Genomic DNA, 55,658 nt, shown 5'->3' with positions numbered 1-55,658 from the left:
GAGTTTCCTGCCTAAGCAGGTGGTTGGACTAGAAGACCTCCAAGGTACCTTCCAACTATTCTATTCTATTCTATTCTATTCTATTCTATTCTATTCTATTCTATTCTATTCTATTCTATTCTATTCTATTCCATTCCACTGATTCTAATTCTATCCTGACCCCTTTTAATGCAATATGATGTGCATAAACAAGAAATTACATGATTCCTGCCACCACCCTGATTGGTTTCCCCCCCCTCACATACACAGATGCCCTGTTCTGACCATTCTTTCATGCTCATCATTCTGTCTGGCTGAGACGAGGTGATATGGAGAAAGTGCAAAGAGCTTTTATCCACCAGCATCCTTCCTCCCAGTGTTTGAACAGCTATAAAACAACTCAGCTGTAACTAAATTCACTGTTGTTGTAAACATTTATTAGCAATTTCCAAAATATGTACAAAAGATATCCATTTTAAAAATAATCAGATTTTAACCAAAAACTTCCCACTCTGTAGTATTAAATAAACATTTGAATAAACATTACACACTCAAGTCCTGGGCCAGAGATGTGAATCCCTCCCTCCCGTCCGCTGCTGCCCTACCCCATCAATACTATCTTTTTTTCTACTATTTGAAGATCTATTATATCCCTCCCTCCTGAAAGCTCCCTCATGTTTATCTTGCCCGTTCTTAGATCCAAGCCTTATGGGCCTCATCTTGTGTTTCCTCCAGTTACAAAAGGCCAGCCCACAAAACTGGGGTTGCACAACATGATTAGCTGTAACTCAACAAACCACAGTGATTTGGTTACACAACCAATTCTAGTTAAGCCAGCAAACTGTAGCTAAACAAAACATGACTTATCAAAAATGGTGAATCTGTCTTGGCTCCCAAGGGCTAGTAGTAGACTAGTACAAAGTGTCACCAAAATGAATAATCTGCTTCCTTCCCACCATGATGCTCAAATGATGTTAACTCAGGCAATTTCCACATTCTCACTGTTTTCCTTTCCCAGTCTTTAGAAGCCATTTGTAAGTGATTGCTTCTACCAACAGATGAACCAGAAGTAAAGATCATTGCCCTGATCCAAAATGTGTTAATCCTAGAGCACTAATTTTCAACCTGGGCAATTTTAAGGTGCATGGACTTTCACACTCAACACATTTGTTGCTTGAAGGAAGAGAAGTAATTTCCTCCAAGCAACAAATATCTCCTTACTGTATTTCCAGTACAGAGAAGGAAACTGGCAACCCATAAATTATGATTCCTTGCTGAAAGAAGAAACTGAAAAAACTGAGAGGGGGGTACAAAGTTATCAAAGTCAAGGTTCAGATGTTCCTGGGGTTATGACCACTGGTTCAGAGAACATTCAAGCTTGGGACAGCGCTGAACAACTTATTGTGGGTTCTCAGAGTTCCAGGCATCACAGTATCCCCACAGTCATGTGATCATGATTTCCTAAGTTCTCTACCGAGTACTTACAAGTAACTTCAGTAATGAAGCTGGCAGGAAGTCAGAAGTTGTGGTCACATTAGGTTCTTGCTCAACAACCCACATGGTCATTGCTGAACAATAGAAACTGTTTTACTTAGCAACGGCAACTCCAAACTTAATTGTTGTCATAAGCCAAGGACTACTTACACCAAAGTTGAATTGAAAATTAATTAGTTCAGTCTTCCAACACTGTCAACACTGCAAAAATGTAAAACTTTGGAGTTGCTTTCAAACTGCTACCAAATCCTTGTGTGAAACAACCATAGAGGATCATATCAACCCAGAGAATCCATATAAATCCCAAGTTGCATATCTGTCTCTGGTTTGCTTCCAATGTATTTGTTGGATCTAAGTACAAGAGATGAGTACTTTTTATGACCAGCACTTGTGGGATGATGCCTCTCCTTACCAATTGTTTGTTTCTTTATTCTTTCCAGCAGACTGTTGGAAAGAAGTTGCTTAAAGAAGTTTCTAGTTGGATTAAAGGACTCTAACCAACTGTCTTTCCAGATTATTCTCTGAAAACTGAACAAAACCAAATTTGGTGTGAGGAAGGAAGCTGGCAAAAGAAAGATAAAAAATGGGTTGAATCTGAGCAGTAACTCAGACAGTGGCTGATTTGTCCACTTTTACTTCCTGATTATATGAGTGGAGTAGCTATTAAGAGATTGGAAAGAGTTCCAGAACTATACTCTGCACAATTTTCCTACTTGCTCCAAAAGTCATTCATGTTGTTGAAGGCATGGAATGGCAAGAGAATAAGAGAAGCATTGGATTAAGTCCTGTGCAATTGTAGGGAGACGCCACAAATATTTTAAGGAGTGGGCATAAATCCATTAAGGTCATATTCAAAAATAATTTAGCAGCTCTGCTGCTGTCTCATCTCTTTTTCATTCCATGAAAAGAGTTGATATGAGCTCTGATTCTCAGACCATCCAGGAAAGATTAACCCAGGAATCCTAGCCTGATGCATTTCCACTGAACCTCAATTTCCCATCCCAAAAAGGAAACCTCCCAAGTCCTGGTTCATAAACCTTCCCTTAAAGTGCAGGACCTCCCACCCAATAAAAGCCCTCATTGCCTTCAGACCAACCCTCCTTGCTTAGTACTAAGCATCTGGCAGGTTCTCTAATACAGCCATGCTGGCAAATGCCCAAATAGAGTTTTCAAGAAAGCCAACAAAGGAAACATTTCATTGGAGGCTATTCTGGCCCAGGAGTCCTGAGGGCTTTAGGAAGAAGGTGATGGGCTCAGCAGTGAGGTCCCAAACTGGTACGTGAGCTTCTTCTTCACTTTGCGGATCTCGCCTGTTTTGCCATAGTTGCGCAAAGCTCGGGCCATTTTTTGGTAGGTCATTTTCTTGCGGTTGCCTTTCTGCTGGCCCCAGCGGTGTGCCAAAACCTCCTTGTGCTTTGAAGAGAACTGGAAGATGCCTGCATCACGCTGCACCCACCACACACATTCTTTCATGTCACCACCTTCAAGGAGCTCCAGCAAAAACTGGTAGAGGCGGAGTTTCCGGCGAGAGCCTGCAGAAGAGACCAAAGATCGGGATAGACAGATGTGGCAGATGCCCCCCACCATCTGCTGCTCAGAGCAAAGCACTCCCCACCAAGGAGGAAAGGAACTAGGTGGTCATGACTGCAGCCTGTTTTGTTCTCAAGGATGGCAGAGGCCTGAAAGAGAGGGCTTTCCAGCATGTCACAAGGGCTAAAAAAAAATCTCTGAGATAAATTTAATATTTGTCTGCCTAAATCTCTGATGATAAATTAAAGTAAAACCTCTTTCTGGATTACCTCTAAGAGTTAGGGTACCATATGGGTGGGGACTTCTTGTAGAGGGTGGGGGAGATCACAATCATGACATTTCACCATTCAGTTCTAAGAGAATTCTCCCAAGCAATGGAGATTCACACTGATGCTTGTTTTGTTATCCAGATGAACACTGATCTTAACTTTCCTCATTTGTTCAGAAAACAGAAACAGTCACTCAGGGCTGGGAATAGATAGGGTTCCTTCCAGCATTATATCACAGGAGTTCTTCCACTCAACTAATGCAAAGCAACCATAGCTTGTTATTCTAGAGAAGGAACAAGAGACTTTTGGATAATATTAATATGGACTTAATTTCCTCAATAGCACCTGTGACATCATGCTAGCTCCATGGCATAATAGTATAAATAAGAATGATAGCTGAAGAATCATCACTATTAATTATACACTGAAGACCCAAAGTTAACTCTACCATGATAAAAAGGAGAGCCACCTACTTCAGAATGAACATAGAACTGATCCTAAGATTGGGGTGGGGGTGATGATATTAAGAAAGAATCCCCACATACATGAACATCTAAGACATGAGCAGGCAAAACAAAAATTGATAATTGAAGATATTTTGTGGAATTATAATCAACTTCCTTGAGATGGCATAAACTTACAAGTTGTTAATTTCATATCCTGATAAAGAAAGTCCTTACTTAGCAACCATAATTGGAATTGGCAACTCAGTTAGTCAGCAAAGTGGTTGCTAAGTAAAACTGGGATTGTACTTACAATCTCAACTTTCCTTTGCTTTAGGGATTTGCGGCAGTCATAAATGAAAGGATTTGTCATAAAATTACTTTTTTATCATCATCTCAACTGCAAACAGTCATTAAATGAGACACTTGCTAAACATTAAAAGACACCTCAAGCTCAACTGTCCCAAAGGAGCACTACTAAGAAAACGGCATGCCTACAACTAAGAGGAACTGAGCTTAGTATCTATGGAGATTTTTAGACATCCATGTCATGGTTGTCCCAAAGGTGCTTTTTCAGGAAGCAACTGGACTTTCTTGTTTTTTCCTTGAAGATGTTCTCATCAAGGAAAAATAAAGTCCAGTTGCCTTTTGAAAAGTACCTCTGGGACAACCATGACCTGGATGACTGAAAATCTCCATAGACAGCAAGCTCAATCCACTGCTGTTTTCTTAGCAGTGCTCCAGCATGTGTCTGAAATGCTTTTCAATTTCTCAATCTAGCCCACACATTATGTTTTCTGAAATTTAGTGAGCAAGCTGCATTCTCTCATTCCAATGCTCTTTGGATATGCTGGGCCACATCTATTGGATGCCATGTGTTGAGAAAGAAATGGAAATTATACACCTGCCAAATGCCTATCTGTAGATAACAGCTCTGTTTGGGGATCACAGGCCTAAATTATCTGTTGTGGATTGATGTCTTAGTGATTGTTTGTGCTTGCAACATATTTATTAACTTGCAGATCAATACTTTGGGCCTTCTATCATCTTTGGAGTCTTTATCTACTTTCTAAGTTAGGATTCTTACTCTCCACTCACCAGAATCAAACCTAGACAAGAGATTCTCATCCAAATCACTCTCAGAAGATACTTCCAGATTCCGGCCATCCTTGTGAAATTCCCCCTCTTCTGACAATGGGCTACATATTTCCCTTGCAGCAGAATACTGTTCATAGGGCAGATAGATCTGTAGAGATCAAATGACAATTTAATGGAATGAAACACTTAAATAACAGTTCCCAGTCTTGAAAGTAAGAACCAAACTGGATTACTTAGATTATTACAAAATAGCTCTCCAGTTGGTCTGTTTTTCTTATGTGAAAGATAGCTTTATAACCTGAACTTCTTAATGTCACATAGCAGGGTAGATAAATATTTTTGGAGGATAGGAAAGAGGTTATTTTTCTCACACTTCCTGCCCAAAAGATAATCTCTAAAATCATGTGTACTGCCAGAAGGCCTCACTTTGAGGCTGGTTCAATCTTAAATTAGAATATACTGCCATATTTTGTTGACAACATTTCCTTATAGCCTTCTGAAGACCAAAGATCACGCCATGCAGAAAGCTCTATCTCCTATGTCATTATATGTATGTGTGTGTGTGTGTGTATACATACATACATACACACACATACATAAAGCTGAAACTTAAAAAAAACATATATATATGTATTTGGTTATTCAGGTTTTCTCCCGCGTAAAATTGGAAACATCTAGGCAACGTTTCGATGAAGTCTCATTCATCATCTTCAGGCTTGTGTCTTTGGCTCTGTGCCTGAAGATGATGAATGAGACTTCATCGAAACGTTGCCTAGATACTTCCAATTTTACGCGAGAAAACCCGAATAACCAAAGATCCACATACAAATACCCGCAAGAACCTCAGAATATATATATATATATATATATATATATATATATATATATATATATATATATATATATATATATATATATATATATATATATATATATATATATATCTTATATCATTTAAACCCCACCCCAAATATGAATGATATCAAATCAACGCATCAGTTAAATGAAGTGAGATGGTGAAGTGAAATGAAATGTCAGGAGAAAAAATAGGGAAAGTCCAACAATTTGATCAGGGCAATGGTGTTGAGGAGAGATGTCATTCCCTATATGCTGTTCTGCTTTATTAAAAATGTGGGTCCCCCGTAGCCTATTTGACCAATAAATGACAAAGGAAAAATTGCAACATTTTTCACAATGCAAGTGATGCTCCTACCTCATTCCCCCATCTAGAACAGGTAAATTCCCACAGTATTTTCTTTTATCAACTGACCCCATTTTCTTGTATGAAAACTCAAGGGTTAAGGATTTCATCTCCCTTGCTTCACCAACCAGTACAGGTAGTCCTCAACTTACAACTATTGAGGCCTTTGAAATTACAATGGCACTGAAAAAAAACGACTTATGACTAGCCCTCACACTTATAACTAATGTAGCTTCCCCGTGATCAAGTGATCAAAATTTAGGCACTTGGCAACTGGCATGTACTTATGACAGTTGCAGCATCCTGGAGTTACGTGATCTCAATTTGCAAGCTTCCCAGCTAACTTCTGTCAAGCAATGTCAATGGGGAAAGCTGGATTCACTAAATTATGGTATGATTAACTTTATAATTATAATGATTCACTTAACAACTTAGCAAAAAGGTTGTAAATAAAGTATGACTCATTTAACAACTGTCTTACTGAGCCATTGCAATTCTGGTCCTATTGTGGTTAAAAGTCATTAGCAAAAGCCATGCTGGTTAGGAAATCCATATGTCTGGAAATAATCCTATAGGAAAAGAGTACAGTCTTCCCAATGAGATCCCATGTTCCTTCCCCCTTCCTAGGCCCTAAGGTTCCGCCCATTACCTCAGTGTTGTATTCTTCCTTGAATACCATAGCTGGATTCTGGGCAGGCATCATTCCCTCATGGTTGTAGATTGGTTCCAGAGAGAGTTGTGGCTGGGGGAAAGTGCCAGGCGGGTAGGAAACTTGGACATTCTGCAGCTGAGCCAGGTGTCCTATCTCAAAGGGTTCATATCCAGGTTCTTGCATCTCTAGCCAGTTCATACAAGACTCTGAAAAGCAAGATCCTAGGTCAACAAGAAGGATCCAAGATACTTAGAGAAGCTCACTATTCAAAAGCATCGTATTAAAAAGTAATCCAAAATCATCAGTAAGTGTGCACAAACTTCAGGTTAGTAGGTGTTTTCTTTGACCATGCATTGCAAGCAAGATCTACCACCCAGAAGGGATGGTTAAGTATAATGAAAAGGAGTGGCTATTACCACTTTCTTTCCACCATACACTGGAATAAGATAGAAGATAGTGAGAAGCAGTTCTTCCCATGGACCCTTAATTCGGGTTGAGCAGAGTTCCCATTTCATGGGACATAACAAATTTTAGCTTCTGTTCATCATTTAATTGTTTACTTGTTTTTTGTTACATATGCTTGTTTTTCTCTTGTATTTTTTTCTGTTGGTTTTGGTATGCTGCCCTATGACACCTAGTTTGAAATGGCCACAAAAATGCTTAAAATAAAGCAATAAGCAAATAAACAATCCTGCACATCTACTACTAATCAGTAGAGCTTCATCTGCTTTTTCACCTGCTGTTGTTTTGTATTTACTGGTAATCTTCGACTTACAACCACAATTGGCATTGGAATTTCAGTCGCTAAGAGATGTAGTCACCAAATGAGTCATCGTGTAACCAAACCTGATTTTATGACCATTTTTACTGTGGTCATTAGGAGAATCAAGAAATTAACATGGTCATTAAGCAAATCCAATTTCCCAAATTGATATTGCTTGTCGTGGCTGAGAAGGTTTGCAACTTATAATCACATGAACGTAAGACATTGCACCCATCGCAACTGCGAACTGGTTGCTAACTATCAGAATTGCAATCATGTGGCTCTGGGGCTGGGTTGATGGTTGTAACATCGAAGATGAGTCATAAGTCACTTTTTCTAATCCTATTGTAACTTTGAGTCATTGTTTAAACAAATAATAATGTAAATAGCCAGTCTGGTCATCATCAGCTACAGTTCCATGTAAATGATCTGAAAACAGGCAGAAGAGAAAAAGAAAGACAGCGTGTTCTAAGAATTAGGTGGTGGATTAGGATACTGAAGGCCAAATCTACTCTCCACTTGAGAACCTACTAAATGATATGAAGCCAGTCACTATCTCTGACCATTTTAGGGAGGAAATGGAAATCAATAGCTCTGTATATATTGCCCTGAATTCCTGGAGCAAAATGGGGATAAACCTTGAATTAATAAAGAAACACAAAGGAATATCACATCTTTGTCTTGACTTGACTAACTTTCCACAAAGAGGACTAAAAGAAGAGGAAGTCCTTCCCACACAATCAGTATGCAAAGAGCAAATCTGAAAAAACAGCAGTAAGACTGCTGCATCCCTAGTCTACTATTCTTGATGGCTTTTCTATACTCCCTATCACAGGCAGCTTTCAATGGCAAGCTTCTACTTTCTTGATAGTATCAGAAATCAAGTAAATAAAATAAAATCACAGATCAGTTGCAGACAGTCCTTGACAACTGCAATTGAGCCCTAAATTTCTGTTGCCAAGCAAGACAGGTGTTAAGTGAGTTTTGCTCGACTTTACAACCTTTCTTGACATAGTTGTTAAATGAATCAGTGCAGTTGTTAAATGAAACTGGCTTCCCTGTTGAGGTTGCTCGTCAGAAAATCATAAAAGATGATCCCATGACTACAGGACACTACAACTGTCATAAATACGAGTCAGTTGGCAAGCATCCTAATTTTGATCATGTGATCATGGGGTGCAGTAACAGTCATAAGTGTGAAAAATAGAGATAAGTCGCTTTCTCAGTGCAGTTGTAACTTCAAACTAAATGAATGCTTGTAAATTGAGGATTACCTTTACTATCTGCGGGCTTCCCTTTGAGACTGTTTCATATACCACCCTCTTTCCTTTTGCTTATTATGGTGAGGTTCTTGTGGGGAGGGATAAGGGAGTCCCTGTGTATCATTTGCACCAGTGGTTGGATTAAAAAAAAAAATTACTACCAGTTCTGTGGGCGTGGCTTGGTAGCATGGCTTGGTGGGCATGGCAGGGGAAGGATACTATAAAATCTCCATTCTCACCCCACCCCACTAACCTGCTTTCCAGCTCTGTTCTCCTGTGCAGGGCAACCAAAGAAGACCCATCTGATCAGCTGGGACTCGGGAGGCAGAGAATAGATGGGGGCAGGGCCAGTCAGAGGTGGCATTTGCTGGTTCTCCGAACTACTCAAAATTTCCACTACTGGTTCTGCAGAACTGATCAGAACTTGCTGAATACCACCTCTGATTTGCACTCATGTTCACTCCTTGCTTTGAGATGTGAGTCTGCCCTTGTCAGGTGAGGTTTCCTATGGGGAGGAGGCCTACACAATGCTTCTTTTTCCCCTACTCTAGGAGAACGACTCCAACACCCACTTGGTTTGCTCAGGTACCAAGGGGTGGATGATGTTCAGAGCTAACTACAAAGAGCTTTCTGTGTGCTGGGCAGTTGTAAAGTAGGGTCTGTGCAAATATCTGCTACCATGAATTTGCCTAAGAACAGCAAAGCTAGCAACCCTAATGCATATTTGCAGTCTTGCTTCTCCCTGCAGGAAGCAAAATCTGATAAGGCAGCAATGGGCTCACTGAACAGCTCAGGAGGCAGGTTTTTAAAAATCTGTTTCATTCCCCCCTTCAACTGATAAGGACTGAACATCTTCAGTGGGCACAGTGAAATAGTAGCTGTAATAGGGGGAAATGCTTATAAAGCGTTTCTAAAGAGGCTTGCTGGTAGCCAAACAAAAGAGGCTTGCAGTAGTCAAACAAGAATATTTTTCAGCACAATATTTTTCAGTACAATATTTTGTTGCAAATTCTACTTGGGACTTTGAATCTTTTCTATCAGACAGATTGCAATATTTGGTTTCTCTTTGGCTTCCTGCTAATACAATTCTTGCATTTGTGTTGTTTGTTATTGATTATAACTTCCAATGAAGAATATGGTGCATGCTTAAAATAACCCCATGCACTTACATTTTTCAAGCTACATTAGAAGTGTGGTTTTGATGAACCTGCTAAAAGAAGACCAAAGTAGAAACAGTAAGGAAGATGTCGTTCATCAAGAATGTTATTTGCTAGCACAAAGACCTATTACATACATGTTTACAGAATGAACACCCACATTTCCATTCACATTTGCCAGCAAGGAAGTACATGCATTGCCTACTGAGGAAAGAAGAGTCATTTTCACCTTCCAAGGAAAAGCCCTTCCAACAGTTGCAAAGACTGCAGCCTTTCAGTAAAATGGGAAGCCCAAATACTTTGGACTTTTATGTTAAACTGAAGCCCTTGTCCTCGAAGATTGTCTATCGTAGCCTCCACAAGGCTATGCCTGCTGGGTGAACTCAGCAAAACAGTAATTTGTTCATCCACTCCGTGGGCCACAGGTGTGGCTCAATCAGGTAAGTAAAGGCTGTTTTCAGTTAACATCCTGGGGTCAATGTGGAATGTGATTATGCTGTTTTTTCAGCAACAATACAGAAATGGCCATTCACTTTCTCAGTCCACATCGCAAGTACGGTCATCTAAGTGCTCCCTTGGCCTGAGATTAACAATAGTTATGTTGTTATTGGGGAGTAATAATAGTTGCATTATTATTAGATTTGGTATACAGAAAATATACCAAGTACTCCTACCTCCTGTGTTCCCACAATCACCTCTCTTTGAGTCTGTGAGAGAAAGCAACTGGCTCAATGTCACCCATCCAGCTGGCCTTCATGACTAAAGGAGACCTGGAACTCCCAGTTCCTAGGCCAGCTCCTTCACCACTACACCAAACTGGCAATGCCAAGCAATGGCTAAAGTGCTGAATCTGAACATCTGAACATCTGAATCTGACCCAGGCTTACTTGACTGGAGAGCTCACTGCTGAAATGTGAATCAATCATTCCCTTTCAGTTCACTCTACCCCAGAGAAGTGTTGTGATGGGGATAAAATGACGGGGACGGGCTTCTAAGTACAGCTCTCAGAGAACAAATGACAAATGACAAAGGCCTACTATTTAGCAAGTAGTTCGGGTCCTGAGTACTATTTACGACAAGATACTACCATAACACTGATCTCTCACAATGCCTAGGCACTTTCCACCTTCCTGAGAGTAGAAAACCTCCAAAAATGAGATTGCATATATTCTGGCAGATTCCCATGAATGTTAACTATGCAGAAATGTCCCAGAAGTCAGGTGGTAGTTAGTTACATGACTAAATCTAAATTGCACAAGAGAGCAGAGCAGAGGGGAGAAGAGAGATCAGCAGCTGTGGAACAGAAAAATGAGTGATAAGAGTTGCTTCTTGGAGCTCTTCAAAGCCGAGCAAAAATGTCCTATATAAGTCAGCGGAGAGTGACAAACCATATTTATGTGTGAGGATAACTGATGCTTATGGTTAATTTCTGTGGCACCTTATTTCAAACTTTGTTTTCTTTTGGTTTTTTTAAATGATGGGTTTTCTCCTCTATCAAGGCCTTTTGACTGATCGTTTTCTTTATAATTCTGCATTACATTGTAAAATACTAAACCACTTAAACTGATCTTACCTGGGGAGCTCTCCGGATCTCCAAGGCAGGGAGGAAATGTGGACTCTTCCTTGTAAGAGTCCAAATCACTGATAAATCCACTGGGGAACTGAGAAATATAGTGAGGTTGTCAGTATAATGTAAACTTCAGAAATGTTTCCCAAGATGCATTAGGAAGGCAAGACATCCTGCCTTGTCAATCCATTCAATCCTTGCTTCAAGATCAACATTTTCCCACCATGAACTCTGCAGTCATGACTTCTGCCAACATCCCATTACGCATCGCATCGGTGGAGGGGTGAAAATGTGCATGATGGTGTCATCACATAAACCATATGACATACATTTGTATCAGTTGCCATAATGTCAGTGGACAGAATGTCGTTGTGTGATCTCCTCTTACAAGCCAATTCCTTCAGGCTATTCTTTGGCCATTGGCGTGTGTGTGTGTGTGTGTGTGTGTGTGTGTGTGTGTGTGTGTGTGTGTGTGAAAGAGAGAGAGGGAGGGAGGGAGGGAGAGAGAGAAAGAGTGAGAGGGAGGGAGAGAAAGAGGGAGAGAGGGAGAGAGGTGGGGAGAGAGGGAGAATTCAAGATATAGCTGCAAGGCAATTAGTTGTCATTTTGGCTTTTTAAAAAACCCTCTCCTTTATAAACACTCTTGTTCATCCCATGGAAAGTTTCCCATCCACAACTTTGGGTTGAGAAAGCATGTTTAAGCAACCATGATTTTAGTATGGTGTGTGGATCTAACCTGTCTCTTTTTCTTCTTGTACCTGCCATTCCCACTCTCCCTGACAAGTGAAAATACCATTTTATCTTCAGTCTCTGCCAGTCTCCTTTGTTTCTGACTCCCTCTTCCTTCCCTCCCACCTCTTTTTCCCCTTCCAACAGGTTAGCAGAAAAAGTTCGACAAATCCTGCCTGAGTAGAGGTTTGAACCTCTCAAAATTGGGACAGGGGCCTCACCCTGTTCAGAATTCAAGAATTTGAAATCACATGCTTACCACATAGCCATATTGGGATCCATCAGGCCTGTCAAGAGAGAAAGAAAATTGGTAAGCAGATATGCAGGCTGATGTACTAAGCTCATTTCTTTGAATGTGTGTTCCCATGATATTACCAAGAACATTGAACATTAAAACAGCCAGCACTGAAAAGTTAGGCACAGAATGACAGGAACTTCCTGCTGTATATTATTCTTAGTTGTTGTTTGGGTAGATAATATATGGTTTTCCTTCACAGATCACACCAATCTACACACAGCCATGCTTATTCAGAAGCAAGTTTGTTCAATCAACTAAAAGGCTAAATCAATCAGTTAAGATTTCTTTGACTAGAAGAGTATTTTATAAATCTAACAATGTTCATTATCATTGTTTCAGATGCAGGAGATTAATTTTGAAACTGCAATCTTATACACATTGATCTGGGATTACAACTGAATAGACATATATATATGTTTTCTTAAGTTTTCGCGGGTACTTACATGTATGGCATTCGGCTTTGTTCAGGTATTTTCCCACGTCATTGTAGTTGTTCTTTTAAAGTTGCTGAAACGTTGCTACAACTTTAAAAGAACAACTACAATGACGTGGAAACTACCTAACAAAGCGAATGCTATATATATATATATATATATATATATATATATATATATATACACACACACACACATATACACATATACATATATACATATATACATCATATATACATATACACACACACACATATACATATACATATACATATAACTATGCATATACATATAACTATGCATATACATATACATACATACATACACACACACACACACATATATACACACACATATATATATATATATACACACACATATATACATACATATATAGATAGATGATAGGCAGGCAGGCAGACAGACAGACACACACACACACTGTATGACAGTCCTATAATTAGCCTAGGAGCCTTTCCTCAGTAATTTATAGTGTCTCCAGAATGGGGATCGTGATTTACGTAGACTCTTCCCACTGTTTTGTGTACCACCAAATACTCAAACCCTGGCTGCCTCTCATTGTTGCCACAACACCCTGGTGAGTAGAACTAACAGGGCTGTCTTTGGTTTTTGCCTGTTGCCTACATGGATACAATACAGAAGCCTGATGATGGCAGATGAGATTCTGCCGAAACATCGCTACAACTTTAAAACACAACTATAATGACGTGGAAAAATACCCGAACAAAGCTGAATACCATACATGTAAGTACCCGCGAAAACTTAAGAATATATATATATATATATCCATGTAACCTATTCTTTGAATCAATTTTCCTAAAATCAAGGGTCCCTCAGATTTATTTAACTGTAGGGGTGCTGGGATTGTTACAAGCCACTTAAAATAGTCCCACGATGAGATAGCAGCAAATAAATTTAACAAATAAAATGAAATATAAAAGATACTAATGATTTCCAAAATGAGTTCTGTCATGCAACCTTTTCTGACAAATGCATCTGGGAGGCCTGAGAAGGGAAGGCTGCTAATACTTAAGTCTGGACCTTAAGGGTGCATTTGGATATGGTCCCAAAAGCCACAAGGGAGGAATCAGGAGCTACTGTTCCTTTTCCCAGGGATAAGATGCCTTCGTTGAATCTTGGTGAGTAATAATTCATTAGGAGTTATAGAAAGTACTCAAAAGGAGGAGTGTGGCCATTCTGCATTGTATTGATGATAGAAATACAATATGGTAAATACATTGGCATAGCAAACCATTGTCATATTCTATTACAACTCCCACGCTAGCTAGAAATTATGGAAATTGAAGTTAAAATGAGAAGGAGCAGGGGGGGGAGGGGGAGGATGGTGATAGCTCCCTCCAAAATAGCATGACCCATTCATTCACTTACTATGACATTATTATATCATGGCTCTGCCCATAATACAGAAAAAGAAAAGAGAAAGTGTGTCTCCTAAGGCCGAACATAAATCATCTAGTACAGTACCTTCAAACAGGAAGCAGCTTTTTTCATAAAGGAGAGATGTAGGAAAAAACAAGTCCCCCCTAAGTTGCTCCTTCAGATGTTTTACTCCGGCAACCCAACCACATTCAGTTACACTGGCTTTGCTTTTAACCTTCAGCACAGGGCATCTAGCTGGGGAAGGCTTCATTCTAGATAAGGAATGTGGGGGGTGGAAGGGGCTTCCTGGTGTTGTGCAATATAACAATCTTTGCTCTACATTACTGTAGGGAGGGTAGTGGCAGTAGCTATAATCTCACCATTAACTAGAGCTGGTCAGCTATCTCAGACATCCAATTTGGGATGTTGAGAAAGGACAGTTATTAATTCCTCCATTTATCCTGACTGTGATTATACTGCCATGAAGGTGGAGTGGAGGGACGACTTGTTAACTTTCCTTCCACCTAGATCAACTTCACCAGCTGATGCAATTTTATTTATTTATTTATTTTACAAAAATGTGTTGTGCACTACAAAACCAAATTTCCTCAGGGTGGCTTCGAGTAGGCTAATATCATGGTTCTAGGCAACAAAACATTATAATGAATATTAATATTGAAAGAATCATGGCAGCAGCCCAAGCTTCAACAAAATGGGTAAAAATGGGCAAAACTCAGCATATTTTGAGTAGAACTATTAGGCAATAGAACTGTGCATTGTCTCATTGTCACACTCTTGTGCTGGGGAAATATTCAAATCTAATTTTCCCAACCTTCGCCAGCCTCAATATTTGCATAACAGACAACAGGAAAGAAGGAAAAGTGAGAGGGAGAAAGGGATGAGGTGGACAGAAACCTAGAATACAGAACATCTGATCAGGTACAGGAGATGACAGAGTAAAGATAGCATCAAGGCTGCTAATTTGGAAAATAGCTGGCAAAGTATGAAGTTATCTCTATACTTAAAACTGTTACACATTTTTGCAAAACAATTGCGTAAGTAAATTTTCTAAAAGGCTGCAATGGGAGAATTAGCAGCCAAAATATTTCTATACAAATAGGAAAAGCATAAAAATGCAAGAGTCAAAAATGAAATCCACTTGGTGTATTTGGTATACACTTAAGAGAGATGGGGTGAAACACTAAATTGCATTAAGGACAAAAATGTTTCAGAATGAAAGCTACTCCTGTGGATTATATGAAGGTGTCGATTTGGGAGTGATTTCCCTGGGATTTCTTATGGGAAGCCTTTTACATTCCAGTGTAGCCTATAACTCTTAAGTCTGCAGGCAGTCTCCCATCTAAGTACTAAACAGTTCCAATCATGTTTTTTCCCCCTAGAACTGAGATCAAGAAGGATCTCCCTAAATTCAAATCCTATGTCAACCATAGGGCTGAACAAGTAATCTATGGACAAATCACTGATTCACAGTCCGTCCTTCTTCACAGGGTTGTTGTGAGAAGAGAATGAAAACCATGCACAGTGCTTAGATAATGTTTTAAGTAAAAATGGGAGTGAGTGGAATAGAACTTAAATCAGGTCTGCCTCCTTTATGCCAACACTGCCAACAATGAGATTTTAACTAGCTCTTTATTTTCATTTTCAATGTGACTTTTGACATTGTTTTATTAGATGTTAAAAATATGTTGCTTTCTCAGTTTTAACATACACGCATGCATACATTTTGTTTTCTAGCAAAAAACCAGCCTCCTAATTTTCAGTTTCTCCCCCACAACTTTTTGCTTCATTCTTTTTAACATTCTAGTGGGCAAACTTTATGTGGCTGAGTGTTACTCTATATTTGGGAAGACTAAGGGCTATAAGAGGGGTGTAGCTGGCTTTGGTGAGAAATTCAGAAGTTATTAACTGTACAATAAATTTCTGTTAGGGCCCCATATTTTAATTTAAATCTGTATTAACAGCTCAGGAAACTTCGTCATTCTTTCCAGCGCCACTATTCCAAAGGGGGTTCTGGGGATCCCCAAAAGAGATGTTGGGGATTTATGTGGCTTATAAACCACAAGTTGGCTACCTCTGCCGATGGGCATCTGCCTTTCCCAGGCGGTGCGTTTGTTTTGCGAGCGTTGTGGGGCAGAGCCCTCCGAGTACCACAGACGCCCATTTCTAGCACCTCGGCGCAGGTCCACCGAAAAGGGCTGGCAGGCGCCAGAGCCGTTCAAGCGGAAAACTTCCCGCTTCTGATGCCAGCGCGATTCGGGAAAGCGCCACTGACCATTCTTACGCGCGAACCCGAGGGTCCGCTCTGCCCACTCTTCGACGCTTCCTTAAGCCACTTACACATTAAATCCGCGGCTCCCATCAGGGTCCGCTTCTGCCCTCTATCCCTCCATTCGCCCCCGACCCAATTCCCCTCACACTCACTGCGCGTAATCCAAATCTAGCATGCTGGAGGGGCGACGATCAGTCCGCTAGCCCGCCGAGACTTTTTCAGTGGCAGCGACTAGCCTTCTCCAGTGATGCCGCCAGCACTTTCGCCGGCAGGGGGCCATTTATATAGCCTTGCGAGTCGCGAGTCGAGAGGGGAGTGACCTCAGATAAAATTCCCCCAGAAAGGTGGGGCTGCCCTACGGCGGTCCTTGCGCAACGAGCTCCTACAGCGGGGAGTGTGTGTGTGTGGGGGGGGAGTTATGGGAATTGTATAGTGGATCTCACACCACCTCAATTAATGTTTCACAGGTCCGGGGACTGAGACGCCTGAGGTGGTGCAGTTCTTCCCGTTCTAGCCATGCCGAGCGCTGCCTAGATCCAAATCACAATGTCGCTAGCAGCCAAAATCGTGGACGAGGTTTCCTTCTGTTTGGCCGAAAGCAAGCGGCCAAATTGGACATAAAAAGCAATGGTAGTCTTATGGAGCCGTGAAAGAGAGAAAGAGAGAGAGAAGATAATTCAAAATACTTTTATTAGACTAGCTAAACTTTTGTGATCACTATGAATATTTGGGAAAGAAAAAATAGACACAAATAGGTAAATGTTAGGAGAAATGAGACTACACGTAGTAAGTACATTAACACACAACCTCCAATTCAGAAATTATGTTTTTACCTCTATAGTTTCTCCCCCCCCCCCCACCCAATTTCTGCTACTTTGGAGTGCAGAGACTCTCACTTGCTGTGGTGATGGGGATTGAAAATCATTGTATTGTAGGGCACCAAGTTTCGGCGGGGGGGAGGTTATCTCAAAAGTTAAATTTGATTAATTGTCCTTATAAGAAAAGCCAAAAAAAAAAGGTATCCTCTGGCACTGTAAAAATTAAACAACTGTATCCGACAATTAAAGCATTAGCAGATTCACAGTTCATTTCATTGCATAGAACTCGAATTGTCAGTTTTGGGAGGTAAAAGGTTGAATTAGGGCATTGGAAAAGTAAATCAAGACAAAAAACACAGAGATGCATTTAGATATCCTTGCTACATTTCACTCCAACATTTATTTATTTATTGTTTTTATAATTAGCTTTATATGCCACCTTTATTTTGTATAACTCAAGGCACTGTGTAAATGCTCCCACCCTCTAATTTGCCCGTAACAAAAAGCTTGTGAGGTGTGAAAGTTAATGACTGGCCCCAAATTATTCACTCAAAATTTCAGGGACTTACATGGCTGGGGGTGGGGCTAGAACTCAACAATCTCCCAGTTTTAGTTCAGCCGATTAACTACGATCCCATATACAGAACTCACCAAAGATACAATAGTCATATCCAAAATATACATTTTGCTGATTTGAGCACTGAGGACTTCAAATATAAAAAGGAAGATGCAGGTGCTGCTTTTTGTCCATTTCAGAGCTGCTCCATTTTGTTGAAGCACAGGCTACTGCCACGATTCTTGCTCTTGTATTGTTGTTTCTGAACAAAATCTAATTTCTGATCAGAGCAAGAATTTTTCAGGTGAATCTTTTTCCCGTCAAAAATGTTCAGTTTTTATCAGTTATACAAGACTAGAAAAATTAATATCCAACTTCGGCTCCATCACATTTCAATTCTCAGAATTCTCCAGCCAGCCCATATTTATGGCTAGCTGGTTAAGTCACTCATCTTAAAGTTGCCAACGTTTGGCGACACTGTTCTAAGATTATCAAAGTAACGCACAATATTCATTCAGCCCTGTAAAATAGATTGATCTAACAGACAGAAGCAGCAAGGTTTGTGGGAGAAATTATTTTAGGCCAGTTCACTGAAGCTCTTTGCTGGGCTGACAGTGATCCAAACTTCACATAGTTTCATCCATCAAGTTCCTTTTTGCACCTTTTCAAATACAGTGAAAGGGAGGGTTTATAGAAAACACTATTGCCCCTTTGAAGCAAAGACTGGTATGTATGTTAATAATTATTGCAATTACATGGTACATTTCAATTTCTTTTCCATTTCACAAAGGCCCTGAAAGGTTGGTCTTTCATAATTTCACTTTATTTCTATAATTTAATTTAATAGTGACCAGAAATTCTTTCTTTGGGGTGACACCATGTAATTGTACTATCTTCACAAATTCTTTTGTCTTCTGTTTTCATGAGCTGATTAGATCTTCCCAGCTTCAGCTTTTTATTATCTCCCAAAGCTGCCCCCACTTAAAAAACAAGTATTTTAAAACAATTGAATAGATCTTCTCTTGGTTCTTACGGGCAGCAATTGCTCTATACCAGACTGTCTCTGAAGGGAATGTTACAATTACTGTTATTGTGAAATTAATTTTTTACTCATTGATAACAATTTGATTAAACAAAAAGTTTTATTTTTTAAAATACAGTTCTGTAATACTGTAATAATAATAATATAACTAATAACCATTGAGGCCATAATAAGCCAGACATGACTGTAGTTAACAAAGAAACAAGTATAGATAATAGACATTGCAATAGTTGCAAATGGAAAAGTCATTAAAAAAGAACTAGAAAAAAATAAGGCAATGATAAAACCTTCAATAGAGATTACGCAATTGTGGAAAAATGTCATTGTAGTGCCCATAGATTGGTATACAGTCCACTTGGGCCCAATAAGAATAGATAGAATCTTATCAAGTACAAAAAAATTCCATTATTTGGAACAGTTTATATACAGTATTACAATGATATCTTTAACTATCTTAGATTCTTTTGAATGAGTCAACAGCCAAAATTATCAAATCCAATCAGAATTAGTTGGTAAACTATGTAAACAACATTTAAGGGTGTTTTTTTTTTTTTTTTTGCAATCTGCATTTTCTTTTCTTTTTTAATTGGAATTTATTTGCTCCTCTTTTACCATTTGTTATTATTATTCAGCAGCTAAAAATATTAGCTTTGCCTGGCAAAAAAGCATTGAAAATTAGCATTGATTTATGTTTGTTATACAGATAAGAATAAAAAAGTTACTGAATACGTCAAGCCTACCTAAAAGCTTTGTATGTAACCATACTGCATTGGTGAAAAATGAGGAGGCATATTAAACACACTTACCATTTCTCCCCAGTGTCACCATACTGATTTTCAGATAAAGAAAAGGAAAAGTTTGACAGTTCCCATATGCTTAACACTGAAAAGCAAGCAGTCTGATGTCACAACATGTATTATATATATAACTTTTTTATTATTCTGTAACCCACTCAGATATTTTAACAGTGAGATGGGAGATATATAAATGCAATAAGTAAATAACTAGACAAGAAAGTTTATTTTAGAAAGTCTCTAGTTCTTAAGAAAGATCACTAAGAGCTTGATTCCTAGTAACTTCCATAGGTTTGGCCATGTAATCTTCATTGAAATAATTGGTTAGACATTGCTTTCTTTCCCCCTAGTTTACTGTTTTGTGATCTCCCAGGTTCTAACCATATTCCTTGTCATTTTTAAGATCAGTTATGGTTGGCTGGGTGTTTACATAACCACCAATCTTATTCCTTAAGATGTCCCAAGTCTCTCCCCCGTCCTTCCTCTCCCCCGTCCTTCCCCTCCCCCCGTTTCCCAGCAAAAGCAGAGGGGCCACTGCATCCAGAGATCAGTGCATGAGATTGTTACAGGGACTCATGCCTTCCCACATATCAGCCTCAAGAGGGGAGCTTATGTGGACAACTAATCATTTGTGAAAGAATCAGAAAGGCTTCTTTATCTCTTTAGACACCTTTCCCTGCTATATGGATTGGCCTGTCTCTGCCATCCAGATTGGGGGAGGGCTCTTACTCAACAGAGGAAAAGAAAGAGAGCCACCCACCCACCCACCCACCCATCGTTTGCTCCCTTGCATTCCCTCCTCCCTCTCCTTACGCCCAAAGACCTAAAGCTGCCATCTGCAACTTCCAGTTTAGGAGAAAGAGAGGCGCATGGCAGTAGAGTATAGCTAACACTGCATCTTGGATTTAGTAGATTGAACCATACTGATAGTCAGTAATTTCTCTTTCCTCCTTCCACTACCACTGTAATAATTACATGTGTTTTCATTCTTTACGGTGGTCTGATTGCATTGGTTCACATTTTACTGTCTCTCTTAAATCATAACCCCAACAATTCCAGGAGTGAAGGGGAAATTGTTTTATTATTTGGCAAGAAGCAATAGGGTGTTGTATAAAACTATATAGGATATATTTTAAAGGAAAGATAATAAATTGAGGATATTGTGACTTGAAATGCCTCTTGAAGTAAGATGGGGAAAAATTGTAGCTCATTCTGGGACCTTTGGCTACTACCCCATCAGTTGCTGCTCTGAAGATAATCTGCAGAGGCCTCACCTGGGCTGTGAGATCCTGGTTTTACCCAGTTTCACAAGAATCAACGTGACATTATGATCTTCTTAGATGCCCTTGGGTAAACTAACCAATCTACACAAGATTGTTGTGTAAATGCAGTGGAAGTTTATATCAAGCATGAAAGAGGGATAAAATAATTCAGTAATGTTTGGGGATGTACAATAACATTGGGAACATGTAAATGAGATCCGCCAACATCAGAAGACTCTATATCTTAGCCAAAAAGCACAATCTTTGCCTGAAGGTGCCTGCCCTAGATCTTTGGCTTAGGAACCTAGTGACATGTGGCCCAATGCACAAATGGCTTATAGAAGTGGCTGTTCTTTTCTGATTATTTTGGAAAGGCCTGGATGAAGTTAAACAAAAATGAAATCCAGACAAGACTGAGATGCTGTTTGATAGATGCCCGATCATCTCATCTGCATTCCCTTGTATGGAACTCTTTTCTGATACTTTTTCAACATACTACCCTGTTTCTCCAACAATACGGCCTCCCCCAATAGGAAGTCCCAGCAGGTTTTATAGGCATGAAATGAAATTAAGCCCCTCCCCCCAAATTAAGGCCTATATTAAAACATGCGAAATGGTGGGGGGAAATGGTGGGGGGGCTTGCCGTTAGGAAGTACTTTTGTTGCACACCCGGATATGGTGCTGCCTGCGTTGACCCCGATACAACGCCGAGGTCAACATCCAAGCCATCGCTGCCCGCCCGCCTGAAGATGCAAGGGGGGGAAATTAAGTCACCCCTGAAAAGACGGCCTAGCCATTTTTTCGGGGCTCAAAAAAAAAAAAAGACCCAGCCTTATTATATGAGAAACACGGTATTACAGGACTGGAAGCAATCATAAGTGGCAGTGGTCAATCCCATTTATGCATTAAAGTTATACTATATACATTGAACTCTAAATTCAGTAAACAAAATAGAGATGCTGGCTGCATAGCATGCAGCGTCTAAGTAAATCTTCTTGTTGTTTAACTTGATACCTTGTCCACCCAACACACAATAGCACTGATAAGCTTTCCCGGAATCTCCAAAACTATGTAATTGCCTGTCCCAGTTTTATCTTTGTCTTGGGTAGATGAACCCAGGCACTGGGTGCCACAGTGAAACTGGAGAAAAATGGTTGCCTTCAATGAAATGCTAAAAAGCCAAGCATATTAATGGAATGGACTTGTTATTAATGTTTATTCTATTTTTTTTGTCACTAAATAATAGATGGTGAATGTGGGTGTGGGTGTGAATGACTGTTGAGAAATCTGGATTTAGTTACAGCTATGGATTTGCATATACCAGCTATACTATTGTTGAATGACCATAGATCCTACCCAGTACTGAAATCACTATTAGAAAAATATAGTAATTGCAAAATATTGGAACAAAGTATAACTAAGAACTATTTGCACCATTTGCTTCCAAAACCTCTACAAATTTTCAGTCCATGTTTAGGACCTTAGAAATATATTATTCCAAATAGGCTCATTGTCATTGTTATTTAATCCATACTTAACATTCTTGTACGTTGTTAAGTGATCTATTATTCCCCCACTATGTTGTTTTATTTTTGTACTTATTTTAGTATTTTATGATTCATTACATGATTTTAATTGTTGCTATATGGTGTGCTGCCCAGTCATATTGTGTGTATAGTAATTAAATAAAACCAACCAATCAATCAAGCTATACTTAAAACCATTGTGCCTGAAAATATCATCTTTCTAGATATTATCTATTTTTTTTTTTTGAAAAATATTTTAATAATTTTGGAGGGGAAATCGGAGAATCAATTTTGTATTTATTATTTATTTAAATGTACATGGTTCACATAATTTCTCATGGCACCAGGCCATGATCTGCCTCAAGACAATTCTGAGATGGAATTTGAACCCATATCCATCTAACATTCTTTTATAACTATTTAACTGGTTATAGTTGCATTATTTTGATCTCAGTTTGTTGACACCTATCTGGTCAGGGACTCCAGCTGGGTAAGAGGTATTAAAGGATTGGTGATCATAAGTAATTTATGATTTTCTTTATCTTGTTCTATGAATACGTGAATTGGTAGTAGATAATGAGTTACTGGGATTACAGAGCATAACAAAGTCAACAAATGAAGTTAAAGGGATAATCAATCAGTCATCACAGAATATAGCATCCATATTGATAAAAATGTGATCTAGAAAACCAATTCAGATTGTTTTTTTAAAAAACTTCTAATTATACTCTCACCTCAATTTATCTTAGAAGCAGAAATTCATCTGAAAGAAAATTATATCTCAAAACTTGAGGCAGGTAACTAAATGATTCAACAATATAAAACTGGAAAAAAAGTAAAAAGAATTTTCTCTGCTAATCATTATTCTATTACAGATTCATTTTGCATAAAATGGTTGACAAAGGGAATTGGGTAGTTTGATTTCAATGTGCTGTCAGATCCCAATGACTCAATAGGTTGTGTAAATAGGCCCTCACATTAAGCCATAAAATGGTTTATTCATTTGGAGTAGCATGCTATAGCATAGCTGTTCTTTAACTTGTGCTATATTTCCTTTTTTCTTCAAAGATATAGTGAGCTTTCGTAATTGGTGCTCAAGTTTTTCTTCTTCTTTATTAACTTTAATGCCCAGTTTGGTCAGTTGTTTTTAATTGTACCAATAGTATAACCTGGGTATACTCTATTCTAAAGGTAATTCAGATTTTGTTATAAAATATGTATGGTGTATTCCTGCTCTGTACAATAATGCACATGCACTCATAAATATGATCGGACACTCTTTTGCACAACTATATGGTACTGAATGAAGACTGGTGTGAATTTTCTGGAGCAGAAAAGAAAAAAACCCAAACAATAAGGCATAACCTGAGTGTTCAGAGGAATATTATTGGGTTTATGAAACTGGCAATTAAATGCTTGAATGGTTTGCTTTAGCTGCCTACTAAACAGCCTAAATACAGGACTTCTGAATCTGAGGGCCCCTATAGTCATCTGGAAACATGTAATAATTCTTCCAAAAAATTCAAACCTGTGTGACTTCCAATAACGTGTAAGAAAAAGAGCTAATTTTTATTTGTAGAAATTTATATTACAAACACACAACTTACAAAGGAGCTTTTCGGAACCAAGCTATGTTTCTCCTGCAATATGCAAAATTTGTGTCCTCCCCAGTTCTGACAATGCAGTCTACAATGTAGAACAGTGCCAATGCCAGTAATTTTCCCGACAGTTTCTTAAATGTGGCTGTGCCTTGATTCTAGATGTAAAAAGATGTATGTAGTTCCCGTCAGATGAGAATGAGCAATCACCAAGTAGGGGGGCCAAAGCGGGAAACCAGCAATTCTTGATCATCAAGATCCTTCTGAACCTTTTTCCGCATGTAAAAGATAGGGCAGTCACGACTGAAGGAAAAAAGGGGGAAAATCCAGAAATTAGAGCAATGAAGAACTTGCATTTTTTATTAGAATGGCAATTTTTTTTTGTCAGTGACATCCAGAAATTTGGGGGGTGGAGGGGTGGGGGGTGAGGACAGAAGATAATTCTCCTGCAAGAAGAGAGCCTTTATTTTTTGGATTGTCTCTATCTTGATAAATCAACTTTCTCCTTTAACTAAGAACGCCTAGAATTCTTATTCAGCATAGCCAAAAGGTTGGCTGGGAATTCTAGGGTTAGGTCTCAACACCTCTGAAGGGATCCCAGGTGGCTGGGGTGGTGGAAGGCTTTAGTTGCAATGACAATGAAACAGAATAGTTTGTACCAGTATTTCTTAAAGATTTTGCTCTCAGAACCCTTTTCTATTTTCAAAAATTATTAGACAACCTGTGATCCATTGAGCTATTTCAGAGATTTTCCTTACTTAGAGACAGAATGACCAAGAGCACCCACCCACCCAAAGAAAACCCCAACCCCCGCTCCAAAACAAACAAACAAAAAACAAAACCTAGTGGGAATAGCAGAGATGTCTGACTTCCTGCTAGTTTGACCAGGGCTAACAGTCCTCAGCAGTCAATTGTGGGACCAGCCTACTTGGTCTCCAGAGAATTTGGGTGGGACCTGTCTATTGAATCTGCAAGTAGCAATGTGGCAGCACTTACAATAACCACAAATTTGCCAAATTTCAATCACATGGGAGTTATGGGTCCTGGATTTTGGTGCACTCTGTAAGTTAGCCCCTTTGAGGTACCTTAGTTCAGACATCGTTACTATACAATGCACTGTTTCAACCAGTTAAAGGTAACTGACAATTTTAAATGATGAGACACGTAACTGCCAAAGTAGAATTTTTGTAATATATATAAAGGACCTCTATAGAATTTTTGTTTATATGAGTTATATTTATTGATATTTACTATATTTAGCAAATTAAAATTAATGTATTTGTTTGTTGAATCATTTAAAAATAACAGTATTAAACCATTAGATATTAACATACATATTTTTCATTTTTTAAAAATATATATTTTTAACAATTAAAAAATAAGAGTGGCATGGTTACATCCTCAAGATCTGGCAAATAATCTTGATTTTGCAGACTCCAAAGGAAGTCTTTGTGGATTCCAAGTCCATACGTTAAGAAGCACTGGTGTATACCATCATTTCAGACAGAAAGCTAGAAGATTCTGGTTCTAAAATAACCCTCCATAGAAATGCTTCTTACAAACTATAACTATAAAATAAAAGGCAAAAAACAGCGGGGACTGAGTTTAGCATAGAGTAGATTCAAGCAGGATAATTTATGATATAGCATATTGTGGGAAAATCTGACACTGGATGCTTTGTGACCAAGGCTATTATGTTAAATCATAATATGGTTTATTTGTTGGAATGTTACTCATTATCATGAACACAATAATAATTTAATTAACTCCATTTGGGATATCATGCACAATTTAAACCTATTCCAATGAGAAAATTAATGGGGTGGGTGGGTGGGGAGTATGGTGCTTGTTATCTATTTACACATACTAATGTGTTGTTTTTAATGTAAAGGAAAATTTAAATGATTACTCTGCATTGCAGTCAGAAGCCCATTTATGTCATCAAGACTCTATCCCCAAAGTTCTTAAATTCTAGCAGCCAGCCTTTGCTTGTCCCAATATCCCATTTAAATGTACCTCTCTTACACTCTTCTCTAAATCCAGACAACCTAGCTAACACATGTTGACTACCACAACATGAAGCTCTATCTTTTCCCTCCCAATCCCTTTGCCAGCTGGCAGGTGCTATATTTATAAAGGCAATAAATGGCTTCAGGTATACCCCCGCCCCCTACCTCTGCGTGGGAGCCATCTGTTTGCTGATCCCTAACCAGCTTGATAAGCAGTTGTAAACACTTGGGGGGGTGGCATAAAGCCATATTTTATCCCAATATCCCGTGGGAACATACAAGAGCCTGTGCTGCCATAAGAGGGTGCGGTGGGTGATCAGTCCTCACCTGGTACACAGTACATCTTCATGTAAGCTCCCTTGGCAACGCTGACACTGTGTCCATAAACGAGAGAACTTTTCTTCCAGGCAGCTTAGATGGGTGACCTATGGGGAGAAAGAAAGATGGGAGAGGAAGAACCACAAGAAGACAGAGCAGCAAGACGTTCTCCCTTGGATGTGACCCAGCATTTAGAAGGCACTGCAAAGTCTCAAACTACTTTGAATATGTTATGCATGTTGGGATTCTCAAAGTAGATTTGTAAGGCAGTACATTATTATATCCATGTTGCAATGGGGAGCCCATAAAAAGGTCCAGATCACACTCCTGCTGAGCCCTAAGGTTGGTCTGTACTTTCCACCATGTACAAATCTGGCCATGATGGCCTATTCAACAAACACACTTGAAAAAATTAGGTCAGAGCATGTTATGAATTTTTTAAAAAGGGAAAAAAGGGGGAGGGGGAATCCCATAGAAATGGAGAAGAATGTGCAAAGGGAACAATATTCTTAAAGGCAGGAATCTATTTACAATAATTTTCTGGTCACAATGGGACATAGGGAACACTGTTCTTATCCCTGTGAAATGACATCTATATTTTGACATTTTTTTCTCAGTTTAGGTTGTGGTAATCAAGATTGAGAGGTTTAAGTTAAAAGGTAGAGGTTAAATCTGGCTCTACAGATTTACCCCTGACCTAGGACAGGACTGGTTATATTAGGGATTTTCTGATTTCTGTGTTCAGACTTTTAGTCCTTATGTTGTTACTAGAATATTCTGCTTTCAAACTGCCACCAGTTCCCAAGTGGTTAATCTTAAGATAATTCCTCCCCCCACTTCCCAGTGAAATCAAGTATTTGTGATTTGCAAACTCAACATTTCTTTCATCTGACATTTCTCCTTTTTCAGGGAAACAGGCCTATTAGTCCTTAGTAGTGGATTATAAGCCAGCTAAAGCTGCCTGATCATGAATTCATTTACCTCCTTCTGGTAAAGTTCAGATTGCTGAGCCAGGCAGAACTTGCACACAGCGCCTGTTGAAGAGCAAAATATATTAAAAAAGCATATCCATTCACCCTATTCTGCCACATGGAGTAACATTCTCAAATTCATTCTGGAGGGAAGTAGCAAACCAGGAAGGCACAGAGAAACAACAAACTACATTTTATTTGCAACAATGGAATGGGCTGGATGAATTTTACTTGCATCTGGCACTTATATGATCTCTGCCTCTGGGAAAGGATTTTCAGAAAGTCTAATTATCTCAGAATATTTCAGTGTAATTTGGGAGGATGAAGAGTCGCTTAAGTCACTTGCTTCACTAATCTCAAGTTATTCATTCTTCCAGTTTGTTGTTGTTATTCACCTGCCTTTTGATTAACTGTGGTTTAGTTTCCAAGATAATGGGATCACAAAAGGAAACCACAAAAAGAACTCTGATATGCCCTTTTGAAGTGTTCGAGAAATCTTCTTTAAACCTTCCCAGATAATTCAATTAACTTGTTCCCAAGCTTTCTCCTTATTGAATGCAAAACGTACAGATCACCAGAAATCTTTTTCATAGCCCCAGAACCGCCCTATCACAAATACGTAGGGTTAAAAATTTCACTTTGCATTGTTTTTAGATTTTGTAGTGTTTAAGGGTACAGCATGGATACATTAAGTTTTGCATGTGTAAAACACCAGTTTCATTCAGAAATGTGTTCCCAAAATAAGTCCTGACTCCTTCCATTTTTGGACTGCATCCTCTAACACATGACGTGCAAAGCTTGCTGCAGCCCTTCAATCAACGGAAGTTGCACATGTCTGTGTTAAACCATGTTCCAGAAATCAATCTCCTCGCAATGAAGCCAGGAATCCTGGTAGTAAGTAAGCTTTGCTGCCTATTAGCTTCATATTCATCCAAGGCAAATGCCAACTTCTGAACATTCATCTCTTTTCCTATAATGTGCACTTTTCTCTCTCCTATATATTTCAAGGAGACTGAAAGTACTGGGACAACAGCAGAAGTCACAAACTGTGAAGCGTGTTGATCTATTGCAAGAGCTTTCCTGCTGGTAACAGAGGCGCAGCTTCTGTACTCTGTGGCAAGTTCCGGCAATAGGAACTTGCAACATGCACTGTTGGTTAGACGTGAGGTATGGGGGAAGGGAAAAAGAAATTAATGGACTCTGAGAAGACATGTGGGCAGAGGCAGGATCTCACCGTGGTGGTTGAGCACAGCCCGGCAACCAATGCAGGTGCTTCGTTTAGTAGCAAAAGCCATGAGTCCTCCAACTTTGGCTGTTAATACTGTTTTGCAACGAGTGTGTTCTCCCTCTGCAAGGGAAAGATATGAAGGATCATACACACCACAAGCCAGATCTTTATGCATATTAGGGAAAATATTGCTGATTTCACCTGCCCAGTCAGTCATGTTTTTATTTATTTATCAAGAAAACGTATATGGACATCCAACTCACTCTCAGTGACTCTGGGCAGCTTACAAAAGTAAAGCCCCTGTACAAAAAATATTCTTGCTGTTGTGAAAAAAGCAAGAGAGCTAGTTTGGTCTATTGATTAAGACAGCAGACTATAAAGCAGGAGACATGAGTTCTAGTCCTGCCTTAGACACGAAATCTGGCTGGTGTTGGGCCTAATTTTCTCAGCTAACCTCACTTCACAGGGTTATCATTGTGGCGAAAATAGGATGCCTTGAGTTGTTGATAAAAATATAATGAAGGTGGGGTACAAATAAATATATGAATCCAATTACCCAGGGCATCTCCCAAATTTTACCTGCCCAATCAGTCAATCTCACAGATAGTCTCTTTCAAATCAAGCTTGATTCCTGGTGACATGCCTATATGGTTTTCTTGGCAGCAATCTAAAATGCTTTTGATTTTCAGGCTTCCCAGTCTAAAGCCCTCAACTAGCTTCCAAAGTTAACCAATAATAGGCAGGTGCTCCCATAGACCATTTAGTGTATCTCTGCTCCTTCTCATCCAATATCCCAGCTGCCTTTCTTCCTATAGCTCAATTGAAAAAAAAAAGGCAGTCTGAGCTTAATGGTCTCAATTGTTATTAAAAGTCCAGAGTGAAGGTCCCTACCAAACCTGTTATTCCAAGTCAAAATCAAGGTCCTATTTTGATTTTTTGTTGAAGGTCAAAGATTACACTCACTCAGTAAAACATTCTGAGCTTTGCCCTCTCCCAAGATAGGCTCAAAGATACGCAAGAGAGGCTTAGCTAGTTGTTGCTCAAGGTAGTACTGGGTGTCAATGGGCAAGTTGTTCTCCAGCACATAGATGGGATCCTAAAAAAAGAAAAGGAAGACACAAACAAGAAGCATTGTTAGACACAGGAGCAGAAATAGAATGCCAGGACACCTCGGGACAAAGCTATTTTATCCCTTTACTGAAGGCTGAAAGCCACTTAACTGGCTCAAATGCACATGCATTCTGACAATAGTAGGGAAGAAATATTTATTCTTTTTTTCATCCTTCTTCCATACTTACTTCAGATTTCATGTACGCTGCAACACCCTTGGCAGCGCTGATAATAACATAAGGAACTCGATCTCCCAAGTTGGGAGCACTGCCAGGATCCCGCCGACGCATCCTAAAGGGAAAGGTGATAGGAAGGCCACATTAGTGAAAGTGAAGGATTGTATGAAGGATGAAGGCAGCCTGGAATTGAGTAATCTCAGAAGGAACTGCAAATCAAGCCCAAGCAGAGTCAGGGTGGATTGAGGAAGAGGGAAGCAGAATAAGAAGCTCTGGAGAATTATACATTTCAGACATGGGAAATGGAAAGTTTTGACAAGTGGAGTATTTTCCTTGAGCAGAAAGGTATCTGAGAAGGAATCAAAAGGGGCTGAAGGGATGGAGAATGGCACAGAAACTATACAGCAGAAAGTATAGCTAGTGTCAGGTCTTCTCCACAAATGTGGCTGCAACGGGGCACTTTCGCTTTCTAAACTTTTGTTTATCAAGAGGCAGTGGAGCAGCCAAAAGGGCCCTGTTACCTCCCAGGTGTCTCTGGGTGGCGGATGACATGGCTGAAGCCAAGACAGGAAGCCCAGAGCCAAGGAGTGGGTGTCACAGAAGTTCCACTTGCAGCTGCACTCACCACGACTATTTCTGCCTTTCCCCTCAGTCATGCCTGGCTGGCCACCCCACGCCCACACACCTTTTTCCGCTGTCCTGAGGACAGACAGGGTGGGTATCACTTAGGGTAGCAAGACTGTGGGGGGAGAGAGATGAGGCAGCTCCAAACCTTCAGCGCTGCATAACAGTTTCCTTATCAAATCCCAAGAGAGGGGCCAGACATAGATGAGAGAGCATATGTTTTGTATATGCAAAAGGTACCAGGTTCAATCCTTGGCATATTGCAGGGCTAGGAATAAGTCCTTGGAGATTTATTTCTAGTTAGACTAGACTTGTAAAGAACTAATGAACAGGATCAATAGGGGGTTGTTTAACAGATTTATTCTACCTCCTCCAAGTCTGAATACTGAGTATCTTCAAGTTAGAGGACTCTTGTTGCACTTTTGAATAAGAAAAAGTGAATTAAAGAATTCTCTCTCACTTTCAACTCACCTCTCGGCCAATTCCACATGAGCCTGGCGCCCTGCATATTCATCTGCGGTGCGTGTCAATTCCTTGGTGATCACCAACTGTGAAATGTCAACTCTGTTGCACAACAGATCCGAAATCACTTCTTTGGCATGGGTGACAGCCCCAGAAGGGTCCCTGAAAAGTACAGTGCATGTGACAATTAGGAATGTCCTCTTGAGGAGAACAGAAATTCTAAGCTTTGCAAACGAGAGAAAGGCTGGAGTGGGAGTGGGGATAAAAAAAAATCTCCAACCAAAGGGGCAATGTGTCAGTTTAGGAGCTAGTATAGTCTACTGCTCAGAATGTTACAATGAACTGGGGAAACCCAGATTCAAATTGTTCCACTCAACTGCAACATTCATTGTATGATTTGGGTCAGTTATTCTCTCTCAGCCCATCCTACCACAGGGAGCTGCCCTGAGGACAAAAAAGGAAGGGGAATGGAGGACATGGGACTGAAATTCCCACATTGCCCACCTTATGTAGAAGTCAGAAATATTGCAATTAAAAATATAGTTTAGCAGTTACAAATATTTGTTCATACTGTCCCTCTACAAATAAATTCCTGCTACTCAGGAGATGTTCATCAGACCCAATTCCTAACATTTACAGACCTATCTATGAGCAGCTTCTGCAGACAGGTGTTGATAAGATTTGCCACCAGGGGGCAGTTGTCTCGACGTACAGTCTCAATGCCCTTACAGTCCATCTTGTCATGCATGTCAGAGTTGGAAGAAAAATACAGGCCAGCATAGCGCTTCTTATTGATCAGGAGATATGGAAAATATACCTGGTAGAGAAAACATCATGGCTTTGTATAGTTCCCAAAACCAGATTCCATTTCAGATGATTTATCCGACTATTCAATTTGAATAGGAGTTCAGGAACTGAAGAAATAACTGTCTGGTATAGAATAGAATAGAATAGAATAGAATAGAATAGAATAGAATAGAATAGAATAGAATAGAATAGGAAGGGACCTTGGAGATCTTCTAGTCCAACCCCTTGCATAGGCAGGAAACCCTACACCACTTCAGACAAATGGTTATCCAACATCTTTTTAAAACTTCCAATGTTGGAGAATTCACAACTTCTGGAGGCAAGTTGTGAATTTGAGAAGACACACTCCACTTTGTTTATGGAGTGGACAATTTCTTTAGCATATTCATATGGGTGGCACCTTGTCTAAAGACCAGAAGAATGGAAAGCAACGAAAAGGTATCAAGAGTGAATGAAGAAACCAAAAAGGAATTAGCCTATTAAGTAGACTTGGAAAGATGTTTGGTAGTATTCTGAGTGAAAGGGAATAAGAAGTGACAAGAAGTAAAATTTAGGAAATGCAATAAGATTGGACAAAGGGTACAAAGATCCCATTTGGGCTTTGAGAAATATAGGTATGCAAACAGGACAGGTATAGACACCAATGGATGGTCAAGACTGCAGAAAGAATAGTTGCAATGAATCTGACTTCCATAGACGCATCTCCTGTGTGTTGCACAGATGAAAAGGAGGGCTGAGAAGATATCTGCAGACTGCTCACATCCTGGACATGAACTGCTTCAAGTCCTTCCCTCATGACACTGCTATAGGGCATTGTAGTCAAAAAAACTAGATGATTTGTGCCATCACTCTGCTGAAAGTCTAATTCTCATAGTTCTGTGTGGCTGTATTATTATTTATCCTTCTTGTTATCTTCTTTACGTCCCCCCTTTTAATTAGTATATTATTATTATTATTCCCTCTATTGCTTTGCATCTGCTTCTATACCAGAAACAAATTCCTTGTGTGTCTAATCTCATCTGGCCAAGTAAAGTATTCAGTTCAATTCAATAAAATTCAATATAGCAAAACTCTCTACTGTCCTTCTCAGTGAAAGACTTTGAAGTAGACAGATAAGATTTTTAGCTGAAAATCGACCATTCAGCTGTATGTTTAAGGTGTTATAGTAGTTTGAAGGCCACTAGCACATTCTTAAAAATGTTTTTTTTCCAGGCATGTAGCAAGAATGTGCTAATTAACTGAGTTCCCACAGTTAAAATAGTACCTAGTTTGACATTTGAATATTCACTGAACGACTTAATATTGGTAATTTTGATTAAAACTTCTGAACATTTATTGTTATTCCACATCATCTCAGTATCGTTGTGTTCTATCTTCACTATCTGCTTCTTACAAAAAAGTGCCCCGCCGGGTTGTGGTTCTCCAGCTAATTTTGGCAGACCTCAAAAGCAGGAACAAATAAGAATCTACCGGGAAATCCAGGACTTTAGGCTGGATTACAAAATTGAAAAAGAAATGCTCTGGAAGAGGGGAATGGCCAAGAAAATTACAGGGACACATGAAGCTGTCTGGAAAGGAATTCAATAACAGAATTTACCTTAATATAATAATATCCTATTGGTGGAAGCTTCCCTGAATAGATATTCTTCAGAGGTATAAGAAACATAATTTCAGGAGTGCATCTTGGACACACCTGAAAGGACCAAAACAGCTTGACAATCTTGTGTCAAGTGCTTATTCAAACCTACTTCAATATCATCAAACGTACCTTCTCAAACTCCAATTTGATAGGTGGAATGAAATGGCTGGAAACCCAGGCTGCTGCTTCCCTGCCTATTTCCATGGATTCAGCAACTGATTCCACACCCAGGCGGCACATCACTGAATCTGTGTCCCCATATATAACCTTCAAGGAAAGAATGAAATCTTCAAGAACTCTCGTCCTTCTTCATCTCATCGGAGCATTTCAGTCATACCCAACAGCTACTAGATTCCTTTGTCAAAAGACATAACATACCACCACTCTTCTTTTTGTCAGTTCTGCCCCTCCACCCCGGTTTCCTTTAGAGAGAAAATGCAATTCCCTCCAATGTGTAACCCCAATCCTTAGAATCATTGGAAATATGATCACATTGTGTCAGCCCTTTGAAGTAGACCAGGCAAGAAGCATAAACCAGGTATACCGGAATTATCTTTATTTTAAGGTTTCATGCAATATTTCATGCAATTCAGAAAGCATTTACTCCCAGCCTTTACTTTTACTTGCCAGGAGAATCCCTTCTGAAATGCTCTCACACCCCCGTTATCTTTGTGGGCTAAGAGATACCTTTTGCATAACGGTTGTCTAGTCTGTCTTCTTCCTGTCACTCAGTCATTCCCACATACCATTACATGTTGCCAAAGAAATGTGTAAAGAATGTACTGACAAGATCTCAAACGATGACAAGACAGGTTTTATGCTAACCAATATTGGAATATAGCAAATACTTTCTCCTCTAAGGCAAGCATGGGCAACCTTAGTTCTAGAGCCAGAAGTGCTCTTCAGTTGAATTTCGTATGACTTTTGCTTAATTTCAAATATGTCAAATTCATCTCTGCACAAGCAAGTATTTCAGACTTCTGCCCAAACCTAGTGACTTCTCCCCTGGCTGCCTTCAGCTTGATAGACGGTGTTAATTTTTTTAAAGAAAAGACAGGTTATTCAATTTTAGTTCTAATGCTGCAATCATTAACATACACAACCCAACTGATCTATTCCTTAACAGCGGAAAAAAAAAAAAAAAGCTGTATGCTGCTATTCTACAAAGTACATTGCCTTTTTCAGCTTTCCTGTCCATCTACTATTGAAATATAAATGTTTGCCCTGCTCTTACTCACCTTTGCATCAGCCTTATATCCATTGGCAATAGTGTACTTGGATTCTACTAGTTGCTTTGTTTTTTCAATCATCTGACGCCCAAACCCAGTCACACTCTGAGGAGGAATAGTTAGCAAGCATTATTTTTATCTTTGAAGAGATAAATAAAAAGGTTTAGTTGCAGTAATTTTACCTTTCAATGTCCCACATTCAATCAACAGTTTTCATCAGTCTCTGTTACCATTTCTATCAAAAACTATCTTGTGTTAGCATCTTTGCCAAACATTAAGGACTTAGGGCTTCCTTAATTTGCTAGAATACTTTGTGTTTGAAAAAAAATATTTTCTAGTTTCTCTCTGATTATATATTTTTATAAATACCATTTTTGCTACAAACTATATTCTTCTGTAGAAGTAGGCAATACCAGATAAGCTTCCCAAAGAAATCCAGAAAAACTTTTTAGCAATACCTACCCAGGTAAGGGCATCGACTGTACAGAATTTGTGTAAATAGAAAAAGAATAAAGGATTATTTCTAACTAACAACTAGAAGGCATTTCAGCTTATCACAACGACAGCATCTGGTTTACAAAATATGCTTTCATTTTTCCTTTTAATTAAATCAGCAGGAGGAAGATATTTTTGCAACGGGGAGGCAGTTTTTGACTGCGACCCAGTAAGCTGGTTCTTATCACTTCCTCTAATAGGAAATCTAGTTGGTGAGTAGCAACTGGGCTGTTAATATTCTCTTGTTGAGAGGAATTCCAGGGCTTGCAAAAGGACTTTCAGAGAATCTAAACTGAGTAAAAACTGAGCAATCAGTAGGACTCTGGGGAAAAAATGCCAATGCTTCAAGAATTGCATTAATTAGTAGATTCTTCAAAGCAGTGGCATCTTTTCTGTTTTTAGGCTCATTTGGAAGTCAGGCAAAACCAAACTTCCATTAGACAAATAATAGAGAGGTGCTGTGCTTGCATTTAGTATAAAGCACTTCCTCTGAAACATTTTCTCAATGTGCTCCTCCCTAACAGTCAAAAGTGTTTTTTTTAAACTGCTACAATTTTTAAAAAGTACATATATTTTATAGAGACAATGTTCAATAGTACTCTAAATCAGAGAATTAAAAACAATATTTAATTCTCCTACGATGTTTCTAGAAAATAGTGAACCCTGAAATTTCATCTCTTGACATTAAGTTCCCCACCCACTTAGAAAGCCTGCTTAGTTTCCAAGCAAATATCTGCTGGCTATCTAACCAAACTTGTAGAATTGTAGCTAGAACAATCAAGATGCAAAAGCTGAACATTTTGTTTTCGGGCATAGATAACCCGACACCTTAGGCTATCCCACATAGGTCATGGGCTTCCCCTTGCCTATCTTTTCAGAGAAAGCACATCTATCTCAGAGTTTTTGTTTAGTTGTCATAGTTAATTGTCACCATACAAATCTTCAACATCACTCCTTCCAAATATTGCGCAACTACAGCTACCATCACCCTTCATTTTTGGCCCTGCTGGTTGACGTTTGTGGAAGTTATATTCTAAAATGTCCAAATTAGAAATGGCTATTTTAGATTATCCTGTCCTAGACAGGAATTTGTCTACTATTTTTTTAAAAAATCATGTGATGGCAATTCTGCATTAGCTTCTCACATGAAATTAAAATATTTTTCTCCATCCTTCTGCTTGCTTTAAGGTTTCAGCTGATCAACTATAAAACATTGGTTCAGTTTATAATGTAAAAATAGTTTTTAATATCTTAGCACAAGTCATTAGCAAGTGAAGGAACAAGAGGGCAAAGACTGGAATTAATTAGTGACAATTAATGTGGAATCAGTTTTAGTGACAACTAATAGCAAATACTTTATTTGGATGTGTCCTGTGTAGATACACAACTGCCCCAATAGGAGACACATAACAAGGGCTTCCAGCACTCAGAAATAGATCCTGCAGAAGTCTCCTAACTTTGAGAGAGATCAGGCTTACCTGTGAGATTTCAAGGCAAGGTAGTTTGCCTACTTGGGCCCCAGTGAATCCGTAAACAGAATTGGCGCTGACCTTGAGAGCCAACTGTCGTCCATCTAGCACCTGTCGCTTGAATGGGTCAGTCTCCTGCTTCAATTCTAGCTTGGCCCTTAGCCAAAGAGGGAACAGAATGAGGTAAAACCACCAATTCTTCTTTACTAGCTTCCCTTACCAGCTTGGTTTATGTTCAGAAATATCTATGGATTCAGGCTCCTGCCAATGGCTCTGTGTTCATATAAAACATACTGTAATCCAAGCCAATAAATGTCTATTCTGACCAGAACAGCTGTCCAGTGCTTTAGGTAATGTTCTCATCTCACTTATTGCCCTGCTTCCTGACATTTTAATTGGAGATAGCAAGACTGAACCAGAGCTATTAATGTGTTCTATTCTGCTCAAGTATTCCATTTCTGTTCCTGTAATCTACATGCTAAATTATGACATATATTCCCACATTCCTCCCTTTTCACCTCTTACGAGCAGCCAGCAAGTTCTCCAAGATCTCAGGCAAAAGACCTTTACGAACAGATGACTTCACAAAATGGTCCCCCGTAGGGGTACGAATGAACTGCTCTGGGGAAAGCCTAGTAAAACAGGAAACAATCGGTCAGATCATAAGTAATCTAATCCAGATCATAGTTTAAATGTTACCATCTCAGTTTAAATTATATCTTACCTCAATGACATACCATAGCAATCTCCCCTCCCTAGTCCCCTCCCCTTCCTGCTTTAAATCCCTTAAGTTCATCTACAATAAAATTTTGTTGGAGAAGAACTAGAGTATCAGCACTCTGGATTTTGATAAAACAATCTTGCAAATAATGAGGCTTACAACCAATCAGCTAAATTTTTGAGAAAATAATTGTGCCAAGCAACATGAAGCATTAAGAAGCCATTATTGTCTCTCCAACTCCAGAAAATGTGGACTAATAAATTTTATCATTTATTATTTCCCTCCCATTCAATTCACCAGGTAACTGAGTAAGAAGTTAGCAAGATACCAATCTTTCTTCACTCACCCATAGCGCTCAACTGCCCCCTGTTGTAAAAGAGTAGTATAGCATAGATTGTGAGCCATCATGATTGAAGGGTACAAAGAGGAGAAGTCCAAAGTTGCAATTGGCACATCATAATAGCTAAAAGAGAAATATTTTTGTTTAAATGTGTATACCACCACCTCTCTGAAGCCAAGATTTATATATGGAAGACAAGCACAATAACTAGATTCATATTTAATGTTGTTATGACTTGTTTTAACATGGCCTGAACCATGTTCATGGATCTCCCTAAACCAAACCAAGCAAAAAGAATCACGCTTTAGAACGATGCTACGATGCTATGCATTTCTGCAACACCTTTCAACCAGAGTACAACACACACACACACACAGATCCCTTCCCACCCTCTCATCCATTAATGTACTAAAGAAAATTCTCATTTCCCCAATTTCTGGACTTACAAAACTTACCCTTTCAGAGGTTCGATGACAGTTGCACCTGCATAGTCCTCCCCACCTTCTGTCTTCACCACTGGCATCACCAGATTGTGCTTCATAGCCTTTGAACAGAGAAAAATATCAGCTCTGGAGCAATTCTTATCATGTTCTGCTATCCATTAAATCCTATCATAAGTGTACTGCCCATGCTTCTTTTTTATCCATTGTATTTTCAATATACCTGGTAGAAAAATCCGTTCAATTCCCTACATCCACTCAGTAAGAATGGGATGGGGAAGAATAAACTTTTAACCCTAAAAATGGTCCCATTTCCTGACAGCCTTATAATTTGCTACACATTTAATTATTATTGATGAATTGTGATTTATGCACAATAATTTTTCAGGTTTTTTTTTCATAGTCATTTTTTTTAAAAAAAAAAATCAGCTTACAATCCAAGCCTACATCAAAATAGTTACAATTGCCAGGTTCACAAATTAAACCATGATGTTTTAATTTTGTTTCGTTGAACCAGTTATGGTTGGATTGGCTCATGGAATATTCTAAGCCTAAATGGTAATAGCTTGAGTAAAATAGCTGGATTCAAGTATCATCATACGCTGAAATTGAAAAAAAAATCACATGGTTTCTAAATCCAGAAAGCAATGAAGGGCAACTGAAAAGGAACTGGAAGGATGAGACATTTTGTAGAAGTTTTATCTAAAGCCACCGAGAGTCTGTTCATGACTGTAGCAAGACATAAATATGACTGATAAGAAAACCAACATGGTGGTTCATAAGATGACAAAAGGATCCAGGTTCGGGTCTTCTATCAGTCACACAACTTACTAGTGAATTATCCATTAGCCCATCCCTTTTTAAAGAACAGTTGTTAGGATTAGAGGTGAGACAGTAGGAGAATATATGCTACCATGAGTTCTCTGGAGTAAGGGTGAGATAAAATAGTAATTAATAATAGTAGTAAAGTAATAAAAATGGGACCATATATTGATACTGCACTTGCGCTTTTAATTCTTTAGTTGTGAATGCAATTTTATTAGGTCCTTCTCAGGAGGAAATACTATTTTACAACAGTTCTATGTCTACAGAATTAAACTGATATAAACTTGCTACTGGATAAATGTGGAGCTAGCTGCCATCTCCATGGGGTATTAGCGGCACACATGGGGTGTTCTCAAAAGTCACAGTAGCAGATAAGCCTCTTTGAGGCAGTGGACAGCTATACTCTATACTTCTTTGCACACATTTCATAGTAAATATCTTCCCAAGATTTGAGCTTCTGATCTCCCCCCCTGCCTGCTCATGATCTCCTAGCCTTGTTGGCAAAAGATCAGTTTCTTCTTACCTGCCGCAGAAGTTGGGACACCACTTTGATTTGTTGCCCCCGGGCTAGGAGATAGCTAAGAGGTACCCCAGTGACTCTCGCCATCTCCATGTAATTGATGACACACATGAGCTTCTCCAAAAGCCGCAGTGGCAGATAGGCATCTTTGAGGCAGTACACAGCCAGTCGCCGACGTGATTGATCTGAACCATTCTGCAAGTCAAAGGTGGTCAGGAGGAGGACAAGGAGATATCATTTCAGCTCCGGACAAATAAATCCAAAAATGATTAAATTCATCTAGATGGTTCCTTTCTAAGTAACAGAAACATTCATTTCTGAGGGGGGGAAACAGGAGCCAAGAAATATATGCATATATGTGTCTTTTAAGTATCAAAGCTGGCCAAATTTATAGGGAAACAGGAAAACTCCATGTAGTAATGGAAGCTGTTCATGTAATGTTTTCCAAGCAGTGGAAGCAAAGTGATCAAGACAGTAAGTTGGTATGGGAATGGAGAAGGATGGTATAGTCCTCTGACTGTTGGTTTTATAGGTTGGCTGAGATCCGTCCCCACTCTTTTCAGACCAAGAAGAAATAATTTTTTGATAGTTCCATTAGCTGTTTAGTGGTTCACCTCAAGGATAACTGGTTGAAGTTCAGCTCAAAGCTAACTTCTTCATCAACTGTTAATTTTTAATATATACATTTAAATTAAACAAAGATTTTAAGATTGGATAAAGGAAGAGAGTGGAATGAGAGAGAATCAATTTATGAAAAGAAGTGGATGAGGTTAAAGAAAAGTATGTGCTTTACTCTGGACATATGCACTTCCCCTTTGGCTGGCACCCACTTTTCACCTTGTTATGTACACATGCAGCCTTAATAAAACATGTTAAAAGAACCTTGACCCCAAAAAAAAGATTGAGCACCCACACTCTATGGCAGGTATGAGGAACTATTGATTTGCCAGGCTGACAACCTCCCACCCCTACCCTGAATGGGCTGGCACCTCACATTTCACCTGTCTCATCACATTTTTCCTTCTCAAAGAGAAAAGGCAAAGCTAGCAGGATCACTGAGGACAGTCTCGTGTCTAACTTGATCAGGGAAAGGTGAACTGCCCAAAATATGTCATCTTCCTTAAGATGAGACATCAGCTGTGTTTACCACTTAATCAATTTTCCTTTATGTTCCCTGATCAAAACGGCACAAAGTGGCTATTGGGCTTTTCTAATTCATCTGACACAGATCCTTTTCAGTGATGAAAGCCTTGTGCTGGCCTTCAAGAGCAAGGACAATTTGTGTCCCTTGCTCCCTCTATTACAGAGAAATTAAGAACGAGAGTCTATTAAATCCTGACACCTGATGTAATTTTAGGTCGTATAATACACTGACTTTTCCATCTCAGATCCACAAGATTTAAAGAACTTGTCCAAGTCAAGATAACTTTTTGATATTGTGACTGTGCCTTTTATTTTGTTGAATTTTATTATCTGAGGTACGAGGGATTACTGCAAAACATACATGGGTTTTTTTTTCCTAGTTATCTCTTCTCCTGAAAAGTTTATGACTGTTTAATAGTTGGTTTTATTTGTTTTTCTATGGAATTATTGTCTTGAAAAAGCATATTATAAAATTTCTAAAGGAAAAAAAACCCTTTCATAAAAGAGTGAGGAAGCAAATACCTAAGAATTAAGTGTATCAAAAAGAAGAAGAAGGGCTTTCTATTGTCATAATGCACACATGTCAGGCTTAAGAAACCTCCCAGTCCAGGGGAATTCTCTATCTTCCTATCTAACCCTGCTGCATCCTACCTGCAGTATTATGATTTAACTCCATGGCTGCAGCATAAAATCAATGCCATGCCAAAAATCAAGGGAAAAATGACAAAATCAAGATCACATGCTATGTAATGTTTAATCCTTTCTAAATACTAGAAAGAGCACGCACTCTGTTGGCCAGGTAAGACAGCAATTTTAATGTTTTTCCCCAAATGTAAGGAAGTCAAGGAGTCAGGGAAGGTCTAAGAAGAGAAAAAAAATATGGGCACACAAACAAAAAGGGAAACAGAAGTGCAGATGCAAGCAAAGGATCGTTCTGCCTCCATACAGTTTTAAGTGAGCCCTGCAAAAACCAACATTTTGTTCCCTTGTGCTTACAGGAAGGAACATAAACTGCTAAAAAGGGATGCTATTTATGACTTCAAAATGTACACTACTTTAAATAAGGCTGAGAAAAAATGACAGGGGAACGTACCAATACTTCAAGAGGAATATCTTTAAGCAGTTATTCCCTAAGGGGTACAGGCTTTAAGGATGGAGAGGAGATTCACTAGAGACATAGCAAATTTGACAGAGAGACCTGACAGATGGATTGGATTTCTCATTTCTACCATACAATGTATCAGACCACATGATAGTCACCCGAATCAATCATGCGACAGATAGAGGCAATGGGATAACAAAACCAGTAACAACTACAAAAGAGCGTTCATACCAGGGGAAATCACTACTTGCAAAACGTGACTATCAAATGTTACCTGCAGGTCTGTAATAATGGAATGCTGGACATCTTCCTTCTGCTCCTGCAGGAAGTGATAGCTGACAGCATTCAAGGTGTAGGACCGTAATTTGTAATCCCTCAATAGAACCTACAGGAAGAGGAAAAGCTAGTAAATTATGAGACTGCATGTTCCCGTAGGCAAAATACTGCGCCTTTTATCTGAGAGCCTCCAGCTGTCACAGCCTCAGCTTTAATTTCCCATCAGTAAAATGGAACTATGGGGGTGGGGGCTTTTTTGTTTACCTGAAGTAGATCGATTTGGGCTCTGCCTTCCATGTTAATGACTTTATTCTCCCTCCGTCCCATCTGCTTAGACTGGAAGGAAGAGTCACGGATGACAGACTTGCGGGAAAGAATACGGCCCAGGAAAGGAAATGGGATGACCTAGGAATGAAGGAAAAACTGTGAAGCATAGATGAAGGGTGTGGGCAGGGCAAGAGAATTTATAGTTAAGATTACAGTATGGTGTTAATTGATGACTTTGTTGAGCATTAAAATATTAATATAAAAAAAGGATTCCTGGTTCAATTAGTAATCCTTTCTATAGATTGGTGAAATATTTTTAATACAAATCATTTGACGAAAACAAAAAGTACTACAGAAGGAAACATAAAGATTACCTTGAGAGTTTGGGCTCTGGTGAGGAGATAAGGAAGGTCAAAGTTCTGGATGTTATAGCCAGTGATGATGTCAGGATCTACAGTTCGTATAAATTCTGCCCAAGTCTGAAAAAAACATGTATTAATTTTTAGGCCTTTTAGACCTAAGAACATATTTGGATCATGAAGCATGGGAGATGCTGTTACAAAACAGTTGCTACAGGTGACTACTTATTCAAAATGAGCATGACCAGCCACAAAACATCCATGTATCAAAAGTCAACTGGGTAAACCTGTAATCTGCTTCTCCTGCAGCACTGACTCCAAGGAGCGCTCTCTATCATCTCAGCTTACCTTTATCTTTTCTTCAAAGCAAATCAAATGCTTCCAAATGAAACACTGAGCTGCAGCCAATCCCTATTTTATTTTTTTAGAATGCTTAATGAGCCTATGTGGACCTCTTGTGCATGCACATAAAGATGAAACTAGAAGCTGATTTGAAGCATATCAGCTTCAGATTCATCAGAAGAATCTGAAACAATTGAAGGCATTTATAAAGACATTTGAGCCAGAATTATTTATTGTTTTGGTTTTTTTTGAAAATTTTATTTGGGTTTTCACAAAAACAAAATACAAATAAAACATCTTTTTTGAAAATAGCATGGTCCCAAGTTATCACTTCTTCATACAGACACAAAACTCAATTTCATGCTCATTTTTATATTCTATTCTTATTCTATTCTTATATCTTATTACCATTTTATATTTTCTACATAGTTTTTCCCCTCTTCTAATTTTCTCAACTTTGTTTTGATTATCTCAATTCAAATCATTATATTTATACTTTTGTCTGTCCTGTTACAATTTCACATTATCTTTTCTTATTAAACAAATTTTCCCTGTAGTTACCAATTAGAGTATGACACCTTTATATCCTTTAATTTTATCCATTCAAGCTCTTATTTAAGCTTCAATGTATAGCTTTAAGATTATAGCATTCAATATAATACATAACTTCCAATCGAATTCTGCTTGGTACATTCTTAAAATAGACACTATATTCTTAAAAAGAAATGTATGTATGTATGTATGTATGTAAATAAAACACATTCCATTCCAATTCAATTCTATCATTAATATGCATTAAAATCTTAACATCTTTAACATTTCTTTTCAATTGAATATCATACTTCCTTGGGAACACTTATAAACTTTCCATAGTTAATTCTTTCCCCCCCCCCCCATATTTATCACTTATGTTTTTATAAATCATTACTAATAATTAAAAATGTTCCCTTTTAATTCTCTCATCATTTTAATTCATTTATTTATTAACAAACATCCCACTGCATTACAATAAATATTTTATCCATCATCATATTTTCTAAAGTTATTTCTATTTGTAATATAACAAAGCTATCTTATGTACCTTTGCAGAATCCCTTTTACAATTAAATTTTCACCCATTATCGCTAAACAAACTTATGGTTACAATCCTTATATCTTTTCCCTCTTTCTCCATATCTTGCTTCTGTCTTTTACAACTTCTTTTCCTTGCCTTCTTCCCTCTCTTCTTCTCCCTCCCCTTTTTACCCCCTCGTCTCTCTACTTCTAACTCTCTCATCTGTAATCTCCTCTTCTCTTGCTTTCTAATATTATACTTATCTTTCAAATTGTTCTTTTTGGTTGTTTTTTTCTCATCTTAAACCTTTCACTCTCTTTCCCCCCTTTTCTTTTTTCCCCCCACTTAAAATTATTTGATCATTAAAGATGGCTTCTTCTTTGTCCCAATCTTCTTGTTCTGCAAGCGTTTCTTGTTGCTTCTCATAGTTCCAGATCTCCATTTCTAAGAATTGAAACACGAAGCCAAAAGAACTTCTCCCTTCTTGTGCGTCTTCTTTCCATTGTTTAAGTTCCATTTTCAGTTCTTCTAAGAGTGATACCATTTTAAAAACTTTTAAACAACACCCAGTTAATTTTAGTCATCTAGATGCAAAAACCAAGTAATCCAAATAATCCAAGGCTGTTTCTACTTGCTTCTTTTTTCCACTTTCTCTTCCTGGGGTTCTATTATTTTGTTACCAGGTTTCCATTAAAATGTATCTTTGAGGAATCTTGTTAAAATTTCACTGTAAGTTCCTTTTAATTACAGTTCCATTCCTTAATTCCAGGCAGTCTCCTCTATTTTTCCAGATCCTGCCCTTCTATTCTTTTTTTTTTCTCCTTTCCAACTTTTAAAAACTTTTAAATGTCCAGAAATCTTTATTTATCCCTTTGACTTTTATTTTCAGCTTAGATGCCTATTAATGTCAAAGTGGATTTTTTTTTCCAGTTTCTTGCTTAAGTCTCTTAGCTGTCAGTATAAGAAAGGGAAGAAAAGAAACCTAATCCTTTCCCTTCTCTCTCTCCTTCGCAGCTTCAAAATCTTCTTTGGGAACAATGTTGTTAAGTTTAAATTCCAGGGTACCTTATTTGTTGCTTTTGCTGTTTGACCCGGTCAATCAAAACTTTCTCTTATCTTCCTCCTGCACATTCTTTTCCGGTCGAGTTCTTCTTTGTGGTGGCCATTTCTGACCACCACTACAACCTCCTTCGGGAAAGGGAGTAATGGCCAGCTGGGGAGGAGAGATGCGGCTCTCCTCAACCCTGCAGGCAGTCTCCCCCCTCTTCACCACCTCTACGGAGTGGCTTAGCCCCGAAACCAGCCGGCTCGGGGCGCTCCAGCAGCGAGCACGGATCGAAGCCTCGGAGAGACGAGGTTTCGGTCTGTCGCCGAAGAAGCTCAAACGGGAAGACCTAGAATTATTTATTGTTTAGTTTAATTCTCAGTTCTGCATGAGCGTAAGGCAGAAATCTTGCATGGGCCTACTATGTAAATTCAGGAGAAATACAACTATTCCATCATCCCCTCCTAAGTACATAAGTGCTTCGATCAGAATGGAAAGACCCTGTACTTATGCGAGTAACTACGTTATTCAGAAATTACAATCTTATAAAATAGTTTCTTGTATCTTAAAACCAATGGCTTTTAAAATCTTTCTTCTCATATTATGTTTTGTTCACATTCAACTTTGGATATTTTCATTTTTTTTCAATATAATAAGCCTCATTTTAATGGACTAGTTGGAGAGAGGGACTGAAAGTCATAAACAAATGCCCATTCAGTTGGAGAGGATTCACTGTAGAGACTTATTTATGTCCATTACATACAAAAGTCATTGTTCCAAGGTATAGTAAATCAAAGTTTCATGGAATATCAACCCCAGGCCAAATTAAGAGAGGGAGGACTGAGTAGAATAAGTAGAAACACAATCTATTCAGATGTTTTTCCTCCACATGTCTCAGGTATTATTTTCCCTACTTTTTATGTCAGTTTTAATGCATTCCATATTTTTCATATCTGGAATAACTAATCTTTCTTCTTTCAGTCTGGCACATAAGAACTGTCTTGTCTTACCCATTAGATTACACATATGCATCCCTTATCATCACTTTCACAGTTCACATTGGAACTTCGCACAGCATTCCATATTATCTACAATGGTGCCTAAGGTTTGTGTGATCTTTTGAAGTTTCAGTATTTCTACATAAATATGATCTAGAATGAGATATATTACCAACACACAAATCCTAAACCTATACATTCAATATTAAATATGCTGGCTAGGGGATTCTAGGAACTGGAGCCCATACATCTTGAAGTTGTTGAGTTTGAAAAATATTGCTCTAAGCAAGTCCACAGATCTAAGATAATATAAGCATTACCTTGAGAAGTTCATCCTCCTTTGAAAAGCAAAGCACTTGAGAGCCAACAATAGGGGCACAGTTTTGTAGTGTGAAGACATTACGCACAAATGGATCCTTCTCACCCTGGCGTAGAACCATATTGGCAATTTGGATTACTGGGTCCTTCTCAGGTTCAGGAAAAATGCCTGAGCCGAAACACAGAAAAGGGATGAGGTATAGAAGAGACCATTAACATAAGAACTGTCTCAACCTTTTACTCTCAAGAGCATCTATTACTGAATCTGAATTATGAGCAATTTATTGTTCTAACTTAACTTAAATGGGGAGCCTCAGAGTCCATATTCAAAGCTTTTAGAACTGTGGATCTGTTTCTAAACCATTCTTTTAATTTGCAAAGCAGAATTTGCATCTAACAATATGAGTAATTGATCATTCTAATCTGTAATCAATAAAGCATTGCATAATTAAACCAGACACCACTTTATTTAGCCAAAGGACTTGTTTGGCTCATATAGCTAATACAATCTTGTATGTGTGCTATATGAGCTTGTTGTGTAAGCTGGTAATTATTCCTGCTTCTAAGCTTAACTTGATATATTTTATTACTAACTGAATGTTTCACCCAATATTTATCTCCTTATCAGGGTCTTAAACATGATAGCAATTCTTATATAACTTACATGTACCTAATGGGACTCTAAATCAGCAGTCGGCAACCAGTGGGCCGTGGCCTACTGTTGGGCTGAGGCCCACTGTTGGGCTGTGGCCCACTGTTGGGCTGAGAAAATTTTGGTGGTCCGCAGAGAAATGCCATCCCAAAGCACACACACCCCCCCAAGCAATTAATCCAGGCTGCGGGGGAACATAAGGCTGCACTGCCCACATGGCCCGGGAATGGCCACTGGGTTGTTGCTTCTTCCGCTTCTTTCGTCTTCTGCTTTTGGCTGCACACAAGGAAAGCAGCAAAAGTCTTTTTTTCTCTTCCCCAAATTCTATCAGAAATGAGTCTTTGGGACCCTGCAAGGCATCCTGCTCCAAGAGGCTGCGCTGGCAGACTCATTTCTGGCGTAATTGGGGGGCGGGGAGAAAGGCTTCTTCTGCAGCCTGAGATTGGAGCTCAAAGCAGGCTAGGAATGGAGCTGCCTTGGAGGGGGTGGGGGTGTGTGTGAAGGAGAGAGAGAAAGAGAAAGAAAATCACCAGTCCTCCTTGGATCTCTTCCCCCACACTCTGAGAACGGAGCTCAAAGCAGGATGGGAATGGGGCTGCTTGGAGGGGGTGGGGGGGTGAGGGATCTCTGTGTGTGTGTGTGTGAGAGAGAGAGAGAGAGAGACAGACAGACAGAAAGAGGACAGACAGACAGACAGATAGAATCACCAGCCCTCCAAGGTGAGTTCAGCTCTCTCTCTCTCCCACCAATGTCAGCAAGCCATGTCAGTCAAAATTCACATTAGTGGTCTGCAGGATTTAAAATAATTAGTTTGGTAGTCCCTGAGATCCAAAAGGTTGGCAACCCCTGCTCTAAATGATTAGTCTCCCCACTTCTACTATGTAAAATTCTGCCCTCTTCAAATTTGCCCTCAATACCTTTACGTCCAGCACATTCAATATCAAAACTGAGGACACGCAGGGGAGCTATACATTGCCATTCTCCCTCAGGCGGATGGCTAATAAAATCCATCCAACCCACATCGGCTTCCAGTTGACAGAGTGACACCTAAAATAGGAGAAAAAGCAAAGCCAGTAATACAGATGTTCCATTAAAAGGTCTTCAGCCATTATATGTTCCCAACCTAAGATTGATACTGAATCAATGTATTCCAGAAAATATTTCTTCTGCTCAAACATCACAACTATGAGCCTATGCTCCACACTTTGGCGAGTTCATCCAATGCACTCAAAAACACTCTTCTTACAAAAGAGGTACAGCCTATATATAGATTATACAATATAGTCACCTTTAGAATGTAATAAGAAGATCTATATTCAAATGCAAACCATGTAATGAAGCTTTGGATAATTCTGGACTAGTAATTTATTTTTCGGCAGGAAGTATTTTGGATAGTATTGTTAGGACACAATGGGAATGAGGGTGAGGAGAAATCAGAGTTGGAAAGGGTCATTTTTATATTCCTTCACTCTCTTTACATAGCTATATTTCTAGTCCTTTATTTTCTTTGTCACTCCTTTCTGAGCACGTTCTAGCTTTTCTAACTCTCCCCACCTTGCGTGGATTCTCCTTATCAGATTCTCCAGACTCTTGTCGCAGGCGATACTTTCCAGCAATCAATTCAATCCAGTTACAGCCAACAATATCACGGTCTACCATGAATCTAAGTTTAGAAACAAAGATGAGGAGAGATGAGGGGAAATATTTGCTCCTCACCTCCACCAAGCATTATGGCTTCTACCCTCCATTTTGGAATTAAAAGAATAACTCTCAATGCAATTCAAAAAGATTACCAGTGATTCCCTCACTATAAGATGTCCTACTAAATTACGGGAGTATGCTCCAGTGTCTGTATTTTATTCACTTATCTTGTTTTTTATAATGTCTAAATATATTACAAAACAGTCTAAGATGGCCTTCCACAACCTGGTGGCTTTCAAATGCAATGGCTAAGAATTATGGGAATTTAAGCTCAACTCATTTGAAAGTCACCAGGAGAAATTAAGAGTAGACACATTTCAAAATACATTTAATTGTACCTATTGCCCACTTCCAGTTACTGCATTGCAGAATCTTGACTAGTAATTTCTGGTAAACAAAAGTTCATTCATAAAAAGGTAAAATAATGTGAGCACTGAAGTCTCATTCTTATGTTAATTTAGGTCTCCTGTAAAAACCATATACTGTAACTCCAAGCAATTCTGAGGGCTAGATACTCTATCCTACTGAAGTATTATATTCTAATACAATAGACTGAGAGTCTTAGCAAAGTTCTGCCATTTTTTCACCAAGCAAAGTACATGATGCCTATGGTTCTGAAGGATTTCTTGAGATTAAAAACAATGCCTGGTAAAGGAAGTCAACTGCATCAATAGTTGAGTCTCACCTGATTTCAAAATCAATATTGGCTTCAAAGGCTTGAAAATTGTGTGTTCCCAGTGTTCCACACCGCAGCCCTTGTTCCAGCAATCTCTTGGCAGGAGCTATTAGCCGGGGCAATGCCATTGTAATTTTCAGGAAGGACAAGAGATGTGGTCCATGGAAACCATACATGTCTAAAGTGAGGAGAAGTCTTAAGACATTTTAAAAATAGATTTTCACTCCTTCAAATCCTTCACACTTCAAATCCCTATCTCTCATCCAATCAAATTACATAAAGGATTTTCATCAATGTCTTTCATATTTACTTATTGTTCCTTCTCTTTGCCTCCTGAAAATTTGCATGCCTTAAAAATGGGTAAGCTGTCCAAAGTAATACGTTCAAAAAAGTTACAGGAAAACCATCTTTGTAAAATTTCCATATTTAATGCTTGGAGGCAATCCTAACCATAAAAGAAAGATTAGAATGGACTGATTTGCTAATTTGGAATTGTCCATGGCATTTATGATATATTAGAGCCATAGTGGTGTAGTGGTTAGAATGCAGTATTGCAGGTTACTTCTGCTGACTGCCTGCTGACTGCAATTTGGCAGATCGAATCTTACCAGGCTCAAGGTTGACTTAGCCTTCCAAGGTGGGTAAAATGAGGACCCAGATTGTTGGGGGCAATATTCTGAATCTGTAAATGGCTTAGAGAGGGCTGTAAAGCACCATAAAGCGGTATATAAGTCTAAGTGCTATTGCGATTAGAGCCGTGGTGACTCAGTGATTAGAATGCAGTACTGTAGGCTATTTCTGCTGATTGCTGACTGCCTGCAGTTTGGCAGTTCGAGTCTCATCAGCTCAAGGTTGACTCAGCCTTCCATCCTTTCAAGGTCAGTAAAATGAGGACCCAGATTGTGGGGGGCAATAAGCTGACTCTATAAACCAGTTAGAGAGGGCTGTAAAGCACCGTGAAGCGGTATATAAATCTAAATGCTATTGCTATTATTGAAGCACATTCATTCTAATCTATAATGTGCAGCTGTTACAGTTTTGGGGAGTAGCAGTGAAAGCAACATCATGGGGATTCAGTGTTGAAGCACAATATTGTGTTGCTATAATCAAGTTGTGATTTTTATGCCCAAGTACCCCATATCTAGATCTAATCCAATTCCTTGCCATCTAAACAGGATGGCTATACACCCACTCTTCACAAATGCTCACTCTGCTTTTTGCAGATCTCCACTGCCAAAACAACTTGGTTCAAACCATCCTTGTTGGACCGCATGTCCCGGATCACAGCTGTATTCAGTTCCCGTTGAAATTCAGCCAGATTCTCTGCTTGGAATCCTAAAGAAAAACAGGGAAATAAATTTTGTTGTAAAAATCAAGTTCAAGACAGACCTTCTATCAACTATAAACTTTTACTCACCAGGTGGGGCAGGCACATAAAAATAAGGGGCAAAACCATGGATATGACAGCAGACACTATTGCCAGCTGCAGTAACACCAAACATTCGCAGGACAGGTACAGAACCTTGGGTACAACCAGGGAATCCAGGAATGTGAGAGCCTGATTCAGGAACAGAATGAGAACATATTAATTAGTGAAAAAGCAGTATTGTATGATTCTCCAATAAAAAAATCCAGAGTATCTTCTCATTACTTAGCATCTAGATAAAATAAACATGCAAACAGGAGTTCAAGGTAAGTTTCAGATTTTCATCAACTACATTTCATATTTAAGTTCTGAGAATACTATTTAAAATTATTATTTATACCATACACATGAACGTCTCTTGCTGGTCACATCTACCCGACCCATTAGAGCGGGGAAGCAGGGAATGTTGCGGGTCCCAGCCCTGAGGGAGATACCCCTGGTGGGATCCACAAGAAGGGCCTTCTCCGTGATGGTTCCCTCTCTCTGGAATATCATTCCTCCAGATTAGAATGGCCTCCACTCTAGCACTCTTTCGGAAGGCACAGAAGACGTGATTTTGCCAGCAGGCCTAGGGAACCTAAAGTGGGATGGAGCCATCAAATGGCGAGTGTGATTTTCGGACATCGGGGTGGGGGGGTGGGAGTTGGGGGTTATTGTTTATTTATTTATTATTATTTTCCAGGTTTTTGTTCTATTGTACTTTATTAATTTGATTTTTTGTTAGTTTTTATTGTTTTTATATTGTTATTTTTTGTTTTAAATATGGTTTTACATTGTGTAAGCCAACTCGAGTCGCCGTGGGCAAATAGGTGGCAATATAAATTAAATAAATAAATAAATTTAGCAATCACTCTTCCTTTTAAAAAAAAATATATAAAAACATTTAAGAAAAATTGGTAAATATAGTATATGTCTCTGAAAAGTAGGATTTTTCTCCCAAACAAGATTCATTTTCAATAGGGTAAATATATTATGTTTGTTGAAGATACAAAGGAATGGATGAGTTTTAAAATTTAATTCGTCTTTCTTGGAGAATATTTTCCTAATTTCACTCATTTTTCATGGACACATTGAGAACACATTCCTTCATATCCTGGACATTTTGCTATGGTACCTTCCTACATCAAGAAAACAAAAGTGGGATTAAAACCTCTATGGGGAATTCCATTCCTTGCCCGTTTTTTCTGACGAGAAGAGTTAGTAACTTTGTAGATCTGTTCTAGCTGTCAAAACCCCCAGAAACAATAACAGTTTTAGACTTCCCCTCAGGATCAGAGAGTTATTGTTTAGTCAAGAAATAAGAATATCTAGTTCTGCAAACCAGGAAAAAGAATAAAATCAATCCATCGACTGTCATTCAACCCCTTAAAAATTTCTTTATCAGCAACTCAAACCTGTTTACACACTTACCCACATAATAGTCTAGTTCAACTTGCTGGAAACATAGGGCTTCCTCTTTGGGATTTATTTTGGGAGGCAGAGGCCTCTGCCATTTGGGATTGTGTACTGATGAGAAGAGGTTACCTGAAAGAAGGAAAAGCTCACAATTCGGCTATCCACCAATCCTGTTTTAATCAAACCCATATTTTGAACAATTAAAGATATTGCACTTTAAAGATCAAGAATGAAGAGGAAGGAAAGGTAGCATTGGATATGAGACATAGAGCCTAAGTGATTGTTTAATAAGTGTATGATATATATAATATCATATAATATCATATATATATATAATACATGATGTATATAATATCTTTCTTTAATATTGGGAGATACAAATGACAGTGTTATACTGGTGGTATTTGACTTACAATTATAGGTTTAGTGATTGTTTAAAGTTATAATGGCATTGAAAAAAGTGATTTATGGCAAGTTCTTGCACTTATCCTCACAGTTAAGTGATCAAATTTCAGGTGCTTGGCAACCAGTATGTATTTATGATGGTTGCAGCAGGTTGGGAGCCTGGAATTGTCATTTGTAACCTTTTTAGGTAATTTCTGATAACTCAGTGAGGGAAGCCAGATTTGCTTAACAACCATAAAGGTTCCCCTCGCAGATACATGCTAGTCATTTCCAGCTCTAAGGGGCGGTTCTCATTTCTGTTACAAAGCCAAAGAACCAGCATTGTCTGAAGACATCTCTGTAGTCATGTGGCCAGCAGGACTAAACAACGAAGATGCACGGAACGCTGTTACCTTCCCATCAAAATGGCCCCTATTTTTCTACTTGCATTTTTACATGCTTTCGAATGTAAGCATGCTCACTCTATTACGCGATGCTAGGGATTTGAACTGCCAAACTTTCTGATCAACAAGCTCAGTGTCTTAGCCATTGAGCCACCACATCCCCAACAACAAACCGTATCATTCACTTAACAGCTATAGTGAATCACTTAACATGGTAAATTGTAAAATGGGACATAACTCATTTAACAACTACCTTGTTTAACAATGGAAAATTGGGGTTCAGTTGTGGTTGTAGATGGACTACTTGTAATAATATTTAAAACATTGAAACAGTATATTAAAATACATTTGAATTGTGTAACAGAGCTTAATGGAAATGAAAAGTTTATTTTAACATGGATCATAACCACCAGAACCACTATTATCCTCATATCATCCTTCTGTAGCTACCCTCATTGCTGTGGCATTTGTTCTGCCTTAGAAAATCTTCTCCCAATTTCCAACTCTGTAACTCACCAAGGGGAATGGCATCAGAGGACAACTGTGCTTCTTTCATTTCTAGAGCCACCTCAGACTCCACCTCATCCAGAAAAGCCAGTTCTTCTTCAAATTGTGAAGGACCATCTTCATCCCAATCTCCTCGTGCCCTTTTCTGTTGTGATGGGGTAAAGTCCGCAATACTAATGCTTCCTACAGAAACCTTTCTCTTGTTTTCCATCTTGGCTTTCCTAAAAATTTAAGATTCATCAAAAGTGTTTCCCAAAAGAAGAATCAACTATTTCAACTAAAAATTGTGGTATTTCAAGAATCCCATAACTAATAGGGTTTCAAATTTCTTTTTCTATAGAATCTTATGTCTCAGACATCCAGAATCAACGCTACAAAATTATTCCCTTCCCTTACCAAATCAAGGGATGCTTAACTCTTTCATTTGCTTAGAATTTATTCACTTAAAATCAAGTCCCACTTACCTCAGAATAGTTACTATGTCCTTTCAATTTTTGCCTGTGATGAATAAAACAAGAGAATGAAGAATTTTGAACCCCGAAATACAAGAGAACCATATTTTCAATTTTTCTTTCAAAATAAAGTTGTTTGAAGACCATTGGAGTGTGTGTGTGCATATGTGTACACCCATCAACCCAACCATACACATGAACTAATGTTCCTTACTAATACGACCTTACTGAATCAGATCAATGACCTATTAAAATCAGTGGTTTTCAAAAAAGCAAAACTGAAGTAGCATTATGGGCCCTAAATTATTGTCCTGTGGGTTCTATGTTGCATGAGTTTTTCCCTTTTTAAAAGCCATTTAATTGGTGCTACAGGAACCACACTTTTGAGAAGTTGAATGTTCTCAAGTTGATATCTTTCAGGTATATATTGGAATACTACTTCCAGCTGCTTCAACCACCAAAGTTAAAGAAGTTATAAACCCACACATCTGGAAAGCCCCAAGTGGGGAAGGCAACCTCAGAATAACAAATGCTGCTAGGAAGTTTAATTCTATACACTTTCCCTCTGCATTTAGTTTTATCCACTCCATTAAATCACTGCTTCAGATCCCTAAAACAGCCCGTGCATCCTCCGTATGTGTTGACCATGATGGTTGGGGACGATGGATGTTATATTTCAAAATTGCTATCAACCCTCAACCTCCTGTTCCCCGGAACCCCAAAAATATGTCGGCTCTTTTCCCACAACGGCAGGCCGTTTTCTAAGCGCCCACCCTGGATGCAGAAATACCGATTCTCCGTGTATTCTCCCGTTCTTGGATCCCTCACGTCACCTCATAGCCCAGCCATTCTCCCGCCAACAAGTTGTGGGGAGGAGCCTGGAATTCCACTCCCTTGTTACCATGCCAATCCTTGCCCCATTTGCTATCGCCTGCTACCGAGCGACGCTTTGGCTTTCGTGAGTCATTGCGCATGCGCTTTGCTCTTTTATACGTCGAGCCGCGGCCTCCATATTTAGAACAGTAAAGACGACGTAATTCCAGATCGTGGTTCGTAAGCGCTCGTGATTCGTAATTGGGCGGGGATAGCAAGAGCGGGAAGTCACACGGAAATTACAATTGGTCCAGACGCATGCGCATGCATAGTAGCAGGTCGCACTTTCTCAATAGAATAATAGAGATAGTTAGAGAGAGGGAAGTTGAGGAATTAAAAGTTTGCCCTTCTGTACCCGAGATTCCATAAGGCCAAGGGGGATTCTCCGAGTCCTCCGAGAGGCAATACCGAACACAGTGACTTAAGTTTAAATTTCATGAAATAAAGACATAATCACACACATTGTACAATGGTGTCATGATGTATGCATCATCATTTTGATGTAGTTGTGACTTATTTTTATTTTTTATTTGGTTTATCAATTGCTTACAAGATAATAGGTATAAGTAAAAACATAGTTATGAATACATGGATACACATAAGAAAAATAAAAGAAACAATAGGACAGGGATGGTAGAGTATTCCAGACATTGACCACTTTGTTGCTGAAGTCGTATTTCCTGCAATCGAGTCTGGGGCGATTAACCTTGAGTTTGTATCTATTGTTTGCTCTAGTGT

General features: G+C 38.9%; 2 protein-coding genes across 8 annotated transcripts; both read right to left on the bottom strand.

The window, feature by feature from the left end:
• Positions 1-394: 394 nt before the first annotated feature.
• Positions 395-16,827, bottom strand: SPIB (Spi-B transcription factor). 4 transcript variants are annotated; one of them, XM_087948148.1, is made up of 7 exons: positions 16,720-16,827; positions 12,404-12,431; positions 11,422-11,509; positions 9,861-9,901; positions 6,664-6,872; positions 4,814-4,961; positions 395-3,005 (listed from the first exon to the last, which is right to left on the bottom strand). In XM_087948148.1, the coding sequence occupies exons 5-7, from the start codon at positions 6,862-6,864 to the stop codon at positions 2,707-2,709; spliced, it is 648 nt and encodes a 215-aa protein (XP_087804274.1). In that variant the 5' UTR covers positions 6,865-6,872; positions 9,861-9,901; positions 11,422-11,509; positions 12,404-12,431; positions 16,720-16,827; the 3' UTR covers positions 395-2,706. The 4 variants fall into 4 exon arrangements, with proteins under 4 accessions (XP_087804274.1, XP_087804271.1, XP_087804272.1 ...); XM_087948145.1 differs by lacking the exon at positions 9,861-9,901 and having other exon boundaries at positions 16,720-16,825; XM_087948146.1 differs by lacking the exon at positions 16,720-16,827 and having other exon boundaries at positions 9,861-9,898.
• Positions 16,828-24,107: 7,280 nt separating this feature from the next.
• POLD1 (DNA polymerase delta 1, catalytic subunit) lies at positions 24,108-55,012 on the bottom strand. Of its 4 annotated transcripts, none has more exons than XM_087946947.1 (28): positions 54,881-55,012; positions 54,060-54,093; positions 53,605-53,816; positions 52,316-52,429; positions 50,897-51,037; positions 50,689-50,814; positions 49,489-49,657; positions 48,657-48,765; positions 48,020-48,149; positions 46,453-46,619; positions 42,709-42,813; positions 42,332-42,472; positions 42,066-42,176; positions 39,550-39,741; positions 38,217-38,305; positions 37,768-37,884; positions 37,219-37,332; positions 36,710-36,857; positions 34,746-34,841; positions 33,637-33,774; positions 31,703-31,878; positions 31,071-31,223; positions 29,988-30,090; positions 29,653-29,785; positions 28,696-28,809; positions 27,472-27,524; positions 26,500-26,597; positions 24,108-24,466 (listed from the first exon to the last, which is right to left on the bottom strand). In XM_087946947.1, exons 3-28 carry the CDS (start codon positions 53,804-53,806, stop codon positions 24,370-24,372), a joined length of 3,336 nt encoding a protein of 1,111 aa, XP_087803073.1. In that variant the 5' UTR covers positions 53,807-53,816; positions 54,060-54,093; positions 54,881-55,012; the 3' UTR covers positions 24,108-24,369. The 4 variants fall into 4 exon arrangements, with proteins under 4 accessions (XP_087803073.1, XP_026525358.1, XP_026525357.1 ...); XM_026669573.2 differs by having other exon boundaries at positions 54,821-55,007; XM_026669572.2 differs by having other exon boundaries at positions 54,838-55,007.
• Positions 55,013-55,658: the final 646 nt, after the last annotated feature.

The sequence above is a fragment of the Notechis scutatus genome, chromosome Z (assembly GCF_049901735.1).
Source record: "Notechis scutatus isolate UNSWTSFEM ecotype Mainland chromosome Z, rNotScu1.2, whole genome shotgun sequence".
Lineage (NCBI taxonomy): Eukaryota > Metazoa > Chordata > Lepidosauria > Squamata > Elapidae > Notechis > Notechis scutatus.
Note: the sequence above shows the minus strand (reverse complement) of the source record. Positions and strands in the feature narration are given on the sequence as shown.

Coding starts and splice junctions, on each gene's coding strand:
- SPIB (XM_087948145.1), bottom strand. CDS start 16,742: ATGCTAGATTTGGATTACGCGCA. Junction 4,962..6,663: donor AGGAAGAATACAACACTGAG/GTAATGGGCGGA, acceptor TGATCTCTACAG/ATCTATCTGCCCTATGAACA. Junction 3,006..4,813: donor CTTGTCTAGGTTTGATTCTG/GTGAGTGGAGAG, acceptor TCTCTTCTGCAG/GCTCTCGCCGGAAACTCCGC.
- POLD1 (XM_087946947.1), bottom strand. CDS start 53,806: ATGGAAAACAAGAGAAAGGTTTCTGTAGGAAGCATTAGTATTGCGGAC. Junction 37,885..38,216: donor GTCATCGAACCTCTGAAAGG/GTAAGTTTTGTA, acceptor TTTCTCTTTTAG/CTATTATGATGTGCCAATTG. Junction 28,810..29,652: donor AGCTCAGAATGTTTTACTGA/GTGAGTGTAATC, acceptor TTTCCCTTGCAG/AGGGAGAACACACTCGTTGC.